The sequence below is a fragment of the Telmatherina bonti genome, assembly GCF_933228915.1.
Source record: "Telmatherina bonti genome assembly, chromosome: 14".
Lineage (NCBI taxonomy): Eukaryota > Metazoa > Chordata > Actinopteri > Atheriniformes > Telmatherinidae > Telmatherina > Telmatherina bonti.
The window spans coordinates 2560568-2632656 of record NC_136612.1 but is presented as its reverse complement, the minus strand read 5'-3'; positions in this window follow the sequence as shown (position 1 = coordinate 2632656).

Below are 72089 nucleotides of genomic sequence, written 5' to 3'. Positions count from 1 at the left end.
ATGACTAGTTTTCTTTTATTACCAGCACCATGACTAGTTTTCTTTTATTACCAGCACATTGACTAGTTTTCTTTTATTACCAGCATGTTGACTAGTTTTCTTTTATTACCAGCACAGTGACTAGTTTTCTTTTATTACCAGCACATTGACTAGTTTTCTTTTATTACCAGCATGTTGACTAGTTTTCTTTTATTACCAGCACCATGACTAGTTTTCTTTTATTACCAGCACCATGACTAGTTTTCTTTTATTACAAGCATGTTGACTAGTTTTCTTTTATTACCAGCACATTGACTAGTTTTCTTTTATTACCAGTACCATGACTAGTTTTCTTTTATTACCAGCACATTGACTAGTTTTCTTTTATTACCAGCATGTTGACTAGTTTTCTTTTATTACCAGCACAGTGACTAGTTTTCTTTTATTACCAGCACATTGACTAGTTTTCTTTTATTACCAGCATGTTGACTAGTTTTCTTTTATTACCAGCACCATGACTAGTTTTCTTTTATTACCAGCACCATGACTAGTTTTCTTTTATTACCAGCATGTTGACTAGTTTTCTTTTATTACCAGCACCATGACTAGTTTTCTTTTATTACCTGCACATTGACTAGTTTTCTTTTATTACCAGCATGTTGACTAGTTTTCTTTTATTACCAGCACAGTGACTAGTTTTCTTTTATTACCAGCACCATGACTAGTTTTCTTTTATTACCAGCACCATGACTAGTTTTCTTTTATTACCAGCACATTGACTAGTTTTCTTTTATTACCAGCATGTTGACTAGTTTTCTTTTATTACCAGCACAGTGACTAGTTTTCTTTTATTACCAGCACATTGACTAGTTTTCTTTTATTACCAGCATGTTGACTAGTTTTCTTTTATTACCAGCACCATGACTAATTTTCTTTTATTACCAGCACATTGACTAGTTTTCTTTTATTACCAGCACCATGACTAGTTTTCTTTTATTACCAGCACCATGACTAGTTTTCTTTTATTACCAGCATGTTGACTAGTTTTCTTTTATTACCAGCACATTGACTAGTTTTCTTTTATTACCAGCATGTTGAATAGTTTTCTTTTATTACCAGCACATTGACTAGTTTTCTTTTATTACCAGCATGTTGACTAGTTTTCTTTTATTACCAGCACAGTGACTAGTTTTCTTTTATTACCAGCATGTTGACTACTTTTCTTTTATTACCAGCACCATGACTAGTTTTCTTTTATTACCAGCACATTGACTAGTTTTCTTTTATTACCAGCACCATGACTAGTTTTCTTTTATTACCAGCACCATGACTAGTTTTCTTTTATTACCAGCACGTTGACTAGTTTTCTTTTATTACCAGCACCATGACTAGTTTTCTTTTATTACCAGCACATTGACTAGTTTTTTTTTATTACCAGCACCATGACTAGTTTTCTTTTATTACCAGCACCATGACTAGTTTTCTTTTATTACCAGATCATTGACTAGTTTTCTTTTATTACCAGCATGTTGACTAGTTTTCTTTTATTACCAGCACATTGACTAGTTTTCTTTTATTACCAGCATGTTGACTAGTTTTCTTTTATTACCAGCACATTGACTAGTTTTCTTTTATTACCAGCACCATGACTAGTTTTCTTTTATTACCAGCACATTGACTAGTTTTCTTTTATTACCAGCACATTGACTAGTTTTCTTTTATTACCAGCATGTTGACTAGTTTTCTTTTATTACCAGCACATTGACTAGTTTTCTTTTATTACCAGCACGTTGACTAGTTTTCTTTTATTACCAGCATGTTGACTAGTTTTCTTTCATTACCAGCACATTGACTAGTTTTCTTTTATTACCCGCATGTTGACTAGTTTTCTTTTATTACCAGCAAATTGACTAGTTTTCTTTTATTACCAGCATGTTGACTAGTTTTCTTTTATTACCAGCACCATGGCTAGTTTTCTTTTATTACCAGCACATTGACTAGTTTTCTTTTATTACCAGCACAGTGACTAGTTTTCTTTTATTACCAGCACCATGACTAGTTTTCTTTTATTACCAGCACATTGACTAGTTTTCTTTTATTACCAGCACATTGACTAGTTTTCTTTTATTACCAGCATGTTGACTAGTTTTCTTTTATTACCAGCACATTGACTAGTTTTCTTTTATTACCAGCATGTTGACTAGTTTTCTTTTATTACCAGCACCATGACTAGTTTTCTTTTATTACCAGCACATTGACTAGTTTTCTTTTATTACCAGCACCATGACTAGTTGTCTTTTATTACCAGCACCATGACTAGTTTTCTTTTATTACCAGCATGTTGACTAATTTTCGTTTATTACCAGCACATTGACTAGTTTTCTTTTATTACCAGCACGTTGACTAGTTTTCTTTTATTACCAGCACCATGACTAGTTTTCTTTTATTACCAGCACATTGACTAGTTTTCTTTTATTACCAGCACCATGACTACTTTTCTTTTATTACCAGCACATTGACTAGTTTTCTTTTATTACCAGCACCATGACTAGTTTTCTTTTATTACCAGAACATTGACTAGTTTTCTTTTATTACCAGCACATTGACTAGTTTTCTTTTATTACCAGCATGTTGACTAGTTTTCTTTTATTACCAGCACATTGACTAGTTTTCTTTTATTACCAGCACGTTGACTAGTTTTCTTTTATTACCAGCACATTGACTAGTTTTCTTTTATTACCAGCATGTTGACTAGTTTTCTTTTATTACCAGCACATTGACTAGTTTTCTTTTATTACCAGCACGTTGACTAGTTTTCTTTTATTACCAGCATGTTGACTAGTTTTCTTTTATTACCAGCACATTGACTAGTTTTGTTTTATTACCAGCATGTTGACTAGTTTTCTTTTATTACCAGCGAATTGACTAGTTTTCTTTTATTACCAGCATGTTGACTAGTTTTCTTTTATTACCAGCACCATGGCTAGTTTTCTTTTATTACCAGCACATTGACTAGTTTTCTTTTATTACCAGCACAGTGACTAGTTTTCTTTTATTACCAGCACCATGACTAGTTTTCTTTTATTACCAGCACCATGACTAGTTTTCTTTTATTACCAGCACATTGACTAGTTTTCTTTTATTACCAGCATGTTGACTAGTTTTCTTTTATTACCAGCACAGTGACTAGTTTTCTTTTATTACCAGCACATTGACTAGTTTTCTTTTATTACCAGCATGTTGACTAGTTTTCTTTTATTACCAGCACCATGACTAGTTTTCTTTTATTACCAGCACCATGACTAGTTTTCTTTTATTACAAGCATGTTGACTAGTTTTCTTTTATTACCAGCACATTGACTAGTTTTCTTTTATTACCAGTACCATGACTAGTTTTCTTTTATTACCAGCACATTGACTAGTTTTCTTTTATTACCAGCATGTTGACTAGTTTTCTTTTATTACCAGCACAGTGACTAGTTTTCTTTTATTACCAGCACATTGACTAGTTTTCTTTTATTACCAGCATGTTGACTAGTTTTCTTTTATTACCAGCACCATGACTAGTTTTCTTTTATTACCAGCACCATGACTAGTTTTCTTTTATTACCAGCATGTTGACTAGTTTTCTTTTATTACCAGCACCATGACTAGTTTTCTTTTATTACCTGCACATTGACTAGTTTTCTTTTATTACCAGCATGTTGACTAGTTTTCTTTTATTACCAGCATGTTGACTAGTTTTCTTTTATTACCAGCACCATGACTAGTTTTCTTTTATTACCAGCACCATGACTAGTTTTCTTTTATTACCAGCACATTGACTAGTTTTCTTTTATTACCAGCATGTTGACTAGTTTTCTTTTATTACCAGCACAGTGACTAGTTTTCTTTTATTACCAGCACATTGACTAGTTTTCTTTTATTACCAGCATGTTGACTAGTTTTCTTTTATTACCAGCACCATGACTAATTTTCTTTTATTACCAGCACATTGACTAGTTTTCTTTTATTACCAGCACCATGACTAGTTTTCTTTTATTACCAGCACCATGACTAGTTTTCTTTTATTACCAGCATGTTGACTAGTTTTCTTTTATTACCAGCACATTGACTAGTTTTCTTTTATTACCAGCATGTTGAATAGTTTTCTTTTATTACCAGCACATTGACTAGTTTTCTTTTATTACCAGCATGTTGACTAGTTTTCTTTTATTACCAGCACAGTGACTAGTTTTCTTTTATTACCAGCACATTGACTAGTTTTCTTTTATTACCAGCATGTTGACTAGTTTTCTTTTATTACCAGCACCATGACTAGTTTTCTTTTATTACCAGCACCATGACTAGATTTCTTTTATTACCAGCATGTTGACTAGTTTTCTTTTATTACCAGCACCATGACTAGTTTTCTTTTATTACCAGCACATTGACTAGTTTTCTTTTATTACCAGCACATTGACTAGTTTTCTTTTATTACCAGCATGTTGACTAGTTTTCTTTTATTACCAGCACAGTGACTAGTTTTCTTTTATTACCAGCACCATGACTAGTTTTCTTTTATTACCAGCATGTTGACTAGTTTTCTTTTATTACCAGCACCATGACTAGTTTTCTTTTATTACCTGCACATTGACTAGTTTTCTTTTATTACCAGCATGTTGACTAGTTTTCTTTTATTACCAGCACCATGACTAGTTTTCTTTTATTACCAGCACCATGACTAGTTTTCTTTTATTACCAGCACATTGACTAGTTTTCTTTTATTACCAGCATGTTGACTAGTTTTCTTTTATTACCAGCACCATGACTAATTTTCTTTTATTACCAGCATATTGACTAGTTTTCTTTTATTACCAGCACCATGACTAGTTTTCTTTTATTACCAGCATGTTGACTAGTTTTCTTTTATTACCAGCATGTTGACTAGTTTTCTTTTATTACCAGCACCATGACTAATTTTCTTTTATTACCAGCACCATGACTAGTTTTCTTTTATTACCAGCACCATGACTAGTTTTCTTTTATTACCAGCACCATGACTAGTTTTCTTTTATTACCAGCATGTTGACTAGTTTTCTTTTATTACCAGCACATTGACTAGTTTTCTTTTATTACCAGCACGTTGACTAGTTTTCTTTTATTACCAGCACATTGACTAGTTTTCTTTTATTACCAGCACCATGACTACTTTTCTTTTATTACCAGCACCATGACTAGTTTTCTTTTATTACCAGCACATTGACTAGTTTTCTTTTATTACCAGCACCATGACTAGTTTTCTTTTATTACCAGCACATTGACTAGTTTTCTTTTATTACCAGCACATTGACTAGTTTTTTTTATTACCAGCACCATGACTAGTTTTCTTTTACCAGCACATTGACTAGTTTTCTTTTATTACCAGCACGTTGACTAGTTTTCTTTTATTACCAGCACATTGACTAGTTTTCTTTTATTACCAGCATGTTGACTAGTTTTCTTTTATTACCAGCACATTGACTAGTTTTCTTTTATTACCAGCATGTTGACTAGTTTTCTTTTACCAGCACCATGACTAGTTTTCTTTTATTACCAGCACATTGACTAGTTTTCTTTTATTACCAGCACCATGACTAGTTTTCTTTTATTACCAGCACCATGACTAGTTTTCTTTTATTACCAGCATGTTGACTAGTTTTCTTTTATTACCAGCACATTGACTAGTTTTCTTTTATTACCAGCACGTTGACTAGTTTTCTTTTATTACCAGCACCATGACTAGATTTCTTTTATTACCAGCACATTGACTAGTTTTCTTTTATTACCAGCACCATGACTAGTTTTCTTTTATTACCAGCACATTGACTAGTTTTCTTTTATTACCAGCACCATGACTAGTTTTCTTTTATTACCAGCACATTGACTAGTTTTCTTTTATTACCAGCACATTGACTAGTTTTTTTTATTACCAGTACCATGACTAGTTTTCTTTTATTACCAGCACATTGACTAGTTTTCTTTTATTACCAGCACATTGACTAGTTTTCTTTTATTACCAGCACCATGACTAGTTTTCTTTTATTACCAGCACATTGACTAGTTTTCTTTTATTACCAGCATGTTGACTAGTTTTCTTTTATTACCAGCACCATGACTAGTTTTCTTTTATTACCAGCACATTGACTAGTTTTCTTTTATTACCAGCACCATGACTAGTTTTCTTTTATTACCAGCATGTTGACTAGTTTTCTTTTATTACCAGCACCATGACTAGTTTTCTTTTATTACCAGCACATTGACTGGTTTTCTTTTATTACCAGCACGTTGACTAGTTTTCTTTTATTACCAGCACCATGACTAGTTTTCTTTTATTACCAGCACATTGACTAGTTTTCTTTTATTACCAGCACCATGACTAGTTTTCTTTTATTACCAGCACCATGACTAGTTTTCTTTTATTACCAGAACATTGACTAGTTTTCTTTTATTACCAGCATGTTGACTAGTTTTCTTTTATTACCAGCACATTGACTAGTTTTCTTTTATTACCAGCATGTTGACTAGTTTTCTTTTATTACCAGCACATTGACTAGTTTTCTTTTATTACCAGCACCATGACTAGTTTTCTTTTATTACCAGCACATTGACTAGTTTTCTTTTATTACCAGCACATTGACTAGTTTTCTTTTATTACCAGCATGTTGACTAGTTTTCTTTTATTACCAGCACATTGACTAGTTTTCTTTTATTACCAGCACGTTGACTAGTTTTCTTTTATTACCAGCATGTTGACTAGTTTTCTTTCATTACCAGCACATTGACTAGTTTTCTTTTATTACCCGCATGTTGACTAGTTTTCTTTTATTACCAGCAAATTGACTAGTTTTCTTTTATTACCAGCATGTTGACTAGTTTTCTTTTATTACCAGCACCATGGCTAGTTTTCTTTTATTACCAGCACATTGACTAGTTTTCTTTTATTACCAGCACAGTGACTAGTTTTCTTTTATTACCAGCACCATGACTAGTTTTCTTTTATTACCAGCACCATGACTAGTTTTCTTTTATTACCAGCACATTGACTAGTTTTCTTTTATTACCAGCACATTGACTAGTTTTCTTTTATTACCAGCATGTTGACTAGTTTTCTTTTATTACCAGCACATTGACTAGTTTTCTTTTATTACCAGCATGTTGACTAGTTTTCTTTTATTACCAGCACCATGACTAGTTTTTTTTTATTACCAGCACATTGACTAGTTTTCTTTTATTACCAGCACCATGACTAGTTGTCTTTTATTACCAGCACCATGACTAGTTTTCTTTTATTACCAGCATGTTGACTAATTTTCTTTTATTACCAGCACATTGACTAGTTTTCTTTTATTACCAGCACGTTGACTAGTTTTCTTTTATTACCAGCACCATGACTAGTTTTCTTTTATTACCAGCACATTGACTAGTTTTCTTTTATTACCAGCACCATGACTACTTTTCTTTTATTACCAGCACATTGACTAGTTTTCTTTTATTACCAGCACCATGACTAGTTTTCTTTTATTACCAGAACATTGACTAGTTTTCTTTTATTACCAGCACATTGACTAGTTTTCTTTTATTACCAGCATGTTGACTAGTTTTCTTTTATTACCAGCACATTGACTAGTTTTCTTTTATTACCAGCACGTTGACTAGTTTTCTTTTATTACCAGCACATTGACTAGTTTTCTTTTATTACCAGCATGTTGACTAGTTTTCTTTTATTACCAGCACATTGACTAGTTTTCTTTTATTACCAGCACCATGACTAGTTTTCTTTTATTACCAGCATGTTGACTAGTTTTCTTTTATTACCAGCACATTGACAATTTTTCTTTTATTACCAGCATGTTGACTAGTTTTCTTTTATTACCAGCACATTGACTAGTTTTCTTTTATTACCAGCACGTTGACTAGTTTTCTTTTATTACCAGCATGTTGACTAGTTTTCTTTTATTACCAGCACATTGACTAGTTTTCTTTTATTACCAGCATGTTGACTAGTTTTCTTTTATTACCAGCGAATTGACTAGTTTTCTTTTATTACCAGCATGTTGACTAGTTTTCTTTTATTACCAGCACCATGGCTAGTTTTCTTTTATTACCAGCACATTGACTAGTTTTCTTTTATTACCAGCACAGTAACTAGTTTTCTTTTATTACCAGCACCATGACTAGTTTTCTTTTATTACCAGCACCATGACTAGTTTTCTTTTATTACCAGCACATTGACTAGTTTTCTTTTATTACCAGCATGTTGACTAGTTTTCTTTTATTACCAGCACAGTGACTAGTTTTCTTTTATTACCAGCACATTGACTAGTTTTCTTTTATTACCAGCATGTTGACTAGTTTTCTTTTATTACCAGCACCATGACTAGTTTTCTTTTATTACCAGCACCATGACTAGTTTTCTTTTATTACAAGCATGTTGACTAGTTTTCTTTTATTACCAGCACATTGACTAGTTTTCTTTTATTACCAGTACCATGACTAGTTTTCTTTTATTACCAGCACATTGACTAGTTTTCTTTTATTACCAGCATGTTGACTAGTTTTCTTTTATTACCAGCACAGTGACTAGTTTTCTTTTATTACCAGCACATTGACTAGTTTTCTTTTATTACCAGCATGTTGACTAGTTTTCTTTTATTACCAGCACCATGACTAGTTTTCTTTTATTACCAGCACCATGACTAGTTTTCTTTTATTACCAGCATGTTGACTAGTTTTCTTTTATTACCAGCACCATGACTAGTTTTCTTTTATTACCTGCACATTGACTAGTTTTCTTTTATTACCAGCATGTTGACTAGTTTTCTTTTATCACCAGCACAGTGACTAGTTTTCTTTTATTACCAGCACCATGACTAGTTTTCTTTTATTACCAGCACCATGACTAGTTTTCTTTTATTACCAGCACATTGACTAGTTTTCTTTTATTACCAGCATGTTGACTAGTTTTCTTTTATTACCAGCACAGTGACTAGTTTTCTTTTATTACCAGCACATTGACTAGTTTTCTTTTATTACCAGCATGTTGACTAGTTTTCTTTTATTACCAGCACCATGACTAATTTTCTTTTATTACCAGCACATTGACTAGTTTTCTTTTATTACCAGCACCATGACTAGTTTTCTTTTATTACCAGCACCATGACTAGTTTTCTTTTATTACAAGCATGTTGACTAGTTTTCTTTTATTACCAGCACATTGACTAGTTTTCTTTTATTACCAGTACCATGACTAGTTTTCTTTTATTACCAGCACATTGACTAGTTTTCTTTTATTACCAGCATGTTGACTAGTTTTCTTTTATTACCAGCACAGTGACTAGTTTTCTTTTATTACCAGCACATTGACTAGTTTTCTTTTATTACCAGCATGTTGACTAGTTTTCTTTTATTACCAGCACCATGACTAGTTTTCTTTTATTACCAGCACCATGACTAGTTTTCTTTTATTACCAGCATGTTGACTAGTTTTCTTTTATTACCAGCACCATGACTAGTTTTCTTTTATTACCTGCACATTGACTAGTTTTCTTTTATTACCAGCATGTTGACTAGTTTTCTTTTATTACCAGCATGTTGACTAGTTTTCTTTTATTACCAGCACCATGACTAGTTTTCTTTTATTACCAGCACCATGACTAGTTTTCTTTTATTACCAGCACATTGACTAGTTTTCTTTTATTACCAGCATGTTGACTAGTTTTCTTTTATTACCAGCACAGTGACTAGTTTTCTTTTATTACCAGCACATTGACTAGTTTTCTTTTATTACCAGCATGTTGACTAGTTTTCTTTTATTACCAGCACCATGACTAATTTTCTTTTATTACCAGCACATTGACTAGTTTTCTTTTATTACCAGCACCATGACTAGTTTTCTTTTATTACCAGCACCATGACTAGTTTTCTTTTATTACCAGCATGTTGACTAGTTTTCTTTTATTACCAGCACATTGACTAGTTTTCTTTTATTACCAGCATGTTGAATAGTTTTCTTTTATTACCAGCACATTGACTAGTTTTCTTTTATTACCAGCATGTTGACTAGTTTTCTTTTATTACCAGCACAGTGACTAGTTTTCTTTTATTACCAGCACATTGACTAGTTTTCTTTTATTACCAGCATGTTGACTAGTTTTCTTTTATTACCAGCACCATGACTAGTTTTCTTTTATTACCAGCACCATGACTAGATTTCTTTTATTACCAGCATGTTGACTAGTTTTCTTTTATTACCAGCACCATGACTAGTTTTCTTTTATTACCAGCACATTGACTAGTTTTCTTTTATTACCAGCACATTGACTAGTTTTCTTTTATTACCAGCATGTTGACTAGTTTTCTTTTATTACCAGCACAGTGACTAGTTTTCTTTTATTACCAGCACCATGACTAGTTTTCTTTTATTACCAGCATGTTGACTAGTTTTCTTTTATTACCAGCACCATGACTAGTTTTCTTTTATTACCTGCACATTGACTAGTTTTCTTTTATTACCAGCATGTTGACTAGTTTTCTTTTATTACCAGCACCATGACTAGTTTTCTTTTATTACCAGCACCATGACTAGTTTTCTTTTATTACCAGCACATTGACTAGTTTTCTTTTATTACCAGCATGTTGACTAGTTTTCTTTTATTACCAGCACCATGACTAATTTTCTTTTATTACCAGCATATTGACTAGTTTTCTTTTATTACCAGCACCATGACTAGTTTTCTTTTATTACCAGCATGTTGACTAGTTTTCTTTTATTACCAGCATGTTGACTAGTTTTCTTTTATTACCAGCACCATGACTAATTTTCTTTTATTACCAGCACCATGACTAGTTTTCTTTTATTACCAGCACCATGACTAGTTTTCTTTTATTACCAGCACCATGACTAGTTTTCTTTTATTACCAGCATGTTGACTAGTTTTCTTTTATTACCAGCACATTGACTAGTTTTCTTTTATTACCAGCACGTTGACTAGTTTTCTTTTATTACCAGCACATTGACTAGTTTTCTTTTATTACCAGCACCATGACTACTTTTCTTTTATTACCAGCACCATGACTAGTTTTCTTTTATTACCAGCACATTGACTAGTTTTCTTTTATTACCAGCACCATGACTAGTTTTCTTTTATTACCAGCACATTGACTAGTTTTCTTTTATTACCAGCACATTGACTAGTTTTTTTTATTACCAGCACCATGACTAGTTTTCTTTTACCAGCACATTGACTAGTTTTCTTTTATTACCAGCACGTTGACTAGTTTTCTTTTATTACCAGCACATTGACTAGTTTTCTTTTATTACCAGCATGTTGACTAGTTTTCTTTTATTACCAGCACATTGACTAGTTTTCTTTTATTACCAGCATGTTGACTAGTTTTCTTTTACCAGCACCATGACTAGTTTTCTTTTATTACCAGCACATTGACTAGTTTTCTTTTATTACCAGCACCATGACTAGTTTTCTTTTATTACCAGCACCATGACTAGTTTTCTTTTATTACCAGCACATTGACTAGTTTTCTTTTATTACCAGCACGTTGACTAGTTTTCTTTTATTACCAGCACCATGACTAGATTTCTTTTATTACCAGCACATTGACTAGTTTTCTTTTATTACCAGCACCATGACTAGTTTTCTTTTATTACCAGCACATTGACTAGTTTTCTTTTATTACCAGCACCATGACTAGTTTTCTTTTATTACCAGCACATTGACTAGTTTTCTTTTATTACCAGCACATTGACTAGTTTTTTTTATTACCAGTACCATGACTAGTTTTCTTTTATTACCAGCACATTGACTAGTTTTCTTTTATTACCAGCACATTGACTAGTTTTCTTTTATTACCAGCACCATGACTAGTTTTCTTTTATTACCAGCACATTGACTAGTTTTCTTTTATTACCAGCATGTTGACTAGTTTTCTTTTATTACCAGCACCATGACTAGTTTTCTTTTATTACCAGCACATTGACTAGTTTTCTTTTATTACCAGCACCATGACTAGTTTTCTTTTATTACCAGCATGTTGACTAGTTTTCTTTTATTACCAGCACCATGACTAGTTTTCTTTTATTACCAGCACATTGACTGGTTTTCTTTTATTACCAGCACGTTGACTAGTTTTCTTTTATTACCAGCACCATGACTAGTTTTCTTTTATTACCAGCACATTGACTAGTTTTCTTTTATTACCAGCACCATGACTAGTTTTCTTTTATTACCAGCACCATGACTAGTTTTCTTTTATTACCAGAACATTGACTAGTTTTCTTTTATTACCAGCATGTTGACTAGTTTTCTTTTATTACCAGCACATTGACTAGTTTTCTTTTATTACCAGCATGTTGACTAGTTTTCTTTTATTACCAGCACATTGACTAGTTTTCTTTTATTACCAGCACCATGACTAGTTTTCTTTTATTACCAGCACATTGACTAGTTTTCTTTTATTACCAGCACATTGACTAGTTTTCTTTTATTACCAGCATGTTGACTAGTTTTCTTTTATTACCAGCACATTGACTAGTTTTCTTTTATTACCAGCACGTTGACTAGTTTTCTTTTATTACCAGCATGTTGACTAGTTTTCTTTCATTACCAGCACATTGACTAGTTTTCTTTTATTACCCGCATGTTGACTAGTTTTCTTTTATTACCAGCAAATTGACTAGTTTTCTTTTATTACCAGCATGTTGACTAGTTTTCTTTTATTACCAGCACCATGGCTAGTTTTCTTTTATTACCAGCACATTGACTAGTTTTCTTTTATTACCAGCACAGTGACTAGTTTTCTTTTATTACCAGCACCATGACTAGTTTTCTTTTATTACCAGCACCATGACTAGTTTTCTTTTATTACCAGCACATTGACTAGTTTTCTTTTATTACCAGCACATTGACTAGTTTTCTTTTATTACCAGCATGTTGACTAGTTTTCTTTTATTACCAGCACATTGACTAGTTTTCTTTTATTACCAGCATGTTGACTAGTTTTCTTTTATTACCAGCACCATGACTAGTTTTCTTTTATTACCAGCACATTGACTAGTTTTCTTTTATTACCAGCACCATGACTAGTTGTCTTTTATTACCAGCACCATGACTAGTTTTCTTTTATTACCAGCACGTTGACTAGTTTTCTTTTATTACCAGCACATTGACTAGTTTTCTTTTATTACCAGCACGTTGACTAGTTTTCTTTTATTACCAGCACCATGACTAGTTTTCTTTTATTACCAGCACATTGACTAGTTTTCTTTTATTACCAGCACCATGACTACTTTTCTTTTATTACCAGCACATTGACTAGTTTTCTTTTATTACCAGCACCATGACTAGTTTTCTTTTATTACCAGAACATTGACTAGTTTTCTTTTATTACCAGCACATTGACTAGTTTTCTTTTATTACCAGCATGTTGACTAGTTTTCTTTTATTACCAGCACATTGACTAGTTTTCTTTTATTACCAGCACGTTGACTAGTTTTCTTTTATTACCAGCACATTGACTAGTTTTCTTTTATTACCAGCATGTTGACTAGTTTTCTTTTATTACCAGCACATTGACTAGTTTTCTTTTATTACCAGCACCATGACTAGTTTTCTTTTATTACCAGCATGTTGACTAGTTTTCTTTTATTACCAGCACATTGACAATTTTTCTTTTATTACCAGCATGTTGACTAGTTTTCTTTTATTACCAGCACATTGACTAGTTTTCTTTTATTACCAGCACGTTGACTAGTTTTCTTTTATTACCAGCATGTTGACTAGTTTTCTTTTATTACCAGCACATTGACTAGTTTTCTTTTATTACCAGCATGTTGACTAGTTTTCTTTTATTACCAGCGAATTGACTAGTTTTCTTTTATTACCAGCATGTTGACTAGTTTTCTTTTATTACCAGCACCATGGCTAGTTTTCTTTTATTACCAGCACATTGACTAGTTTTCTTTTATTACCAGCACAGTGACTAGTTTTCTTTTATTACCAGCACCATGACTAGTTTTCTTTTATTACCAGCACCATGACTAGTTTTCTTTTATTACCAGCACATTGACTAGTTTTCTTTTATTACCAGCATGTTGACTAGTTTTCTTTTATTACCAGCACAGTGACTAGTTTTCTTTTATTACCAGCACATTGACTAGTTTTCTTTTATTACCAGCATGTTGACTAGTTTTCTTTTATTACCAGCACCATGACTAGTTTTCTTTTATTACCAGCACCATGACTAGTTTTCTTTTATTACAAGCATGTTGACTAGTTTTCTTTTATTACCAGCACATTGACTAGTTTTCTTTTATTACCAGTACCATGACTAGTTTTCTTTTATTACCAGCACATTGACTAGTTTTCTTTTATTACCAGCATGTTGACTAGTTTTCTTTTATTACCAGCACAGTGACTAGTTTTCTTTTATTACCAGCACATTGACTAGTTTTCTTTTATTACCAGCATGTTGACTAGTTTTCTTTTATTACCAGCACCATGACTAGTTTTCTTTTATTACCAGCACCATGACTAGTTTTCTTTTATTACCAGCATGTTGACTAGTTTTCTTTTATTACCAGCACCATGACTAGTTTTCTTTTATTACCTGCACATTGACTAGTTTTCTTTTATTACCAGCATGTTGACTAGTTTTCTTTTATTACCAGCACAGTGACTAGTTTTCTTTTATTACCAGCACCATGACTAGTTTTCTTTTATTACCAGCACCATGACTAGTTTTCTTTTATTACCAGCACATTGACTAGTTTTCTTTTATTACCAGCATGTTGACTAGTTTTCTTTTATTACCAGCACAGTGACTAGTTTTCTTTTATTACCAGCACATTGACTAGTTTTCTTTTATTACCAGCATGTTGACTAGTTTTCTTTTATTACCAGCACCATGACTAATTTTCTTTTATTACCAGCACATTGACTAGTTTTCTTTTATTACCAGCACCATGACTAGTTTTCTTTTATTACCAGCACCATGACTAGTTTTCTTTTATTACCAGCATGTTGACTAGTTTTCTTTTATTACCAGCACATTGACTAGTTTTCTTTTATTACCAGCATGTTGAATAGTTTTCTTTTATTACCAGCACATTGACTAGTTTTCTTTTATTACCAGCATGTTGACTAGTTTTCTTTTATTACCAGCACAGTGACTAGTTTTCTTTTATTACCAGCATGTTGACTAGTTTTCTTTTATTACCAGCACCATGACTAGTTTTCTTTTATTACCAGCACATTGACTAGTTTTCTTTTATTACCAGCACCATGACTAGTTTTCTTTTATTACCAGCACCATGACTAGTTTTCTTTTATTACCAGCACGTTGACTAGTTTTCTTTTATTACCAGCACCATGACTAGTTTTCTTTTATTACCAGCACATTGACTAGTTTTTTTTTATTACCAGCACCATGACTAGTTTTCTTTTATTACCAGCACCATGACTAGTTTTCTTTTATTACCAGATCATTGACTAGTTTTCTTTTATTACCAGCATGTTGACTAGTTTTCTTTTATTACCAGCACATTGACTAGTTTTCTTTTATTACCAGCATGTTGACTAGTTTTCTTTTATTACCAGCACATTGACTAGTTTTCTTTTATTACCAGCACCATGACTAGTTTTCTTTTATTACCAGCACATTGACTAGTTTTCTTTTATTACCAGCACATTGACTAGTTTTCTTTTATTACCAGCATGTTGACTAGTTTTCTTTTATTACCAGCACATTGACTAGTTTTCTTTTATTACCAGCACGTTGACTAGTTTTCTTTTATTACCAGCATGTTGACTAGTTTTCTTTCATTACCAGCACATTGACTAGTTTTCTTTTATTACCCGCATGTTGACTAGTTTTCTTTTATTACCAGCAAATTGACTAGTTTTCTTTTATTACCAGCATGTTGACTAGTTTTCTTTTATTACCAGCACCATGGCTAGTTTTCTTTTATTACCAGCACATTGACTAGTTTTCTTTTATTACCAGCACAGTGACTAGTTTTCTTTTATTACCAGCACCATGACTAGTTTTCTTTTATTACCAGCACCATGACTAGTTTTCTTTTATTACCAGCATGTTGACTAGTTTTCTTTTATTACCAGCACCATGACTAATTTTCTTTTATTACCAGCACATTGACTAGTTTTCTTTTATTACCAGCACCATGACTAGTTTTCTTTTATTACCAGCACCATGACTAGTTTTCTTTTATTACCAGCATGTTGACTAGTTTTCTTTTATTACCAGCACATTGACTAGTTTTCTTTTATTACCAGCATGTTGAATAGTTTTCTTTTATTACCAGCACATTGACTAGTTTTCTTTTATTACCAGCATGTTGACTAGTTTTCTTTTATTACCAGCACAGTGACTAGTTTTCTTTTATTACCAGCATGTTGACTAGTTTTCTTTTATTACCAGCACCATGACTAGTTTTCTTTTATTACCAGCACATTGACTAGTTTTCTTTTATTACCAGCACCATGACTAGTTTTCTTTTATTACCAGCACCATGACTAGTTTTCTTTTATTACCAGCACGTTGACTAGTTTTCTTTTATTACCAGCACCATGACTAGTTTTCTTTTATTACCAGCACATTGACTAGTTTTTTTTTATTACCAGCACCATGACTAGTTTTCTTTTATTACCAGCACCATGACTAGTTTTCTTTTATTACCAGATCATTGACTAGTTTTCTTTTATTACCAGCATGTTGACTAGTTTTCTTTTATTACCAGCACATTGACTAGTTTTCTTTTATTACCAGCATGTTGACTAGTTTTCTTTTATTACCAGCACATTGACTAGTTTTCTTTTATTACCAGCACCATGACTAGTTTTCTTTTATTACCAGCACATTGACTAGTTTTCTTTTATTACCAGCACATTGACTAGTTTTCTTTTATTACCAGCATGTTGACTAGTTTTCTTTTATTACCAGCACATTGACTAGTTTTCTTTTATTACCAGCACGTTGACTAGTTTTCTTTTATTACCAGCATGTTGACTAGTTTTCTTTCATTACCAGCACATTGACTAGTTTTCTTTTATTACCCGCATGTTGACTAGTTTTCTTTTATTACCAGCAAATTGACTAGTTTTCTTTTATTACCAGCATGTTGACTAGTTTTCTTTTATTACCAGCACCATGGCTAGTTTTCTTTTATTACCAGCACATTGACTAGTTTTCTTTTATTACCAGCACAGTGACTAGTTTTCTTTTATTACCAGCACCATGACTAGTTTTCTTTTATTACCAGCACCATGACTAGTTTTCTTTTATTACCAGCACATTGACTAGTTTTCTTTTATTACCAGCACATTGACTAGTTTTCTTTTATTACCAGCATGTTGACTAGTTTTCTTTTATTACCAGCACATTGACTAGTTTTCTTTTATTACCAGCATGTTGACTAGTTTTCTTTTATTACCAGCACCATGACTAGTTTTCTTTTATTACCAGCACATTGACTAGTTTTCTTTTATTACCAGCACCATGACTAGTTGTCTTTTATTACCAGCACCATGACTAGTTTTCTTTTATTACCAGCATGTTGACTAATTTTCTTTTATTACCAGCACATTGACTAGTTTTCTTTTATTACCAGCACGTTGACTAGTTTTCTTTTATTACCAGCACCATGACTAGTTTTCTTTTATTACCAGCACATTGACTAGTTTTCTTTTATTACCAGCACCATGACTACTTTTCTTTTATTACCAGCACATTGACTAGTTTTCTTTTATTACCAGCACCATGACTAGTTTTCTTTTATTACCAGAACATTGACTAGTTTTCTTTTATTACCAGCACATTGACTAGTTTTCTTTTATTACCAGCATGTTGACTAGTTTTCTTTTATTACCAGCACATTGACAAGTTTTCTTTTATTACCAGCACGTTGACTAGTTTTCTTTTATTACCAGCACATTGACTAGTTTTCTTTTATTACCAGCATGTTGACTAGTTTTCTTTTATTACCAGCACATTGACTAGTTTTCTTTTATTACCAGCACCATGACTAGTTTTCTTTTATTACCAGCATGTTGACTAGTTTTCTTTTATTACCAGCACATTGACAATTTTTCTTTTATTACCAGCATGTTGACTAGTTTTCTTTTATTACCAGCACATTGACTAGTTTTCTTTTATTACCAGCACGTTGACTAGTTTTCTTTTATTACCAGCATGTTGACTAGTTTTCTTTTATTACCAGCACATTGACTAGTTTTGTTTTATTACCAGCATGTTGACTAGTTTTCTTTTATTACCAGCGAATTGACTAGTTTTCTTTTATTACCAGCATGTTGACTAGTTTTCTTTTATTACCAGCACCATGGCTAGTTTTCTTTTATTACCAGCACATTGACTAGTTTTCTTTTATTACCAGCACAGTGACTAGTTTTCTTTTATTACCAGCACCATGACTAGTTTTCTTTTATTACCAGCACCATGACTAGTTTTCTTTTATTACCAGCACATTGACTAGTTTTCTTTTATTACCAGCATGTTGACTAGTTTTCTTTTATTACCAGCACAGTGACTAGTTTTCTTTTATTACCAGCACATTGACTAGTTTTCTTTTATTACCAGCATGTTGACTAGTTTTCTTTTATTACCAGCACCATGACTAGTTTTCTTTTATTACCAGCACCATGACTAGTTTTCTTTTATTACAAGCATGTTGACTAGTTTTCTTTTATTACCAGCACATTGACTAGTTTTCTTTTATTACCAGTACCATGACTAGTTTTCTTTTATTACCAGCACATTGACTAGTTTTCTTTTATTACCAGCATGTTGACTAGTTTTCTTTTATTACCAGCACAGTGACTAGTTTTCTTTTATTACCAGCACATTGACTAGTTTTCTTTTATTACCAGCATGTTGACTAGTTTTCTTTTATTACCAGCACCATGACTAGTTTTCTTTTATTACCAGCACCATGACTAGTTTTCTTTTATTACCAGCATGTTGACTAGTTTTCTTTTATTACCAGCACCATGACTAGTTTTCTTTTATTACCTGCACATTGACTAGTTTTCTTTTATTACCAGCATGTTGACTAGTTTTCTTTTATTACCAGCATGTTGACTAGTTTTCTTTTATTACCAGCACCATGACTAGTTTTCTTTTATTACCAGCACCATGACTAGTTTTCTTTTATTACCAGCACATTGACTAGTTTTCTTTTATTACCAGCATGTTGACTAGTTTTCTTTTATTACCAGCACAGTGACTAGTTTTCTTTTATTACCAGCACATTGACTAGTTTTCTTTTATTACCAGCATGTTGACTAGTTTTCTTTTATTACCAGCACCATGACTAATTTTCTTTTATTACCAGCACATTGACTAGTTTTCTTTTATTACCAGCACCATGACTAGTTTTCTTTTATTACCAGCATGTTGACTAGTTTTCTTTTATTACCAGCACATTGACTAGTTTTCTTTTATTACCAGCATGTTGAATAGTTTTCTTTTATTACCAGCACATTGACTAGTTTTCTTTTATTACCAGCATGTTGACTAGTTTTCTTTTATTACCAGCACAGTGACTAGTTTTCTTTTATTACCAGCACATTGACTAGTTTTCTTTTATTACCAGCATGTTGACTAGTTTTCTTTTATTACCAGCACCATGACTAGTTTTCTTTTATTACCAGCATGTTGACTAGATTTCTTTTATTACCAGCATGTTGACTAGTTTTCTTTTATTACCAGCACCATGACTAGTTTTCTTTTATTACCAGCACATTGACTAGTTTTCTTTTATTACCAGCACATTGACTAGTTTTCTTTTATTACCAGCATGTTGACTAGTTTTCTTTTATTACCAGCACAGTGACTAGTTTTCTTTTATTACCAGCACCATGACTAGTTTTCTTTTATTACCAGCATGTTGACTAGTTTTCTTTTATTACCAGCACCATGACTAGTTTTCTTTTATTACCTGCACATTGACTAGTTTTCTTTTATTACCAGCATGTTGACTAGTTTTCTTTTATTACCAGCACCATGACTAGTTTTCTTTTATTACCAGCACCATGACTAGTTTTCTTTTATTACCAGCACATTGACTAGTTTTCTTTTATTACCAGCATGTTGACTAGTTTTCTTTTATTACCAGCACCATGACTAATTTTCTTTTATTACCAGCATATTGACTAGTTTTCTTTTATTACCAGCACCATGACTAGTTTTCTTTTATTACCAGCATGTTGACTAGTTTTCTTTTATTACCAGCATGTTGACTAGTTTTCTTTTATTACCAGCACCATGACTAATTTTCTTTTATTACCAGCACCATGACTAGTTTTCTTTTATTACCAGCACCATGACTAGTTTTCTTTTATTACCAGCACCATGACTAGTTTTCTTTTATTACCAGCATGTTGACTAGTTTTCTTTTATTACCAGCACATTGACTAGTTTTCTTTTATTACCAGCACGTTGACTAGTTTTCTTTTATTACCAGCACATTGACTAGTTTTCTTTTATTACCAGCACCATGACTACTTTTCTTTTATTACCAGCACTTTGACTAGTTTTCTTTTATTACCAGCACCATGACTAGTTTTCTTTTATTACCAGCACAGTGACTAGTTTTCTTTTATTACCAGCACCATGACTAGTTTTCTTTTATTACCAGCATGTTGACTAGTTTTCTTTTATTACCAGCACCATGACTAGTTTTCTTTTATTACCTGCACATTGACTAGTTTTCTTTTATTACCAGCATGTTGACTAGTTTTCTTTTATTACCAGCACCATGACTAGTTTTCTTTTATTACCAGCACGTTGACTAGTTTTCTTTTATTACCAGCACATTGACTAGTTTTCTTTTATTACCAGCATGTTGACTAGTTTTCTTTTATTACCAGCACCATGACTAATTTTCTTTTATTACCAGCATATTGACTAGTTTTCTTTTATTACCAGCACCATGACTAGTTTTCTTTTATTACCAGCATGTTGACTAGTTTTCTTTTATTACCAGCATGTTGACTAGTTTTCTTTTATTACCAGCACCATGACTAATTTTCTTTTATTACCAGCACCATGACTAGTTTTCTTTTATTACCAGCACCATGACTAGTTTTCTTTTATTACCAGCACCATGACTAGTTTTCTTTTATTACCAGCATGTTGACTAGTTTTCTTTTATTACCAGCACATTGACTAGTTTTCTTTTATTACCAGCACGTTGACTAGTTTTCTTTTATTACCAGCACATTGACTAGTTTTCTTTTATTACCAGCACCATGACTACTTTTCTTTTATTACCAGCACTTTGACTAGTTTTCTTTTATTACCAGCACCATGACTAGTTTTCTTTTATTAACAGAACATTGACTAGTTTTCTTTTATTACCAGCACATTGACTAGTTTTCTTTTATTACCAGCATGTTGACTAGTTTTCTTTTATTACCAGCACATTGACTAGTTTTCTTTTATTACCAGCACGTTGACTAGTTTTCTTTTATTACCAGCACCATGACTAGATTTCTTTTATTACCAGCACAGTGACTAGTTTTCTTTTATTACCAGCACCATGACTAGTTTTCTTTTATTACCAGCACATTGACTAGTTTTCTTTTATTACCAGCATGTTGACTAGTTTTCTTTTATTACCAGCACCATGACTAATTTTCTTTTATTACCAGCACATTGACTAGTTTTCTTTTATTACCAGCACCATGACTAGTTTTCTTTTATTACCAGCATGTTGACTAGTTTTCTTTTATTACCAGCACATTGACTAGTTTTCTTTTATTACCAGCATGTTGAATAGTTTTCTTTTATTACCAGCACATTGACTAGTTTTCTTTTATTACCAGCATGTTGACTAGTTTTCTTTTATTACCAGCACAGTGACTAGTTTTCTTTTATTACCAGCACATTGACTAGTTTTCTTTTATTACCAGCATGTTGACTAGTTTTCTTTTATTACCAGCACCATGACTAGTTTTCTTTTATTACCAGCACCATGACTAGATTTCTTTTATTACCAGCATGTTGACTAGTTTTCTTTTATTACCAGCACCATGACTAGTTTTCTTTTATTACCAGCACATTGACTAGTTTTCTTTTATTACCAGCATGTTGACTAGTTTTCTTTTATTACCAGCACAGTGACTAGTTTTCTTTTATTACCAGCATGTTGACTAGTTTTCTTTTATTACCAGCATGTTGACTAGTTTTCTTTTATTACCAGCACCATGACTAATTTTCTTTTATTACCAGCACCATGACTAGTTTTCTTTTATTACCAGCACCATGACTAGTTTTCTTTTATTACCAGCATGTTGACTAGTTTTCTTTTATTACCAGCACATTGACTAGTTTTCTTTTATTACCAGCACGTTGACTAGTTTTCTTTTATTACCAGCACCATGACTAGTTTTCTTTTATTACCAGCACATTGACTAGTTTTCTTTTATTACCAGCACCATGACTACTTTTCTTTTATTACCAGCACATTGACTAGTTTTCTTTTATTACCAGCACCATGACTAGTTTTCTTTTATTACCAGAACATTGACTAGTTTTCTTTTATTACCAGCATGTTGACTAGTTTTCTTTTATTACCAGCACCATGACTAGTTTTCTTTTATTACCAGCACATTGACTAGTTTTCTTTTATTACCAGCACCATGACTAGTTGTCTTTTATTACCAGCACCATGACTAGTTTTCTTTTATTACCAGCATGTTGACTAATTTTCTTTTATTACCAGCACATTGACTAGTTTTCTTTTATTACCAGCACGTTGACTAGTTTTCTTTTATTACCAGCACATTGACTAGTTTTCTTTTATTACCAGCACCATGACTACTTTTCTTTTATTACCAGCACTTTGACTAGTTTTCTTTTATTACCAGCACCATGACTAGTTTTCTTTTATTAACAGAACATTGACTAGTTTTCTTTTATTACCAGCACATTGACTAGTTTTCTTTTATTACCAGCATGTTGACTAGTTTTCTTTTATTACCAGCACATTGACTAGTTTTCTTTTATTACCAGCACGTTGACTAGTTTTCTTTTATTACCAGCACCATGACTAGATTTCTTTTATTACCAGCACAGTGACTAGTTTTCTTTTATTACCAGCACCATGACTAGTTTTCTTTTATTACCAGCACATTGACTAGTTTTCTTTTATTACCAGCATGTTGACTAGTTTTCTTTTATTACCAGCACCATGACTAATTTTCTTTTATTACCAGCACATTGACTAGTTTTCTTTTATTACCAGCACCATGACTAGTTTTCTTTTATTACCAGCATGTTGACTAGTTTTCTTTTATTACCAGCACATTGACTAGTTTTCTTTTATTACCAGCATGTTGAATAGTTTTCTTTTATTACCAGCACATTGACTAGTTTTCTTTTATTACCAGCATGTTGACTAGTTTTCTTTTATTACCAGCACAGTGACTAGTTTTCTTTTATTACCAGCACATTGACTAGTTTTCTTTTATTACCAGCATGTTGACTAGTTTTCTTTTATTACCAGCACCATGACTAGTTTTCTTTTATTACCAGCACCATGACTAGATTTCTTTTATTACCAGCATGTTGACTAGTTTTCTTTTATTACCAGCACCATGACTAGTTTTCTTTTATTACCAGCACATTGACTAGTTTTCTTTTATTACCAGCATGTTGACTAGTTTTCTTTTATTACCAGCACAGTGACTAGTTTTCTTTTATTACCAGCATGTTGACTAGTTTTCTTTTATTACCAGCATGTTGACTAGTTTTCTTTTATTACCAGCACCATGACTAATTTTCTTTTATTACCAGCACCATGACTAGTTTTCTTTTATTACCAGCACCATGACTAGTTTTCTTTTATTACCAGCATGTTGACTAGTTTTCTTTTATTACCAGCACATTGACTAGTTTTCTTTTATTACCAGCACGTTGACTAGTTTTCTTTTATTACCAGCACCATGACTAGTTTTCTTTTATTACCAGCACATTGACTAGTTTTCTTTTATTACCAGCACCATGACTACTTTTCTTTTATTACCAGCACATTGACTAGTTTTCTTTTATTACCAGCACCATGACTAGTTTTCTTTTATTACCAGAACATTGACTAGTTTTCTTTTATTACCAGCACATTGACTAGTTTTCTTTTATTACCAGCATGTTGACTAGTTTTCTTTTATTACCAGCACATTGACTAGATTTCTTTTATTACCAGCACATTGACTAGTTTTCTTTTATTACCAGCACGTTGACTAGTTTTCTTTTATTACCAGCATGTTGACTAGTTTTCTTTTATTACCAGCACATTGACTAGTTTTGTTTTATTACCAGCATGTTGACTAGTTTTCTTTTATTACCAGCGAATTGACTAGTTTTCTTTTATTACCAGCATGTTGACTAGTTTTCTTTTATTACCAGCACCATTGCTAGTTTTCTTTTATTACCAGCACATTGACTAGTTTTCTTTTATTACCAGCACAGTGACTAGTTTTCTTTTATTACCAGCACCATGACTAGTTTTCTTTTATTACCAGCACCATGACTAGTTTTCTTTTATTACCAGCACATTGACTAGTTTTCTTTTATTACCAGCATGTTGACTAGTTTTCTTTTATTACCAGCACAGTGACTAGTTTTCTTTTATTACCAGCACCATGACTAGTTTTCTTTTATTACCAGCACCATGACTAGTTTTCTTTTATTACCAGCATGTTGACTAGTTTTCTTTTATTACCAGCACCATGACTAGTTTTCTTTTATTACCTGCACATTGACTAGTTTTCTTTTATTACCAGCATGTTGACTAGTTTTCTTTTATTACCAGCACAGTGACTAGTTTTCTTTTATTACCAGCACCATGACTAGTTTTCTTTTATTACCAGCACCATGACTAGTTTTCTTTTATTACCAGCACATTGACTAGTTTTCTTTTATTACCAGCATGTTGACTAGTTTTCTTTTATTACCAGCACAGTGACTAGTTTTCTTTTATTACCAGCACATTGACTAGTTTTCTTTTATTACCAGCATGTTGACTAGTTTTCTTTTATTACCAGCACCATGACTAATTTTCTTTTATTACCAGCACATTGACTAGTTTTCTTTTATTACCAGCACCATGACTAGTTTTCTTTTATTACCAGCACCATGACTAGTTTTCTTTTATTACCAGCATGTTGACTAGTTTTCTTTTATTACCAGCACATTGACTAGTTTTCTTTTATTACCAGCATGTTGAATAGTTTTCTTTTATTACCAGCACATTGACTAGTTTTCTTTTATTACCAGCATGTTGACTAGTTTTCTTTTATTACCAGCACAGTGACTAGTTTTCTTTTATTACCAGCACATTGACTAGTTTTCTTTTATTACCAGCATGTTGACTAGTTTTCTTTTATTACCAGCACCATGACTAGTTTTCTTTTATTACCAGCACCATGACTAGATTTCTTTTATTACCAGCATGTTGACTAGTTTTCTTTTATTACCAGCACCATGACTAGTTTTCTTTTATTACCAGCACATTGACTAGTTTTCTTTTATTACCAGCACATTGACTAGTTTTCTTTTATTACCAGCATGTTGACTAGTTTTCTTTTATTACCAGCACAGTGACTAGTTTTCTTTTATTACCAGCACCATGACTAGTTTTCTTTTATTACCAGCATGTTGACTAGTTTTCTTTTATTACCAGCACCATGACTAGTTTTCTTTTATTACCAGCATGTTGACTAGTTTTCTTTTATTACCAGCATGTTGACTAGTTTTCTTTTATTACCAGCACCATGACTAATTTTCTTTTATTACCAGCACCATGACTAGTTTTCTTTTATTACCAGCACCATGACTAGTTTTCTTTTATTACCAGCACCATGACTAGTTTTCTTTTATTACCAGCATGTTGACTAGTTTTCTTTTATTACCAGCACATTGACTAGTTTTCTTTTATTACCAGCACGTTGACTAGTTTTCTTTTATTACCAGCACATTGACTAGTTTTCTTTTATTACCAGCACCATGACTACTTTTCTTTTATTACCAGCACTTTGACTAGTTTTCTTTTATTACCAGCACCATGACTAGTTTTCTTTTATTACCAGCACAGTGACTAGTTTTCTTTTATTACCAGCACCATGACTAGTTTTCTTTTATTACCAGCATGTTGACTAGTTTTCTTTTATTACCAGCACCATGACTAGTTTTCTTTTATTACCTGCACATTGACTAGTTTTCTTTTATTACCAGCATGTTGACTAGTTTTCTTTTATTACCAGCACCATGACTAGTTTTCTTTTATTACCAGCACCATGACTAGTTTTCTTTTATTACCAGCACATTGACTAGTTTTCTTTTATTACCAGCATGTTGACTAGTTTTCTTTTATTACCAGCACCATGACTAATTTTCTTTTATTACCAGCATATTGACTAGTTTTCTTTTATTACCAGCACCATGACTAGTTTTCTTTTATTACCAGCATGTTGACTAGTTTTCTTTTATTACCAGCATGTTGACTAGTTTTCTTTTATTACCAGCACCATGACTAATTTTCTTTTATTACCAGCACCATGACTAGTTTTCTTTTATTACCAGCACCATGACTAGTTTTCTTTTATTACCAGCACCATGACTAGTTTTCTTTTATTACCAGCATGTTGACTAGTTTTCTTTTATTACCAGCATGTTGACTAGTTTTCTTTTATTACCAGCATGTTGACTAGTTTTCTTTTATTACCAGCACCATGACTAATTTTCTTTTATTACCAGCACCATGACTAGTTTTCTTTTATTACCAGCACCATGACTAGTTTTCTTTTATTACCAGCATGTTGACTAGTTTTCTTTTATTACCAGAACATTGACTAGTTTTCTTTTATTACCAGCACGTTGACTAGTTTTCTTTTATTACCAGCACCATGACTAGTTTTCTTTTATTACCAGCACATTGACTAGTTTTCTTTTATTACCAGCACCATGACTACTTTTCTTTTATTACCAGCACATTGACTAGTTTTCTTTTATTACCAGCACCATGACTAGTTTTCTTTTATTACCAGAACATTGACTAGTTTTCTTTTATTACCAGCACATTGACTAGTTTTCTTTTATTACCAGCATGTTGACTAGTTTTCTTTTATTACCAGCACATTGACTAGATTTCTTTTATTACCAGCACATTGACTAGTTTTCTTTTATTACCAGCACGTTGACTAGTTTTCTTTTATTACCAGCATGTTGACTAGTTTTCTTTTATTACCAGCACATTGACTAGTTTTGTTTTATTACCAGCATGTTGACTAGTTTTCTTTTATTACCAGCGAATTGACTAGTTTTCTTTTATTACCAGCATGTTGACTAGTTTTCTTTTATTACCAGCACCATTGCTAGTTTTCTTTTATTACCAGCACATTGACTAGTTTTCTTTTATTACCAGCACAGTGACTAGTTTTCTTTTATTACCAGCACCATGACTAGTTTTCTTTTATTACCAGCACCATGACTAGTTTTCTTTTATTACCAGCACATTGACTAGTTTTCTTTTATTACCAGCATGTTGACTAGTTTTCTTTTATTACCAGCACAGTGACTAGTTTTCTTTTATTACCAGCACCATGACTAGTTTTCTTTTATTACCAGCACCATGACTAGTTTTCTTTTATTACCAGCATGTTGACTAGTTTTCTTTTATTACCAGCACCATGACTAGTTTTCTTTTATTACCTGCACATTGACTAGTTTTCTTTTATTACCAGCATGTTGACTAGTTTTCTTTTATTACCAGCACAGTGACTAGTTTTCTTTTATTACCAGCACCATGACTAGTTTTCTTTTATTACCAGCACCATGACTAGTTTTCTTTTATTACCAGCACATTGACTAGTTTTCTTTTATTACCAGCATGTTGACTAGTTTTCTTTTATTACCAGCACAGTGACTAGTTTTCTTTTATTACCAGCACATTGACTAGTTTTCTTTTATTACCAGCATGTTGACTAGTTTTCTTTTATTACCAGCACCATGACTAATTTTCTTTTATTACCAGCACATTGACTAGTTTTCTTTTATTACCAGCACCATGACTAGTTTTCTTTTATTACCAGCACCATGACTAGTTTTCTTTTATTACCAGCATGTTGACTAGTTTTCTTTTATTACCAGCACATTGACTAGTTTTCTTTTATTACCAGCATGTTGAATAGTTTTCTTTTATTACCAGCACATTGACTAGTTTTCTTTTATTACCAGCATGTTGACTAGTTTTCTTTTATTACCAGCACAGTGACTAGTTTTCTTTTATTACCAGCACATTGACTAGTTTTCTTTTATTACCAGCATGTTGACTAGTTTTCTTTTATTACCAGCACCATGACTAGTTTTCTTTTATTACCAGCACCATGACTAGATTTCTTTTATTACCAGCATGTTGACTAGTTTTCTTTTATTACCAGCACCATGACTAGTTTTCTTTTATTACCAGCACATTGACTAGTTTTCTTTTATTACCAGCACATTGACTAGTTTTCTTTTATTACCAGCATGTTGACTAGTTTTCTTTTATTACCAGCACAGTGACTAGTTTTCTTTTATTACCAGCACCATGACTAGTTTTCTTTTATTACCAGCATGTTGACTAGTTTTCTTTTATTACCAGCACCATGACTAGTTTTCTTTTATTACCAGCATGTTGACTAGTTTTCTTTTATTACCAGCATGTTGACTAGTTTTCTTTTATTACCAGCACCATGACTAATTTTCTTTTATTACCAGCACCATGACTAGTTTTCTTTTATTACCAGCACCATGACTAGTTTTCTTTTATTACCAGCACCATGACTAGTTTTCTTTTATTACCAGCATGTTGACTAGTTTTCTTTTATTACCAGCACATTGACTAGTTTTCTTTTATTACCAGCACGTTGACTAGTTTTCTTTTATTACCAGCACATTGACTAGTTTTCTTTTATTACCAGCACCATGACTACTTTTCTTTTATTACCAGCACTTTGACTAGTTTTCTTTTATTACCAGCACCATGACTAGTTTTCTTTTATTACCAGCACAGTGACTAGTTTTCTTTTATTACCAGCACCATGACTAGTTTTCTTTTATTACCAGCATGTTGACTAGTTTTCTTTTATTACCAGCACCATGACTAGTTTTCTTTTATTACCTGCACATTGACTAGTTTTCTTTTATTACCAGCATGTTGACTAGTTTTCTTTTATTACCAGCACCATGACTAGTTTTCTTTTATTACCAGCACCATGACTAGTTTTCTTTTATTACCAGCACATTGACTAGTTTTCTTTTATTACCAGCATGTTGACTAGTTTTCTTTTATTACCAGCACCATGACTAATTTTCTTTTATTACCAGCATATTGACTAGTTTTCTTTTATTACCAGCACCATGACTAGTTTTCTTTTATTACCAGCATGTTGACTAGTTTTCTTTTATTACCAGCATGTTGACTAGTTTTCTTTTATTACCAGCACCATGACTAATTTTCTTTTATTACCAGCACCATGACTAGTTTTCTTTTATTACCAGCACCATGACTAGTTTTCTTTTATTACCAGCACCATGACTAGTTTTCTTTTATTACCAGCATGTTGACTAGTTTTCTTTTATTACCAGCACATTGACTAGTTTTCTTTTATTACCAGCACGTTGACTAGTTTTCTTTTATTACCAGCACATTGACTAGTTTTCTTTTATTACCAGCACCATGACTACTTTTCTTTTATTACCAGCACTTTGACTAGTTTTCTTTTATTACCAGCACCATGACTAGTTTTCTTTTATTACCAGAACATTGACTAGTTTTCTTTTATTACCAGCACATTGACTAGTTTTCTTTTATTACCAGCACGTTGACTAGTTTTCTTTTATTACCAGCACATTGACTAGTTTTCTTTTATTACCAGCACGTTGACTAGTTTTCTTTTATTACCAGCACCATGACTAGATTTCTTTTATTACCAGCACAGTGACTAGTTTTCTTTTATTACCAGCACCATGACTAGTTTTCTTTTATTACCAGCACATTGACTAGTTTTCTTTTATTACCAGCATGTTGACTAGTTTTCTTTTATTACCAGCACCATGACTAATTTTCTTTTATTACCAGCACATTGACTAGTTTTCTTTTATTACCAGCACCATGACTAGTTTTCTTTTATTACCAGCATGTTGACTAGTTTTCTTTTATTACCAGCACATTGACTAGTTTTCTTTTATTACCAGCATGTTGAATAGTTTTCTTTTATTACCAGCACATTGACTAGTTTTCTTTTATTACCAGCATGTTGACTAGTTTTCTTTTATTACCAGCACAGTGACTAGTTTTCTTTTATTACCAGCACATTGACTAGTTTTCTTTTATTACCAGCATGTTGACTAGTTTTCTTTTATTACCAGCACCATGACTAGTTTTCTTTTATTACCAGCACCATGACTAGATTTCTTTTATTACCAGCATGTTGACTAGTTTTCTTTTATTACCAGCACCATGACTAGTTTTCTTTTATTACCAGCACATTGACTAGTTTTCTTTTATTACCAGCATGTTGACTAGTTTTCTTTTATTACCAGCACAGTGACTAGTTTTCTTTTATTACCAGCATGTTGACTAGTTTTCTTTTATTACCAGCATGTTGACTAGTTTTCTTTTATTACCAGCACCATGACTAATTTTCTTTTATTACCAGCACCATGACTAGTTTTCTTTTATTACCAGCACCATGACTAGTTTTCTTTTATTACCAGCATGTTGACTAGTTTTCTTTTATTACCAGCACATTGACTAGTTTTCTTTTATTACCAGCACGTTGACTAGTTTTCTTTTATTACCAGCACCATGACTAGTTTTCTTTTATTACCAGCACATTGACTAGTTTTCTTTTATTACCAGCACCATGACTACTTTTCTTTTATTACCAGCACATTGACTAGTTTTCTTTTATTACCAGCACCATGACTAGTTTTCTTTTATTACCAGCACATTGACTAGTTTTCTTTTATTACCAGCACATTGACTAGTTTTCTTTTATTACCAGCACCATGACTACTTTTCTTTTATTACCAGCACATTGACTAGTTTTCTTTTATTACCAGCACCATGACTAGTTTTCTTTTATTACCAGAACATTGACTAGTTTTCTTTTATTACCAGCACATTGACTAGTTTTCTTTTATTACCAGCACATTGACTAGTTTTGTTTTATTACCAGCATGTTGACTAGTTTTCTTTTATTACCAGCGAATTGACTAGTTTTCTTTTATTACCAGCATGTTGACTAGTTTTCTTTTATTACCAGCACATTGACTAGTTTTCTTTTATTACCAGCACAGTGACTAGTTTTCTTTTATTACCAGCACCATGACTAGTTTTCTTTTATTACCAGCACCATGACTAGTTTTCTTTTATTACCAGCACATTGACTAGTTTTCTTTTATTACCAGCATGTTGACTAGTTTTCTTTTATTACCAGCACAGTGACTAGTTTTCTTTTATTACCAGCACATTGACTAGTTTTCTTTTATTACCAGCATGTTGACTAGTTTTCTTTTATTACCAGCACCATGACTAATTTTCTTTTATTACCAGCACATTGACTAGTTTTCTTCTATTACCAGCACCATGACTAGTTTTCTTTTATTACCAGCACCATGACTAGTTTTCTTTTATTACCAGCATGTTGACTAGTTTTCTTTTATTACCAGCACATTGACTAGTTTTCTTTTATTACCAGCATGTTGAATAGTTTTCTTTTATTACCAGCACATTGACTAGTTTTCTTTTATTACCAGCATGTTGACTAGTTTTCTTTTATTACCAGCACAGTGACTAGTTTTCTTTTATTACCAGCACATTGACTAGTTTTCTTTTATTACCAGCACCATGACTAGTTTTCTTTTATTACCAGCACCATGACTAGTTTTCTTTTATTACCAGCATGTTGACTAGTTTTCTTTTATTACCAGCACCATGACTAGTTTTCTTTTATTACCTGCACATTGACTAGTTTTCTTTTATTACCAGCATGTTGACTAGTTTTCTTTTATTACCAGCACAGTGACTAGTTTTCTTTTATTACCAGCACATTGACTAGTTTTCTTTTATTACCAGCACCATGACTAATTTTCTTTTATTACCAGCACATTGACTAGTTTTCTTTTATTACCAGCACCATGACTAGTTTTCTTTTATTACCAGCACCATGACTAGTTTTCTTTTATTACCAGCATGTTGACTAGTTTTCTTTTATTACCAGCACATTGACTAGTTTTCTTTTATTACCAGCATGTTGAATAGTTTTCTTTTATTACCAGCACATTGACTAGTTTTCTTTTATTACCAGCATGTTGACTAGTTTTCTTTTATTACCAGCACAGTGACTAGTTTTTCTTTTATTACCAGCACATTGACTAGTTTTCTTTTATTACCAGCATGTTGAATAGTTTTCTTTTATTACCAGCACATTGACTAGTTTTCTTTTATTACCAGCATGTTGACTAGTTTTCTTTTATTACCAGCACAGTGACTAGTTTTCTTTTATTACCAGCACATTGACTAGTTTTCTTTTATTACCAGCATGTTGACTAGTTTTCTTTTATTACCAGCACCATGACTAGTTTTCTTTTATTACCAGCACCATGACTAGTTTTCTTTTATTACCAGCATGTTGACTAGTTTTCTTTTATTACCAGCACCATGACTAGTTTTCTTTTATTACCAGCACATTGACTAGTTTTCTTTTATTACCAGCACATTGACTAGTTTTCTTTTATTACCAGCATGTTGACTAGTTTTCTTTTATTACCAGCACAGTGACTAGTTTTCTTTTATTACCAGCATGTTGACTAGTTTTCTTTTATTACCAGCATGTTGACTAGTTTTCTTTTATTACCAGCACCATGACTAATTTTCTTTTATTACCAGCACCATGACTAGTTTTCTTTTATTACCAGCACCATGACTAGTTTTCTTTTATTACCAGCATGTTGACTAGTTTTCTTTTATTACCAGCACATTGACTAGTTTTCTTTTATTACCAGCATTTTGATTAGTTTTCTTTTATTACCAGCACCATGACTAGTTTTCTTTTATTACCAGCATGTTGACTAGTTTTCTTTTATTACCAGCACATTGACTAGTTTTCTTTTATTACCAGCACCATGACTAGTTTTCTTTTATTACCAGCATGTTGACTAGTTTTCTTTTATTACCAGCACAGTAACTAGTTTTCTTTTATTACCAGCACATTGACTAGTTTTCTTTTATTACCAGCATGTTGACTAGTTTTCTTTTATTACCAGCACATTGAATAGTTTTCTTTTATTACCAGCATGTTGACTAGTTTTCTTTTATTACCAGCATGTTGACTAGTTTTCTTTTATTACCAGCATGTTGACTAGTTTTCTTTTATTACCAGCACAGTGACTAGTTTTCTTTTATTACCAGCACCATTACTAGTTTTCTTTTATTACCAGCATGTTGACTAGTTTTCTTTTATTACCAGCACATTGACTAGTTTTCTTTTATTACCAGCACCATGACTAGTTTTCTTTTATTACCAGCACCATGACTAGTTTTCTTTTATTACCAGCACATTGACTAGTTTTCTTTTATTACCAGCATGTTGACTAGTTTTCTTTTATTACCAGCATGTTGACTAGTTTTCTTTTATTACCAGCACATTGACTAGTTTTCTTTTATTACCAGCATGTTGACTAGTTTTCTTTTATTACCAGCATGTTGACTAGTTTTCTTTTATTACGAGCATGTTGACTAGTTTTCTTTTATTACCAGCACATTGACTAGTTTTCTTTTATTACCAGCACCATGACTGGTTTTCTTTTATTACCAGCACCATTACTAGTTTTCTTTTATTACCAGCACAGTGACTAGTTTTCTTTTATAACCAGCACATTGACTAGTTTTCTTTTATTACCAGCATGTTGACTAGTTTTCTTTTATTACCAGCACATTGACTAGTTTTCTTTTATTACCAACATGTTGACTAGTTTTCTTTTATTACCAGCACCATGACTAGTTTTCTTTTATTACCAGCATGTTGACTAGTTTTCTTTTATTACCAGCACAGTGACTAGTTTTCTTTTATTACCAGCACATTGACTAGTTTTCTTTTATTACCAGCATGTTGACTAGTTTTCTTTTATTACCAGCACGTTGACTAGTTTTCTTTTATTACCAGCACCATGACTAGTTTTCTTTTATTACCAGCACATTGACTAGTTTTCTTTTATTACCAGCACCATGACTAGTTATCTTTTATTACCAGCACCATGACTAGTTTTCTTTTATTACCAGCATGTTGACTAGTTTCCTTTTATTACCAGCACAGTGACTAGTTTTCTTTTATTACCAGCACATTGACTAGTTTTCTTTATTACCAGCATGTTGACTAGTTTTCTTTTATTAGCAGCACCATGACTAGTTTTCTTTTATTACCAGCATGTTGACTAGTTTTCTTTTATTACCAGCACATTGACTAGTTTTCTTTTATTACCAGCACATTGACTAGTTTTCTTTTATTACCAGCACATTGACTAGTTTTCTTTTAATACCAGCACCATGACTACTTTTCTTTTATTACCAGCACATTGACTAGTTTTCTTTTATTACCAGCACATTGACTAGTTTTCTTTTATTACCAGCATGTTGACTAGTTTTCTTTTATTACCAGCACCATGACTAGTTTTCTTTTATTACCAGCATGTTGACTAGTTTTCTTTTATTACCAGCACCATGACTAGTTTTCTTTTATTACCAGCACATTGACTAGTTTTCTTTTATTACCAGCACCATGACTAGTTTTCTTTTATTACCAGCATGTTGACTAGTTTTCTTTTATTACCAGCACATTGACTAGTTTTCTTTTATTACCAGCATGTTGACTAGTTTTCTTTTATTACCAGCACATTGACTAGTTTTCTTTTATTACCAGCATCTTGACTAGTTTTCTTTTATTACCAGCACAGTGACTAGTTTTCTTTTATTACCAGCACCATGACTAGTTTTCTTTTATTACCAGCATGTTGACTAGTTTTCTTTTATTACCAGCACATTGACTAGTTTTCTTTTATTACCAGCACCATGACTAGTTTTCTTTTAATACCAGCATGTTGACTAGTTTTCTTTTATTACCAGCACAGTGACTAGTTTTCTTTTATTACCAGCACATTGACTAGTTTTCTTTTATTACCAGCATGTTGACTAGTTTTCTTTTATTACCAGCACAGTGACTAGTTTTCTTTTATTACCAGCACCATTACTAGTTTTCTTTTATTACCAGCATGTTGACTAGTTTTCTTTTATTACCAGCACATTGACTAGTTTTCTTTTATTACCAGCACCATGACTAGTTTTCTTTTATTACCAGCACCATGACTAGTTTTCTTTTATTACCAGCACATTGACTAGTTTTCTTTTATTACCAGCATGTTGACTAGTTTTCTTTTATTACCAGCACCATGACTAGTTTTCTTTTATTACCAGCACATTGACTAGTTTTCTTTTATTACCAGCATGTTGACTAGTTTTCTTTTATTACCAGCACAGTGACTAGTTTTCTTTTATTACCAGCATGTTGACTAGTTTTCTTTTATTACCAGCATGTTGACTAGTTTTCTTTTATTACCAGCACCATGACTAATTTTCTTTTATTACCAGCACCATGACTAGTTTTCTTTTATTACCAGCACCATGACTAGTTTTCTTTTATTACCAGCATGTTGACTAGTTTTCTTTTATTACCAGCACATTGACTAGTTTTCTTTTATTACCAGCATTTTGATTAGTTTTCTTTTATTACCAGCACCATGACTAGTTTTCTTTTATTACCAGCATGTTGACTAGTTTTCTTTTATTACCAGCACATTGACTAGTTTTCTTTTATTACCAGCACCATGACTAGTTTTCTTTTATTACCAGCATGTTGACTAGTTTTCTTTTATTACCAGCACAGTAACTAGTTTTCTTTTATTACCAGCACATTGACTAGTTTTCTTTTATTACCAGCATGTTGACTAGTTTTCTTTTATTACCAGCACATTGAATAGTTTTCTTTTATTACCAGCATGTTGACTAGTTTTCTTTTATTACCAGCATGTTGACTAGTTTTCTTTTATTACCAGCATGTTGACTAGTTTTCTTTTATTACCAGCACAGTGACTAGTTTTCTTTTATTACCAGCACCATTACTAGTTTTCTTTTATTACCAGCATGTTGACTAGTTTTCTTTTATTACCAGCACATTGACTAGTTTTCTTTTATTACCAGCACCATGACTAGTTTTCTTTTATTACCAGCACCATGACTAGTTTTCTTTTATTACCAGCACATTGACTAGTTTTCTTTTATTACCAGCATGTTGACTAGTTTTCTTTTATTACCAGCATGTTGACTAGTTTTCTTTTATTACCAGCACATTGACTAGTTTTCTTTTATTACCAGCATGTTGACTAGTTTTCTTTTATTACCAGCATGTTGACTAGTTTTCTTTTATTACGAGCATGTTGACTAGTTTTCTTTTATTACCAGCACATTGACTAGTTTTCTTTTATTACCAGCACCATGACTGGTTTTCTTTTATTACCAGCACCATTACTAGTTTTCTTTTATTACCAGCACAGTGACTAGTTTTCTTTTATAACCAGCACATTGACTAGTTTTCTTTTATTACCAGCATGTTGACTAGTTTTCTTTTATTACCAGCACATTGACTAGTTTTCTTTTATTACCAACATGTTGACTAGTTTTCTTTTATTACCAGCACCATGACTAGTTTTCTTTTATTACCAGCATGTTGACTAGTTTTCTTTTATTACCAGCACAGTGACTAGTTTTCTTTTATTACCAGCACATTGACTAGTTTTCTTTTATTACCAGCATGTTGACTAGTTTTCTTTTATTACCAGCACGTTGACTAGTTTTCTTTTATTACCAGCACCATGACTAGTTTTCTTTTATTACCAGCACATTGACTAGTTTTCTTTTATTACCAGCACCATGACTAGTTATCTTTTATTACCAGCACCATGACTAGTTTTCTTTTATTACCAGCATGTTGACTAGTTTCCTTTTATTACCAGCACAGTGACTAGTTTTCTTTTATTACCAGCACATTGACTAGTTTTCTTTATTACCAGCATGTTGACTAGTTTTCTTTTATTAGCAGCACCATGACTAGTTTTCTTTTATTACCAGCATGTTGACTAGTTTTCTTTTATTACCAGCACATTGACTAGTTTTCTTTTATTACCAGCACATTGACTAGTTTTCTTTTATTACCAGCACATTGACTAGTTTTCTTTTAATACCAGCACCATGACTACTTTTCTTTTATTACCAGCACATTGACTAGTTTTCTTTTATTACCAGCACATTGACTAGTTTTCTTTTATTACCAGCATGTTGACTAGTTTTCTTTTATTACCAGCACCATGACTAGTTTTCTTTTATTACCAGCATGTTGACTAGTTTTCTTTTATTACCAGCACCATGACTAGTTTTCTTTTATTACCAGCACATTGACTAGTTTTCTTTTATTACCAGCACCATGACTAGTTTTCTTTTATTACCAGCATGTTGACTAGTTTTCTTTTATTACCAGCACATTGACTAGTTTTCTTTTATTACCAGCATGTTGACTAGTTTTCTTTTATTACCAGCACATTGACTAGTTTTCTTTTATTACCAGCATCTTGACTAGTTTTCTTTTATTACCAGCACAGTGACTAGTTTTCTTTTATTACCAGCACCATGACTAGTTTTCTTTTATTACCAGCATGTTGACTAGTTTTCTTTTATTACCAGCACATTGACTAGTTTTCTTTTATTACCAGCACCATGACTAGTTTTCTTTTAATACCAGCATGTTGACTAGTTTTCTTTTATTACCAGCACAGTGACTAGTTTTCTTTTATTACCAGCACATTGACTAGTTTTCTTTTATTACCAGCATGTTGACTAGTTTTCTTTTATTACCAGCACAGTGACTAGTTTTCTTTTATTACCAGCACCATTACTAGTTTTCTTTTATTACCAGCATGTTGACTAGTTTTCTTTTATTACCAGCACATTGACTAGTTTTCTTTTATTACCAGCACCATGACTAGTTTTCTTTTATTACCAGCACCATGACTAGTTTTCTTTTATTACCAGCACATTGACTAGTTTTCTTTTATTACCAGCATGTTGACTAGTTTTCTTTTATTACCAGCATGTTGACTAGTTTTCTTTTATTACCAGCACCATGACTAGTTTTCTTTTATTACCAGCATGTTGACTAGTTTTCTTTTATTACCAGCATGTTGACTAGTTTTCTTTTATTACGAGCATGTTGACTAGTTTTCTTTTATTACCAGCACATTGACTAGTTTTCTTTTATTACCAGCACCATGACTGGTTTTCTTTTATTACCAGCACCATTACTAGTTTTCTTTTATTACCAGCACAGTGACTAGTTTTCTTTTATAACCAGCACATTGACTAGTTTTCTTTTATTACCAGCATGTTGACTAGTTTTCTTTTATTACCAGCACATTGACTAGTTTTCTTTTATTACCAACATGTTGACTAGTTTTCTTTTATTACCAGCACCATGACTAGTTTTCTTTTATTACCAGCATGTTGACTAGTTTTCTTTTATTACCAGCACAGTGACTAGTTTTCTTTTATTACCAGCACATTGACTAGTTTTCTTTTATTACCAGCATGTTGACTAGTTTTCTTTTATTACCAGCACGTTGACTAGTTTTCTTTTATTACCAGCACCATGACTAGTTTTCTTTTATTACCAGCACATTGACTAGTTTTCTTTTATTACCAGCACCATGACTAGTTATCTTTTATTACCAGCACCATGACTAGTTTTCTTTTATTACCAGCATGTTGACTAGTTTCCTTTTATTACCAGCACAGTGACTAGTTTTCTTTTATTACCAGCACATTGACTAGTTTTCTTTATTACCAGCATGTTGACTAGTTTTCTTTTATTAGCAGCACCATGACTAGTTTTCTTTTATTACCAGCACATTGACTAGTTTTCTTTTATTACCAGCACATTGACTAGTTTTCTTTTATTACCAGCACATTGACTAGTTTTCTTTTAATACCAGCACCATGACTACTTTTCTTTTATTACCAGCACATTGACTAGTTTTCTTTTATTACCAGCACATTGACTAGTTTTCTTTTATTACCAGCATGTTGACTAGTTTTCTTTTATTACCAGCACCATGACTAGTTTTCTTTTATTACCAGCATGTTGACTAGTTTTCTTTTATTACCAGCACCATGACTAGTTTTCTTTTATTACCAGCACATTGACTAGTTTTCTTTTATTACCAGCACCATGACTAGTTTTCTTTTATTACCAGCATGTTGACTAGTTTTCTTTTATTACCAGCACATTGACTAGTTTTCTTTTATTACCAGCATGTTGACTAGTTTTCTTTTATTACCAGCACATTGACTAGTTTTCTTTTATTACCAGCATGTTGACTAGTTTTCTTTTATTACCAGCACAGTGACTAGTTTTCTTTTATTACCAGCACCATGACTAGTTTTCTTTTATTACCAGCACCATGACTAGTTTTCTTTTATTACCAGCATGTTGACTAGTTTCCTTTTATTACCAGCACAGTGACTAGTTTTCTTTTATTACCAGCACATTGACTAGTTTTCTTTATTACCAGCATGTTGACTAGTTTTCTTTTATTAGCAGCACCATGACTAGTTTTCTTTTATTACCAGCATGTTGACTAGTTTTCTTTTATTACCAGCACATTGACTAGTTTTCTTTATTACCAGCATGTTGACTAGTTTTCTTTTATTAGCAGCACCATGACTAGTTTTCTTTTATTACCAGCATGTTGACTAGTTTTCTTTTATTACCAGCACATTGACTAGTTTTCTTTTATTACCAGCACATTGACTAGTTTTCTTTTATTACCAGCACATTGACTAGTTTTCTTTTAATACCAGCACCATGACTACTTTTCTTTTATTACCAGCACATTGACTAGTTTTCTTTTATTACCAGCACATTGACTAGTTTTCTTTTATTACCAGCATGTTGACTAGTTTTCTTTTATTACCAGCACCATGACTAGTTTTCTTTTATTACCAGCATGTTGACTAGTTTTCTTTTATTACCAGCACCATGACTAGTTTTCTTTTATTACCAGCACATTGACTAGTTTTCTTTTATTACCAGCACCATGACTAGTTTTCTTTTATTACCAGCATGTTGACTAGTTTTCTTTTATTACCAGCACATTGACTAGTTTTCTTTTATTACCAGCATGTTGACTAGTTTTCTTTATTACCAGCATGTTGACTAGTTTTCTTTTATTAGCAGCACCATGACTAGTTTTCTTTTATTACCAGCATGTTGACTAGTTTTCTTTTATTACCAGCACATTGACTAGTTTTCTTTTATTACCAGCACATTGACTAGTTTTCTTTTATTACCAGCACATTGACTAGTTTTCTTTTAATACCAGCACCATGACTACTTTTCTTTTATTACCAGCACATTGACTAGTTTTCTTTTATTACCAGCACATTGACTAGTTTTCTTTTATTACCAGCATGTTGACTAGTTTTCTTTTATTACCAGCACCATGACTAGTTTTCTTTTATTACCAGCATGTTGACTAGTTTTCTTTTATTACCAGCACCATGACTAGTTTTCTTTTATTACCAGCACATTGACTAGTTTTCTTTTATTACCAGCACCATGACTAGTTTTCTTTTATTACCAGCATGTTGACTAGTTTTCTTTTATTACCAGCACATTGACTAGTTTTCTTTTATTACCAGCATGTTGACTAGTTTTCTTTTATTACCAGCACATTGACTAGTTTTCTTTTATTACCAGCATGTTGACTAGTTTTCTTTTATTACCAGCACAGTGACTAGTTTTCTTTTATTACCAGCACCATGACTAGTTTTCTTTTATTACCAGCATGTTGACTAGTTTTCTTTTATTACCAGCACATTGACTAGTTTTCTTTTATTACCAGCACCATGACTAGTTTTCTTTTATTACCAGCATGTTGACTAGTTTTCTTTTATTACCAGCACAGTGACTAGTTTTCTTTTATTACCAGCACATTGACTAGTTTTCTTTTATTACCAGCATGTTGACTAGTTTTCTTTTATTACCAGCACAGTGACTAGTTTTCTTTTATTACCAGCACCATTACTAGTTTTCTTTTATTACCAGCATGTTGACTAGTTTTCTTTTATTACCAGCACATTGACTAGTTTTCTTTTATTACCAGCACCATGACTAGTTTTCTTTTATTACCAGCACCATGACTAGTTTTCTTTTATTACCAGCACATTGACTAGTTTTCTTTTATTACCAGCATGTTGACTAGTTTTCTTTTATTACCAGCACATTGACTAGTTTTCTTTTATTACCAGCATGTTGACTAGTTTTCTTTTATTACCAGCATGTTGACTAGTTTTCTTTTATTACGAGCATGTTGACTAGTTTTCTTTTATTACCAGCACATTGACTAGTTTTCTTTTATTACCAGCACCATGACTGGTTTTCTTTTATTACCAGCACCATTACTAGTTTTCTTTTATTACCAGCACAGTGACTAGTTTTCTTTTATAACCAGCACATTGACTAGTTTTCTTTTATTACCAGCATGTTGACTAGTTTTCTTTTATTACCAGCACATTGACTAGTTTTCTTTTATTACCAACATGTTGACTAGTTTTCTTTTATTACCAGCACCATGACTAGTTTTCTTTTATTACCAGCATGTTGACTAGTTTTCTTTTATTACCAGCACAGTGACTAGTTTTCTTTTATTACCAGCACATTGACTAGTTTTCTTTTATTACCAGCATGTTGACTAGTTTTCTTTTATTACCAGCACGTTGACTAGTTTTCTTTTATTACCAGCACCATGACTAGTTTTCTTTTATTACCAGCACATTGACTAGTTTTCTTTTATTACCAGCACCATGACTAGTTATCTTTTATTACCAGCACCATGACTAGTTTTCTTTTATTACCAGCATGTTGACTAGTTTCCTTTTATTACCAGCACAGTGACTAGTTTTCTTTTATTACCAGCACATTGACTAGTTTTCTTTATTACCAGCATGTTGACTAGTTTTCTTTTATTAGCAGCACCATGACTAGTTTTCTTTTATTACCAGCATGTTGACTAGTTTTCTTTTATTACCAGCACATTGACTAGTTTTCTTTTATTACCAGCACATTGACTAGTTTTCTTTTATTACCAGCACATTGACTAGTTTTCTTTTAATACCAGCACCATGACTACTTTTCTTTTATTACCAGCACATTGACTAGTTTTCTTTTATTACCAGCACATTGACTAGTTTTCTTTTATTACCAGCATGTTGACTAGTTTTCTTTTATTACCAGCACCATGACTAGTTTTCTTTTATTACCAGCATGTTGACTAGTTTTCTTTTATTACCAGCACCATGACTAGTTTTCTTTTATTACCAGCACATTGACTAGTTTTCTTTTATTACCAGCACCATGACTAGTTTTCTTTTATTACCAGCATGTTGACTAGTTTTCTTTTATTACCAGCACATTGACTAGTTTTCTTTTATTACCAGCATGTTGACTAGTTTTCTTTTATTACCAGCACATTGACTAGTTTTCTTTTATTACCAGCATGTTGACTAGTTTTCTTTTATTACCAGCACAGTGACTAGTTTTCTTTTATTACCAGCACCATGACTAGTTTTCTTTTATTACCAGCACCATGACTAGTTTTCTTTTATTACCAGCATGTTGACTAGTTTCCTTTTATTACCAGCACAGTGACTAGTTTTCTTTTATTACCAGCACATTGACTAGTTTTCTTTATTACCAGCATGTTGACTAGTTTTCTTTTATTAGCAGCACCATGACTAGTTTTCTTTTATTACCAGCACATTGACTAGTTTTCTTTTATTACCAGCACATTGACTAGTTTTCTTTTATTACCAGCACATTGACTAGTTTTCTTTTAATACCAGCACCATGACTACTTTTCTTTTATTACCAGCACATTGACTAGTTTTCTTTTATTACCAGCACATTGACTAGTTTTCTTTTATTACCAGCATGTTGACTAGTTTTCTTTTATTACCAGCACCATGACTAGTTTTCTTTTATTACCAGCATGTTGACTAGTTTTCTTTTATTACCAGCACCATGACTAGTTTTCTTTTATTACCAGCACATTGACTAGTTTTCTTTTATTACCAGCACCATGACTAGTTTTCTTTTATTACCAGCACATTGACTAGTTTTCTTTTATTACCAGCACCATGACTAGTTTTCTTTTATTACCAGCATGTTGACTAGTTTTCTTTTATTACCAGCACATTGACTAGTTTTCTTTTATTACCAGCATGTTGACTAGTTTTCTTTTATTACCAGCACATTGACTAGTTTTCTTTTATTACCAGCATGTTGACTAGTTTTCTTTTATTACCAGCACAGTGACTAGTTTTCTTTTATTACCAGCACCATGACTAGTTTTCTTTTATTACCAGCACCATGACTAGTTTTCTTTTATTACCAGCATGTTGACTAGTTTCCTTTTATTACCAGCACAGTGACTAGTTTTCTTTTATTACCAGCACATTGACTAGTTTTCTTTATTACCAGCATGTTGACTAGTTTTCTTTTATTAGCAGCACCATGACTAGTTTTCTTTTATTACCAGCATGTTGACTAGTTTTCTTTTATTACCAGCACATTGACTAGTTTTCTTTTATTACCAGCACATTGACTAGTTTTCTTTTATTACCAGCACATTGACTAGTTTTCTTTTAATACCAGCACCATGACTACTTTTCTTTTATTACCAGCACATTGACTAGTTTTCTTTTATTACCAGCACATTGACTAGTTTTCTTTTATTACCAGCATGTTGACTAGTTTTCTTTTATTACCAGCACCATGACTAGTTTTCTTTTATTACCAGCATGTTGACTAGTTTTCTTTTATTACCAGCACCATGACTAGTTTTCTTTTATTACCAGCACATTGACTAGTTTTCTTTTATTACCAGCACCATGACTAGTTTTCTTTTATTACCAGCATGTTGACTAGTTTTCTTTTATTACCAGCACATTGACTAGTTTTCTTTTATTACCAGCATGTTGACTAGTTTTCTTTTATTACCAGCACATTGACTAGTTTTCTTTTATTACCAGCACCATGACTAGTTTTCTTTTATTACCAGCACCATGACTAGTTTTCTTTTATTACCAGCATGTTGACTAGTTTTCTTTTATTACCAGCACAGTGACTAGTTTTCTTTTATTACCAGCACATTGACTAGTTTTCTTTTATTACCAGCATGTTGACTAGTTTTCTTTTATTACCAGCACATTGACTAGTTTTCTTTTATTACCAGCACATTGACTAGTTTTTTTTATTACCAGCACCATGACTAGTTTTCTTTTATTACCAGCACCATGACTAGTTTTTTTTATTACCAGCATGTTGACTAGTTTTCTTTTATTACCAGCACCATGACTAATTTTCTTTTATTACCAGCATGTTGACTAGTTTTCTTTTATTGCCAGCACATTGACTAGTTTTCTTTTATTACCAGCATGTTGAATAGTTTTCTTTTATTACCAGCACATTGACTAGTTTTCTTTTATTACCAGCATGTTGACTAGTTTTCTTTTATTACCAGCACAGTGACTAGTTTTCTTTTATTACCAGCACATTGACTAGTTTTCTTTTATTACCAGCATGTTGACTAGTTTTCTTTTATTACCAGCACCATGACTAGTTTTCTTTTATTACCAGCACCATGACTAGTTTTCTTTTATTACCAGCATGTTGACTAGTTTTCTTTTATTACCAGCACCATGACTAGTTTTCTTTTATTACCTGCACATTGACTAGTTTTCTTTTATTACCAGCATGTTGACTAGTTTTCTTTTATTACCAGCACAGTGACTAGTTTTCTTTTATTACCAGCACCATGACTAGTTTTCTTTTATTACCAGCACCATGACTAGTTTTCTTTTATTACCAGCACATTGACTAGTTTTCTTTTATTACCAGCATGTTGACTAGTTTTCTTTTATTACCAGCACAGTGACTAGTTTTCTTTTATTACCAGCACATTGACTAGTTTTCTTTTATTACCAGCATGTTGACTAGTTTTCTTTTATTACCAGCACCATGACTAATTTTCTTTTATTACCAGCACATTGACTAGTTTTCTTTTATTACCAGCACCATGACTAGTTTTCTTTTATTACCAGCACCATGACTAGTTTTCTTTTATTACCAGCACATTGACTAGTTTTCTTTTATTACCAGCATGTTGAATAGTTTTCTTTTATTACCAGCACATTGACTAGTTTTCTTTTATTACCAGCATGTTGACTAGTTTTCTTTTATTACCAGCACAGTGACTAGTTTTCTTTTATTACCAGCACATTGACTAGTTTTCTTTTATTACCAGCATGTTGACTAGTTTTCTTTTATTACCAGCACCATGACTAGTTTTCTTTTATTACCAGCACCATGACTAGTTTTCTTTTATTACCAGCATGTTGACTAGTTTTCTTTTATTACCAGCACAGTGACTAGTTTTCTTTTATTACCAGCACCATGACTAGTTTTCTTTTATTACCAGCACCATGACTAGTTTTCTTTTATTACCAGCATGTTGACTAGTTTCCTTTTATTACCAGCACAGTGACTAGTTTTCTTTTATTACCAGCACATTGACTAGTTTTCTTTATTACCAGCATGTTGACTAGTTTTCTTTTATTAGCAGCACCATGACTAGTTTTCTTTTATTACCAGCACATTGACTAGTTTTCTTTTATTACCAGCACATTGACTAGTTTTCTTTTATTACCAGCACATTGACTAGTTTTCTTTTAATACCAGCACCATGACTACTTTTCTTTTATTACCAGCACATTGACTAGTTTTCTTTTATTACCAGCACATTGACTAGTTTTCTTTTATTACCAGCATGTTGACTAGTTTTCTTTTATTACCAGCACCATGACTAGTTTTCTTTTATTACCAGCATGTTGACTAGTTTTCTTTTATTACCAGCACCATGACTAGTTTTCTTTTATTACCAGCACATTGACTAGTTTTCTTTTATTACCAGCACCATGACTAGTTTTCTTTTATTACCAGCACATTGACTAGTTTTCTTTTATTACCAGCACCATGACTAGTTTTCTTTTATTACCAGCATGTTGACTAGTTTTCTTTTATTACCAGCACATTGACTAGTTTTCTTTTATTACCAGCATGTTGACTAGTTTTCTTTTATTACCAGCACATTGACTAGTTTTCTTTTATTACCAGCATGTTGACTAGTTTTCTTTTATTACCAGCACAGTGACTAGTTTTCTTTTATTACCAGCACCATGACTAGTTTTCTTTTATTACCAGCACCATGACTAGTTTTCTTTTATTACCAGCATGTTGACTAGTTTCCTTTTATTACCAGCACAGTGACTAGTTTTCTTTTATTACCAGCACATTGACTAGTTTTCTTTATTACCAGCATGTTGACTAGTTTTCTTTTATTAGCAGCACCATGACTAGTTTTCTTTTATTACCAGCATGTTGACTAGTTTTCTTTTATTACCAGCACATTGACTAGTTTTCTTTTATTACCAGCACATTGACTAGTTTTCTTTTATTACCAGCACATTGACTAGTTTTCTTTTAATACCAGCACCATGACTACTTTTCTTTTATTACCAGCACATTGACTAGTTTTCTTTTATTACCAGCACATTGACTAGTTTTCTTTTATTACCAGCATGTTGACTAGTTTTCTTTTATTACCAGCACCATGACTAGTTTTCTTTTATTACCAGCATGTTGACTAGTTTTCTTTTATTACCAGCACCATGACTAGTTTTCTTTTATTACCAGCACATTGACTAGTTTTCTTTTATTACCAGCACCATGACTAGTTTTCTTTTATTACCAGCATGTTGACTAGTTTTCTTTTATTACCAGCACATTGACTAGTTTTCTTTTATTACCAGCATGTTGACTAGTTTTCTTTTATTACCAGCACATTGACTAGTTTTCTTTTATTACCAGCACCATGACTAGTTTTCTTTTATTACCAGCACCATGACTAGTTTTCTTTTATTACCAGCATGTTGACTAGTTTTCTTTTATTACCAGCACAGTGACTAGTTTTCTTTTATTACCAGCACATTGACTAGTTTTCTTTTATTACCAGCATGTTGACTAGTTTTCTTTTATTACCAGCACATTGACTAGTTTTCTTTTATTACCAGCACATTGACTAGTTTTTTTTATTACCAGCACCATGACTAGTTTTCTTTTATTACCAGCACCATGACTAGTTTTTTTTATTACCAGCATGTTGACTAGTTTTCTTTTATTACCAGCACCATGACTAATTTTCTTTTATTACCAGCACATTGACTAGTTTTCTTCTATTACCAGCACCATGACTAGTTTTCTTTTATTACCAGCACCATGACTAGTTTTCTTTTATTACCAGCATGTTGACTAGTTTTCTTTTATTGCCAGCACATTGACTAGTTTTCTTTTATTACCAGCATGTTGAATAGTTTTCTTTTATTACCAGCACATTGACTAGTTTTCTTTTATTACCAGCATGTTGACTAGTTTTCTTTTATTACCAGCACAGTGACTAGTTTTCTTTTATTACCAGCACATTGACTAGTTTTCTTTTATTACCAGCATGTTGACTAGTTTTCTTTTATTACCAGCACCATGACTAGTTTTCTTTTATTACCAGCACCATGACTAGTTTTCTTTTATTACCAGCATGTTGACTAGTTTTCTTTTATTACCAGCACCATGACTAGTTTTCTTTTATTACCTGCACATTGACTAGTTTTCTTTTATTACCAGCATGTTGACTAGTTTTCTTTTATTACCAGCACAGTGACTAGTTTTCTTTTATTACCAGCACCATGACTAGTTTTCTTTTATTACCAGCACCATGACTAGTTTTCTTTTATTACCAGCACATTGACTAGTTTTCTTTTATTACCAGCATGTTGACTAGTTTTCTTTTATTACCAGCACAGTGACTAGTTTTCTTTTATTACCAGCACATTGACTAGTTTTCTTTTATTACCAGCATGTTGACTAGTTTTCTTTTATTACCAGCACCATGACTAATTTTCTTTTATTACCAGCACATTGACTAGTTTTCTTTTATTACCAGCACCATGACTAGTTTTCTTTTATTACCAGCACCATGACTAGTTTTCTTTTATTACCAGCACATTGACTAGTTTTCTTTTATTACCAGCATGTTGAATAGTTTTCTTTTATTACCAGCACATTGACTAGTTTTCTTTTATTACCAGCATGTTGACTAGTTTTCTTTTATTACCAGCACAGTGACTAGTTTTCTTTTATTACCAGCACATTGACTAGTTTTCTTTTATTACCAGCATGTTGACTAGTTTTCTTTTATTACCAGCACCATGACTAGTTTTCTTTTATTACCAGCACCATGACTAGTTTTCTTTTATTACCAGCATGTTGACTAGTTTTCTTTTATTACCAGCACCATGACTAGTTTTCTTTTATTACCAGCACATTGACTAGTTTTCTTTTATTACCAGCACATTGACTAGTTTTCTTTTATTACCAGCATGTTGACTAGTTTTCTTTTATTACCAGCACAGTGACTAGTTTTCTTTTATTACCAGCATGTTGACTAGTTTTCTTTTATTACCAGCACCATGACTAGTTTTCTTTTATTACCAGCACCATGACTAGTTTTCTTTTATTACCAGCACATTGACTAGTTTTCTTTTATTACCAGCATGTTGAATAGTTTTCTTTTATTACCAGCACATTGACTAGTTTTCTTTTATTACCAGCATGTTGACTAGTTTTCTTTTATTACCAGCACAGTGACTAGTTTTCTTTTATTACCAGCACATTGACTAGTTTTCTTTTATTACCAGCATGTTGACTAGTTTTCTTTTATTACCAGCACCATGACTAGTTTTCTTTTATTACCAGCACCATGACTAGTTTTCTTTTATTACCAGCATGTTGACTAGTTTTCTTTTATTACCAGCACCATGACTAGTTTTCTTTTATTACCAGCACATTGACTAGTTTTCTTTTATTACCAGCACATTGACTAGTTTTCTTTTATTACCAGCATGTTGACTAGTTTTCTTTTATTACCAGCACAGTGACTAGTTTTCTTTTATTACCAGCATGTTGACTAGTTTTCTTTTATTACCAGCATGTTGACTAGTTTTCTTTTATTACCAGCACCATGACTAATTTTCTTTTATTACCAGCACCATGACTAGTTTTCTTTTATTACCAGCACATTGACTAGTTTTCTTTTATTACCAGCATTTTGATTAGTTTTCTTTTATTACCAGCACCATGACTAGTTTTCTTTTATTACCAGCATGTTGACTAGTTTTCTTTTATTACCAGCACATTGACTAGTTTTCTTTTATTACCAGCACCATGACTAGTTTTCTTTTATTACCAGCATGTTGACTAGTTTTCTTTTATTACCAGCACAGTAACTAGTTTTCTTTTATTACCAGCACATTGACTAGTTTTCTTTTATTACCAGCATGTTGACTAGTTTTCTTTTATTACCAGCACATTGAATAGTTTTCTTTTATTACCAGCATGTTGACTAGTTTTCTTTTATTACCAGCACATTGACTAGTTTTCTTTTATTACCAGCATGTTGACTAGTTTTCTTTTATTACCAGCACAGTGACTAGTTTTCTTTTATTACCAGCACCATTACTAGTTTTCTTTTATTACCAGCACATTGACTAGTTTTCTTTTATTACCAGCACCATGACTAGTTTTCTTTTATTACCAGCACCATGACTAGTTTTCTTTTATTACCAGCACCATGACTAGTTTTCTTTTATTACCAGCACATTGACTAGTTTTCTTTTATTACCAGCATGTTGACTAGTTTTCTTTTATTACCAGCACAGTGACTAGTTTTCTTTTATTACCAGCACATTGACTAGTTTTCTTTTATTACCAGCATGTTGACTAGTTTTCTTTTATTACCAGCACCATGACTAGTTTTCTTTTATTACCAGCACCATGACTAGTTTTCTTTTATTACCAGCACATTGACTAGTTTTCTTTTATTACCAGCATGTTGACTAGTTTTCTTTTATTACCAGCACAGTGACTAGTTTTCTTTTATTACCAGCACATTGACTAGTTTTCTTTTATTACCAGCATGTTGACTAGTTTTCTTTTATTACCAGCACCATGACTAGTTTTCTTTTATTACCAGCACCATGACTAGTTTTCTTTTATTACCAGCATGTTGACTAGTTTTCTTTTATTACCAGCACCATGACTAGTTTTCTTTTATTACCAGCACATTGACTAGTTTTCTTTTATTACCAGCACATTGACTAGTTTTCTTTTATTACCAGCATGTTGACTAGTTTTCTTTTATTACCAGCACAGTGACTAATTTTCCTTTATTACCAGCATGTTGACTAGTTTTCTTTTATTACCAGCACCATGACTAGTTTTCTTTTATTACCAGCACCATGACTAGTTTTCTTTTATTACCAGCACATTGAATAGTTTTCTTTTATTACCAGCACATTGACTAGTTTTCTTTTATTACCAGCACATTGACTAGTTTTCTTTTATTACCAGCATGTTGACTAGTTTTCTTTTATTACCAGCACAGTGACTAGTTTTCTTTTATTACCAGCACATTGACTAGTTTTCTTTTATTACCAGCATGTTGACTAGTTTTCTTTTATTACCAGCACCATGACTAGTTTTCTTTTATTACCAGCACCATGACTAGTTTTCTTTTATTACCAGCATGTTGACTAGTTTTCTTTTATTACCAGCACCATGACTAGTTTTCTTTTATTACCAGCACACTGACTAGTTTTCTTTTATTACCAGCACATTGACTAGTTTTCTTTTATTACCAGCATGTTGACTAGTTTTCTTTTATTACCAGCACAGTGACTAGTTTTCTTTTATTACCAGCATGTTGACTAGTTTTCTTTTATTACCAGCATGTTGACTAGTTTTCTTTTATTACCAGCACCATGACTAATTTTCTTTTATTACCAGCACCATGACTAGTTTTCTTTTATTACCAGCACCATGACTAGTTTTCTTTTATTACCAGCACATTGACTAGTTTTCTTTTATTACCAGCATTTTGATTAGTTTTCTTTTATTACCAGCACCATGACTAGTTTTCTTTTATTACCAGCATGTTGACTAGTTTTCTTTTATTACCAGCACATTGACTAGTTTTCTTTTATTACCAGCACCATGACTAGTTTTCTTTTATTACCAGCATGTTGACTAGTTTTCTTTTATTACCAGCACAGTAACTAGTTTTCTTTTATTACCAGCACATTGACTAGTTTTCTTTTATTACCAGCATGTTGACTAGTTTTCTTTTATTACCAGCACATTGAATAGTTTTCTTTTATTTCCAGCATGTTGACTAGTTTTCTTTTATTACCAGCACATTGACTAGTTTTCTTTTATTACCAGCATGTTGACTAGTTTTCTTTTATTACCAGCACAGTGACTAGTTTTCTTTTATTACCAGCACCATTACTAGTTTTCTTTTATTACCAGCATGTTGACTAGTTTTCTTTTATTACCAGCACATTGACTAGTTTTCTTTTATTACCAGCACCATGACTAGTTTTCTTTTATTACCAGCACCATGACTAGTTTTCTTTTATTACCAGCACATTGACTAGTTTTCTTTTATTACCAGCACAGTGACTAGTTTTCTTTTATTACCAGCACATTGACTAGTTTTCTTTTATTACCAGCATGTTGACTAGTTTTCTTTTATTACCAGCACATTGACTAGTTTTCTTTTATTACCAGCATGTTGACTAGTTTTCTTTTATTACCAGCATGTTGACTAGTTTTCTTTTATTACCAGCACCATGACTAGTTTTCTTTTATTACCAGCATGTTGACTAGTTTTCTTTTATTACCAGCACATTGACTAGTTTTCTTTTATTACCAGCACCATGACTAGTTTTCTTTTATTACCAGCACCATGACTAGTTTTCTTTTATTACCAGCATGTTGACTAGTTTTCTTTTATTACCAGCACAGTGACTAGTTTTCTTTTATTACCAGCACATTGACTAGTTTTCTTTTATTACCAGCATGTTGACTAGTTTTCTTTTATTACCAGCACATTGACTAGTTTTCTTTTATTACCAGCACATTGACTAGTTTTTTTTTATTACCAGCACCATGACTAGTTTTCTTTTATTACCAGCACCATGACTAGTTTTTTTATTACCAGCATGTTGACTAGTTTTCTTTTATTACCAGCACCATGACTAATTTTCTTTTATTACCAGCACATTGACTAGTTTTCTTCTATTACCAGCACCATGACTAGTTTTCTTTTATTACCAGCACCATGACTAGTTTTCTTTTATTACCAGCATGTTGACTAGTTTTCTTTTATTACCAGCACATTGACTAGTTTTCTTTTATTACCAGCATGTTGAATAGTTTTCTTTTATTACCAGCACATTGACTAGTTTTCTTTTATTACCAGCATGTTGACTAGTTTTCTTTTATTACCAGCACAGTGACTAGTTTTCTTTTATTACCAGCACATTGACTAGTTTTCTTTTATTACCAGCATGTTGACTAGTTTTCTTTTATTACCAGCACCATGACTAGTTTTCTTTTATTACCAGCACCATGACTAGTTTTCTTTTATTACCAGCATGTTGACTAGTTTTCTTTTATTACCAGCACCATGACTAGTTTTCTTTTATTACCTGCACATTGACTAGTTTTCTTTTATTACCAGCATGTTGACTAGTTTTCTTTTATTACCAGCACAGTGACTAGTTTTCTTTTATTACCAGCACCATGACTAGTTTTCTTTTATTACCAGCATGTTGACTAGTTTTCTTTTATTACCAGCACATTGACTAGTTTTCTTTTATTACCAGCATGTTGACTAGTTTTCTTTTATTACCAGCACAGTGACTAGTTTTCTTTTATTACCAGCACATTGACTAGTTTTCTTTTATTACCAGCACATTGACTAGTTTTCTTTTATTACCAGCACCATGACTAATTTTCTTTTATTACCAGCACATTGACTAGTTTTCTTTTATTACCAGCACCATGACTAGTTTTCTTTTATTACCAGCACCATGACTAGTTTTCTTTTATTACCAGCATGTTGACTAGTTTTCTTTTATTACCAGCACCATGACTAGTTTTCTTTTATTACCAGCATGTTGACTAGTTTTCTTTTATTACCAGCACCATGACTAGTTTTCTTTTATTACCAGCACCATGACTAGTTTTCTTTTATTACCAGCATGTTGACTAGTTTTCTTTTATTACCAGCACCATGACTAGTTTTCTTTTATTACCAGCACATTGACTAGTTTTCTTTTATTACCAGCACATTGACTAGTTTTCTTTTATTACCAGCATGTTGACTAGTTTTCTTTTATTACCAGCACAGTGACTAGTTTTCTTTTATTACCAGCATGTTGACTAGTTTTCTTTTATTACCAGCATGTTGACTAGTTTTCTTTTATTACCAGCACCATGACTAATTTTCTTTTATTACCAGCACCATGACTAGTTTTCTTTTATTACCAGCACCATGACTGGTTTTCTTTTATTACCAGCATGTTGACTAGTTTTCTTTTATTACCAGCACATTGACTAGTTTTCTTTTATTACCAGCATTTTGATTAGTTTTCTTTTATTACCAGCACCATGACTAGTTTTCTTTTATTACCAGCATGTTGACTAGTTTTCTTTTATTACCAGCACATTGACTAGTTTTCTTTTATTACCAGCACCATGACTAGTTTTCTTTTATTACCAGCATGTTGACTAGTTTTATTTTATTACCAGCACAGTAACTAGTTTTCTTTTATTACCAGCACATTGACTAGTTTTCTTTTATTACCAGCATGTTGACTAGTTTTCTTTTATTACCAGCACATTGAATAGTTTTCTTTTATTACCAGCATGTTGACTAGTTTTCTTTTATTACCAGCACCATGACTAGTTTTCTTTTATTACCAGCATGTTGACTAGTTTTCTTTTATTACCAGCACCATGACTAGTTTTCTTTTATTACCTGCACATTGACTAGTTTTCTTTTATTACCAGCATGTTGACTAGTTTTCTTTTATTACCAGCACAGTGACTAGTTTTCTTTTATTACCAGCACCATGACTAGTTTTCTTTTATTACCAGCACATTGACTAGTTTTCTTTTATTACCAGCATGTTGACTAGTTTTCTTTTATTACCAGCACAGTGACTAGTTTTCTTTTATTACCAGCACATTGACTAGTTTTCTTTTATTACCAGCATGTTGACTAGTTTTCTTTTATTACCAGCACCATGACTAATTTTCTTTTATTACCAGCACATTGACTAGTTTTCTTTTATTACCAGCACCATGACTAGTTTTCTTTTATTACCAGCACCATGACTAGTTTTCTTTTATTACCAGCATGTTGACTAGTTTTCTTTTATTACCAGCACATTGACTAGTTTTCTTTTATTACCAGCATGTTGAATAATTTTCTTTTATTACCAGCACATTGACTAGTTTTCTTTTATTACCAGCATGTTGACTAGTTTTCTTTTATTACCAGCACAGTGACTAGTTTTCTTTTATTACCAGCACATTGACTAGTTTTCTTTTATTACCAGCATGTTGACTAGTTTTCTTTTATTACCAGCACCATGACTAGTTTTCTTTTATTACCAGCACCATGACTAGTTTTCTTTTATTACCAGCATGTTGACTAGTTTTCTTTTATTACCAGCACCATGACTAGTTTTCTTTTATTACCAGCACATTGACTAGTTTTCTTTTATTACCAGCACATTGACTAGTTTTCTTTTATTACCAGCATGTTGACTAGTTTTCTTTTATTACCAGCACAGTGACTAGTTTTCTTTTATTACCAGCATGTTGACTAGTTTTCTTTTATTACCAGCACCATGACTAATTTTCTTTTATTACCAGCACCATGACTAGTTTTCTTTTATTACCAGCACCATGACTAGTTTTCTTTTATTACCAGCATGTTGACTAGTTTTCTTTTATTACCAGCACATTGACTAGTTTTCTTTTATTACCAGCATTTTGATTAGTTTTCTTTTATTACCAGCACCATGACTAGTTTTCTTTTATTACCAGCACAGTGACTAGTTTTCTTTTATTACCAGCACATTGACTAGTTTTCTTTTATTACCAGCATGTTGACTAGTTTTCTTTTATTACCAGCACCATGACTAGTTTTCTTTTATTACCAGCACCATGACTAGTTTTCTTTTATTACCAGCATGTTGACTAGTTTTCTTTTATTACCAGCACCATGACTAGTTTTCTTTTATTACCTGCACATTGACTAGTTTTCTTTTATTACCAGCATGTTGACTAGTTTTCTTTTATTACCAGCACAGTGACTAGTTTTCTTTTATTACCAGCACCATGACTAGTTTTCTTTTATTACCAGCACCATGACTAGTTTTCTTTTATTACCAGCACATTGACTAGTTTTCTTTTATTACCAGCATGTTGACTAGTTTTCTTTTATTACCAGCACAGTGACTAGTTTTCTTTTATTACCAGCACATTGACTAGTTTTCTTTTATTACCAGCATGTTGACTAGTTTTCTTTTATTACCAGCACCATGACTAATTTTCTTTTATTACCAGCACATTGACTAGTTTTCTTTTATTACCAGCACCATGACTAGTTTTCTTTTATTACCAGCACCATGACTAGTTTTCTTTTATTACCAGCATGTTGACTAGTTTTCTTTTATTACCAGCACATTGACTAGTTTTCTTTTATTACCAGCATTTTGATTAGTTTTCTTTTATTACCAGCACCATGACTAGTTTTCTTTTATTACCAGCATGTTGACTAGTTTTCTTTTATTACCAGCACATTGACTAGTTTTCTTTTATTACCAGCACCATGACTAGTTTTCTTTTATTACCAGCATGTTGACTAGTTTTCTTTTATTACCAGCATGTTGACTAGTTTTCTTTTATTACCAGCACCATGACTAGTTTTCTTTTATTACCAGCACCATGACTAGTTTTCTTTTATTACCAGCATGTTGACTAGTTTTCTTTTATTACCAGCACCATGACTAGTTTTCTTTTATTACCAGCACATTGACTAGTTTTCTTTTATTACCAGCACATTGACTAGTTTTCTTTTATTACCAGCATGTTGACTAGTTTTCTTTTATTACCAGCATGTTGACTAGTTTTCTTTTATTACCAGCACCATGACTAATTTTCTTTTATTACCAGCACCATGACTAGTTTTCTTTTATTACCAGCACCATGACTAGTTTTGTTTTATTACCAGCATGTTGACTAGTTTTCTTTTATTACCAGCACATTGACTAGTTTTCTTTTATTACCAGCATTTTGATTAGTTTTCTTTTATTACCAGCACCATGACTAGTTTTCTTTTATTACCAGCATGTTGACTAGTTTTCTTTTATTACCAGCACATTGACTAGTTTTCTTTTATTACCAGCACCATGACTAGTTTTCTTTTATTACCAGCATGTTGACTAGTTTTCTTTTATTACCAGCATGTTGACTAGTTTTCTTTTATTACCAGCACAGTGACTAGTTTTCTTTTATTACCAGCACATTGACTAGTTTTCTTTTATTACCAGCATGTTGACTAGTTTTCTTTTATTACCAGCACCATGACTAGTTTTCTTTTATTACCAGCACCATGACTAGTTTTCTTTTATTACCAGCATGTTGACTAGTTTTCTTTTATTACCAGCACCATGACTAGTTTTCTTTTATTACCTGCACATTGACTAGTTTTCTTTTATTACCAGCATGTTGACTAGTTTTCTTTTATTACCAGCACAGTGACTAGTTTTCTTTTATTACCAGCACCATGACTAGTTTTCTTTTATTACCAGCACCATGACTAGTTTTCTTTTATTACCAGCACATTGACTAGTTTTCTTTTATTACCAGCATGTTGACTAGTTTTCTTTTATTACCAGCACAGTGACTAGTTTTCTTTTATTACCAGCACATTGACTAGTTTTCTTTTATTACCAGCATGTTGACTAGTTTTCTTTTATTACCAGCACCATGACTAATTTTCTTTTATTACCAGCACATTGACTAGTTTTCTTTTATTACCAGCACCATGACTAGTTTTCTTTTATTACCAGCACCATGACTAGTTTTCTTTTATTACCAGCATGTTGACTAGTTTTCTTTTATTACCAGCACATTGACTAGTTTTCTTTTATTACCAGCATGTTGAATAGTTTTCTTTTATTACCAGCACATTGACTAGTTTTCTTTTATTACCAGCATGTTGACTAGTTTTCTTTTATTACCAGCACAGTGACTAGTTTTCTTTTATTACCAGCACATTGACTAGTTTTCTTTTACTACCAGCATGTTGACTAGTTTTCTTTTATTACCAGCACCATGACTAGTTTTCTTTTATTACCAGCACCATGACTAGTTTTCTTTTATTACCAGCATGTTGACTAGTTTTCTTTTATTACCAGCACCATGACTAGTTTTCTTTTATTACCAGCACATTGACTAGTTTTCTTTTATTACCAGCACATTGACTAGTTTTCTTTTATTACCAGCATGTTGACTAGTTTTCTTTTATTACCAGCACAGTGACTAGTTTTCTTTTATTACCAGCATGTTGACTAGTTTTCTTTTATTACCAGCATGTTGACTAGTTTTCTTTTATTACCAGCACCATGACTAATTTTCTTTTATTACCAGCACCATGACTAGTTTTCTTTTATTACCAGCACCATGACTAGTTTTCTTTTATTACCAGCATGTTGACTAGTTTTCTTTTATTACCAGCACATTGACTAGTTTTCTTTTATTACCAGCATTTTGATTAGTTTTCTTTTATTACCAGCACCATGACTAGTTTTCTTTTATTACCAGCATGTTGACTAGTTTTCTTTTATTACCAGCACATTGACTAGTTTTCTTTTATTACCAGCATGTTGACTAGTTTTCTTTTATTACCAGCATGTTGACTAGTTTTCTTTTATTACCAGCACAGTAACTAGTTTTCTTTTATTACCAGCACATTGACTAGTTTTCTTTTATTACCAGCATGTTGACTAGTTTTCTTTTATTACCAGCACATTGAATAGTTTTCTTTTATTACCAGCATGTTGACTAGTTTTCTTTTATTACCAGCACCATGACTAGTTTTCTTTTATTACCAGCATGTTGACTAGTTTTCTTTTATTACCAGCACCATGACTAGTTTTCTTTTATTACCTGCACATTGACTAGTTTTCTTTTATTACCAGCATGTTGACTAGTTTTCTTTTATTACCAGCACAGTGACTAGTTTTCTTTTATTACCAGCACCATGACTAGTTTTCTTTTATTACCAGCACCATGACTAGTTTTCTTTTATTACCAGCATGTTGACTAGTTTTCTTTTATTACCAGCACAGTGACTAGTTTTCTTTTATTACCAGCACATTGACTAGTTTTCTTTTATTACCAGCATGTTGACTAGTTTTCTTTTATTACCAGCACCATGACTAATTTTCTTTTATTACCAGCACATTGACTAGTTTTCTTTTATTACCAGCACCATGACTAGTTTTCTTTTATTACCAGCACCATGACTAGTTTTCTTTTATTACCAGCATGTTGACTAGTTTTCTTTTATTACCAGCACATTGACTAGTTTTCTTTTATTACCAGCATGTTGAATAGTTTTCTTTTATTACCAGCACATTGACTAGTTTTCTTTTATTACCAGCATGTTGACTAGTTTTCTTTTATTACCAGCACAGTGACTAGTTTTCTTTTATTACCAGCACATTGACTAGTTTTCTTTTATTACCAGCACCATGACTAGTTTTCTTTTATTACCAGCACCATGACTAGTTTTCTTTTATTACCAGCATGTTGACTAGTTTTCTTTTATTACCAGCACCATGACTAGTTTTCTTTTATTACCAGCACATTGACTAGTTTTCTTTTATTACCAGCACATTGACTAGTTTTCTTTTATTACCAGCATGTTGACTAGTTTTCTTTTATTACCAGCACAGTGACTAGTTTTCTTTTATTACCAGCATGTTGACTAGTTTTCTTTTATTACCAGCATGTTGACTAGTTTTCTTTTATTACCAGCACCATGACTAATTTTCTTTTATTACCAGCACCATGACTAGTTTTCTTTTATTACCAGCATGTTGACTAGTTTTCTTTTATTACCAGCACATTGACTAGTTTTCTTTTATTACCAGCATTTTGATTAGTTTTCTTTTATTACCAGCACCATGACTAGTTTTCTTTTATTACCAGCATGTTGACTAGTTTTCTTTTATTACCAGCACATTGACTAGTTTTCTTTTATTACCAGCACCATGACTAGTTTTCTTTTATTACCAGCACAGTAACTAGTTTTCTTTTATTACCAGCACATTGACTAGTTTTCTTTTATTACCAGCATGTTGACTAGTTTTCTTTTATTACCAGCACATTGAATAGTTTTCTTTTATTACCAGCATGTTGACTAGTTTTCTTTTATTACCAGCACATTGACTAGTTTTCTTTTATTACCAGCATGTTGACTAGTTTTCTTTTATTACCAGCACAGTGACTAGTTTTCTTTTATTACCAGCACCATTACTAGTTTTCTTTTATTACCAGCATGTTGACTAGTTTTCTTTTATTACCAGCACATTGACTAGTTTTCTTTTATTACCAGCACCATGACTAGTTTTCTTTTATTACCAGCACATTGACTAGTTTTCTTTTATTACCAGCACAGTGACTAGTTTTCTTTTATTACCAGCACATTGACTAGTTTTCTTTTATTACCAGCATGTTGACTAGTTTTCTTTTATTACCAGCACATTGACTAGTTTTCTTTTATTACCAGCACATTGACTAGTTTTCTTTTATTACCAGCACATTGACTAGTTTTTTTTTATTACCAGCACCATGACTACTTTTCTTTTATTACGAGCATGTTGACTAGTTTTCTTTTATTACCAGCACATTGACTAGTTTTTTTTTTATTACCAGCACCATGACTAGTTTTCTTTTATTACCAGCACCATGACTAGTTTTCTTTTATTACCAGCATGTTGACTAGTTTTCTTTTATTACCAGCACATTGACTAGTTTTCTTTTATTACCAGCATGTTGACTAGTTTTCTTTTATTACCAGCACATTGACTAGTTTTCTTTTATTACCAGCATGTTGACTAGTTTTCTTTTATTACCAGCATGTTGACTAGTTTTCTTTTATTACGAGCATGTTGACTAGTTTTCTTTTATTACCAGCACCATGACTAGTTTTCTTTTATTACCAGCACCATGACTAGTTTTCTTTTATTACCAGCACAGTGACTAGTTTTCTTTTATAACCAGCACATTGACTAGTTTTCTTTTATTACCAGCATGTTGACTAGTTTTCTTTTATTACCAGCACATTGACTAGTTTTCTTTTATTACCAGCATGTTGAATTGTTTTCTTTTATTACCAGCACCATGCCTAGTTTTCTTTTATTACCAGCATGTTGACTAGTTTTCTTTTATTACCAGCACAGTGACTAGTTTTCTTTTATTACCAGCACATTGACTAGTTTTCTTTTATTACCAGCATGTTGACTAGTTTTCTTTTATTAGCAGCACATTGACTACTTTTCTTTTATTACCAGCACATTGACTAGTTTTCTTTTATTACCAGCACATTGACTAGTTTTCTTTTATTACCAGCATGTTGACTAGTTTTCTTTTATTACCAGCACAGTGACTAGTTTTCTTTTATTACCAGCACATTGACTAGTTTTCTTTTATTACCAGCATGTTGACTAGTTTTCTTTTATTACCAGCACCATGACTAGTTTTATTTAATTACCAGCATGTTGACTAGTTTTCTTTTATTACCAGCACCATGACTAGTTTTCTTTTATTACCAGCACATTGACTAGTTTTCTTTTATTACCAGCACATTGACTAGTTTTCTTTTATTACCAGCATGTTGACTAGTTTTCTTTTATTACCAGCACAGTGACTAGTTTTCTTTTATTACCAGCACAGTGACTAGTTTTTTTTTATTACCAGCACATTGACTAGTTTTCTTTTATTACCAGCATGTTGACTAGTTTTCTTTTATTACCAGCATGTTGACTAGTTTTCTTTTATTACCAGCACATTGACTAGTTTTCTTTTATTACCAGCACCATGACTAGTTTTCTTTTATTACCAGCACATTGACTAGTTTTCTTTTATTACCAGCACAGTGACTAGTTTTCTTTTATTACCAGCACATTGACTAGTTTTCTTTTATTACCAGCATGTTGACTAGTTTTCTTTTATTACCAGCACATTGACTAGTTTTCTTTTATTACCAGCACATTGACTAGTTTTTTTTTATTACCAGCACCATGACTACTTTTCTTTTATTACGAGCATGTTGACTAGTTTTCTTTTATTACCAGCACATTGACTAGTTTTTTTTTTATTACCAGCACCATGACTAGTTTTCTTTTATTACCAGCACCATGACTAGTTTTCTTTTATTACCAGCATGTTGACTAGTTTTCTTTTATTACCAGCACATTGACTAGTTTTCTTTTATTACCAGCATGTTGACTAGTTTTCTTTTATTACCAGCACATTGACTAGTTTTCTTTTATTACCAGCATGTTGACTAGTTTTCTTTTATTACCAGCATGTTGACTAGTTTTCTTTTATTACGAGCATGTTGACTAGTTTTCTTTTATTACCAGCACCATGACTAGTTTTCTTTTATTACCAGCACCATGACTAGTTTTCTTTTATTACCAGCACAGTGACTAGTTTTCTTTTATAACCAGCACATTGACTAGTTTTCTTTTATTACCAGCATGTTGACTAGTTTTCTTTTATTACCAGCACATTGACTAGTTTTCTTTTATTACCAGCATGTTGAATAGTTTTCTTTTATTACCAGCACCATGACTAGTTTTCTTTTATTACCAGCATGTTGACTAGTTTTCTTTTATTACCAGCACAGTGACTAGTTTTCTTTTATTACCAGCACATTGACTAGTTTTCTTTTATTACCAGCATGTTGACTAGTTTTCTTTTATTAGCAGCACATTGACTACTTTTCTTTTATTACCAGCACATTGACTAGTTTTCTTTTATTACCAGCACATTAACTAGTTTTCTTTTATTACCAGCATGTTGACTAGTTTTCTTTTATTACCAGCACAGTGACTAGTTTTCTTTTATTACCAGCACATTGACTAGTTTTCTTTTATTACCAGCATGTTGACTAGTTTTCTTTTATTACCAGCACCATGACTAGTTTTATTTAATTACCAGCATGTTGACTAGTTTTCTTTTATTACCAGCACCATGACTAGTTTTCTTTTATTACCAGCACATTGACTAGTTTTCTTTTATTACCAGCACATTGACTAGTTTTCTTTTATTACCAGCATGTTGACTAGTTTTCTTTTATTACCAGCACAGTGACTAGTTTTCTTTTATTACCAGCACAGTGACTAGTTTTTTTTTATTACCAGCACATTGACTAGTTTTCTTTTATTACCAGCATGTTGACTAGTTTTCTTTTATTACCAGCACCATGACTAATTTTCTTTTATTACCAGCACCATGACTAGTTTTCTTTTATTACCAGCATGTTGACTAGTTTTCTTTTATTACCAGCACATTGACTAGTTTTCTTTTATTACCAGCATGTTGACTAGTTTTCTTTTATTACCAGCACATTGACTAGTTTTCTTTTATTACCAGCATGTTTACTAGTTTTCTTTTATTACCAGCACAGTGACTAGTTTTCTTTTATTACCAGCACCATTACTAGTTTTCTTTTATTACCAGCATGTTGACTAGTTTTCTTTTATTACCAGCACATTGACTAGTTTTCTTTTATTACCAGCACCATGACTAGTTTTCTTTTATTACCAGCACATTGACTAGTTTTCTTTTATTACCAGCATGTTGACTAGTTTTCTTTTATTACCAGCACAGTGACTAGTTTTCTTTTATTACCAGCACATTGACTAGTTTTCTTTTATTACCAGCATGTTGACTAGTTTTCTTTTATTACCAGCACATTGACTAGTTTTCTTTTATTACCAGCACATTGACTAGTTTTTTTTTATTACCAGCACCATGACTAGTTTTCTTTTATTACCAGCACCATGACTAGTTTTCTTTTATTACGAGCATGTTGACTAGTTTTCTTTTATTACCAGCACATTGACTAGTTTTTTTTATTACCAGCACCATGACTAGTTTTCTTTTATTACCAGCACCATGACTAGTTTTCTTTTATTACCAGCATGTTGACTAGTTTTCTTTTATTACCAGCACCATGACTAGTTTTCTTTTATTACCAGCACATTGACTAGTTTTCTTTTATTACCAGCACATTGACTAGTTTTCTTTTATTACCAGCATGTTGACTAGTTTTCTTTTATTACCAGCACAGTGACTAGTTTTCTTTTATTACCAGCACAGTGACTAGTTTTTTTTTATTACCAGCACATTGACTAGTTTTCTTTTATTACCAGCATGTTGACTAGTTTTCTTTTATTACCAGCACCATGACTAATTTTCTTTTATTACCAGCACCATGACTAGTTTTCTTTTATTACCAGCATGTTGACTAGTTTTCTTTTATTACCAGCACATTGACTAGTTTTCTTTTATTACCAGCATGTTTACTAGTTTTCTTTTATTACCAGCACAGTGACTAGTTTTCTTTTATTACCAGCACCATTACTAGTTTTCTTTTATTACCAGCATGTTGACTAGTTTTCTTTTATTACCAGCACATTGACTAGTTTTCTTTTATTACCAGCACCATGACTAGTTTTCTTTTATTACCAGCACCATGACTAGTTTTCTTTTATTACCAGCATGTTGACTAGTTTTCTTTTATTACCAGCACAGTGACTAGTTTTCTTTTATTACCAGCACATTGACTAGTTTTCTTTTATTACCAGCATGTTGACTAGTTTTCTTTTATTACCAGCACATTGACTAGTTTTCTTTTATTACCAGCACATTGACTAGTTTTTTTTTTTATTACCAGCACCATGACTAGTTTTCTTTTATTACCAGCACATTGACTAGTTTTCTTTTATTACCAGCATGTTGACTAGTTTTCTTTTATTACCAGCATGTTGACTAGTTTTCTTTTATTACGAGCATGTTGACTAGTTTTCTTTTATTACCAGCACCATGACTAGTTTTCTTTTATTACCAGCACCATGACTAGTTTTCTTTTATTACCAGCACAGTGACTAGTTTTCTTTTATAACCAGCACATTGACTAGTTTTCTTTTATTACCAGCATGTTGACTAGTTTTCTTTTATTACCAGCACATTGACTAGTTTTCTTTTATTACCAGCATGTTGAATTGTTTTCTTTTATTACCAGCACCATGCCTAGTTTTCTTTTATTACCAGCATGTTGACTAGTTTTCTTTTATTACCAGCACAGTGACTAGTTTTCTTTTATTACCAGCACATTGACTAGTTTTCTTTTATTACCAGCATGTTGACTAGTTTTCTTTTATTAGCAGCACATTGACTACTTTTCTTTTATTACCAGCACATTGACTAGTTTTCTTTTATTACCAGCACATTGACTAGTTTTCTTTTATTACCAGCATGTTGACTAGTTTTCTTTTATTACCAGCACAGTGACTAGTTTTCTTTTATTACCAGCACATTGACTAGTTTTCTTTTATTACCAGCATGTTGACTAGTTTTCTTTTATTACCAGCACCATGACTAGTTTTATTTAATTACCAGCATGTTGACTAGTTTTCTTTTATTACCAGCACCATGACTAGTTTTCTTTTATTACCAGCACATTGACTAGTTTTCTTTTATTACCAGCACATTGACTAGTTTTCTTTTATTACCAGCATGTTGACTAGTTTTCTTTTATTACCAGCACAGTGACTAGTTTTCTTTTATTACCAGCACAGTGACTAGTTTTTTTTTATTACCAGCACATTGACTAGTTTTCTTTTATTACCAGCATGTTGACTAGTTTTCTTTTATTACCAGCATGTTGACTAGTTTTCTTTTATTACCAGCACATTGACTAGTTTTCTTTTATTACCAGCACCATGACTAGTTTTCTTTTATTACCAGCACATTGACTAGTTTTCTTTTATTACCAGCACAGTGACTAGTTTTCTTTTATTACCAGCACATTGACTAGTTTTCTTTTATTACCAGCATGTTGACTAGTTTTCTTTTATTACCAGCACATTGACTAGTTTTCTTTTATTACCAGCACATTGACTAGTTTTTTTTTATTACCAGCACCATGACTACTTTTCTTTTATTACGAGCATGTTGACTAGTTTTCTTTTATTACCAGCACATTGACTAGTTTTTTTTTTATTACCAGCACCATGACTAGTTTTCTTTTATTACCAGCACCATGACTAGTTTTCTTTTATTACCAGCATGTTGACTAGTTTTCTTTTATTACCAGCACATTGACTAGTTTTCTTTTATTACCAGCATGTTGACTAGTTTTCTTTTATTACCAGCACATTGACTAGTTTTCTTTTATTACCAGCATGTTGACTAGTTTTCTTTTATTACCAGCATGTTGACTAGTTTTCTTTTATTACGAGCATGTTGACTAGTTTTCTTTTATTACCAGCACCATGACTAGTTTTCTTTTATTACCAGCACCATGACTAGTTTTCTTTTATTACCAGCACAGTGACTAGTTTTCTTTTATAACCAGCACATTGACTAGTTTTCTTTTATTACCAGCATGTTGACTAGTTTTCTTTTATTACCAGCACATTGACTAGTTTTCTTTTATTACCAGCATGTTGAATAGTTTTCTTTTATTACCAGCACCATGACTAGTTTTCTTTTATTACCAGCATGTTGACTAGTTTTCTTTTATTACCAGCACAGTGACTAGTTTTCTTTTATTACCAGCACATTGACTAGTTTTCTTTTATTACCAGCATGTTGACTAGTTTTCTTTTATTAGCAGCACATTGACTACTTTTCTTTTATTACCAGCACATTGACTAGTTTTCTTTTATTTCCAGCACATTAACTAGTTTTCTTTTATTACCAGCATGTTGACTAGTTTTCTTTTATTACCAGCACAGTGACTAGTTTTCTTTTATTACCAGCACATTGACTAGTTTTCTTTTATTACCAGCATGTTGACTAGTTTTCTTTTATTACCAGCACCATGACTAGTTTTATTTAATTACCAGCATGTTGACTAGTTTTCTTTTATTACCAGCACCATGACTAGTTTTCTTTTATTACCAGCACATTGACTAGTTTTCTTTTATTACCAGCACATTGACTAGTTTTCTTTTATTACCAGCATGTTGACTAGTTTTCTTTTATTACCAGCACAGTGACTAGTTTTCTTTTATTACCAGCACAGTGACTAGTTTTTTTTTATTACCAGCACATTGACTAGTTTTCTTTTATTACCAGCATGTTGACTAGTTTTCTTTTATTACCAGCACCATGACTAATTTTCTTTTATTACCAGCACCATGACTAGTTTTCTTTTATTACCAGCATGTTGACTAGTTTTCTTTTATTACCAGCACATTGACTAGTTTTCTTTTATTACCAGCATGTTGACTAGTTTTCTTTTATTACCAGCACATTGACTAGTTTTCTTTTATTACCAGCATGTTTACTAGTTTTCTTTTATTACCAGCACAGTGACTAGTTTTCTTTTATTACCAGCACCATTACTAGTTTTCTTTTATTACCAGCATGTTGACTAGTTTTCTTTTATTACCAGCACATTGACTAGTTTTCTTTTATTACCAGCACCATGACTAGTTTTCTTTTATTACCAGCACATTGACTAGTTTTCTTTTATTACCAGCATGTTGACTAGTTTTCTTTTATTACCAGCACAGTGACTAGTTTTCTTTTATTACCAGCACATTGACTAGTTTTCTTTTATTACCAGCATGTTGACTAGTTTTCTTTTATTACCAGCACATTGACTAGTTTTCTTTTATTACCAGCACATTGACTAGTTTTTTTTTATTACCAGCACCATGACTAGTTTTCTTTTATTACCAGCACCATGACTAGTTTTCTTTTATTACGAGCATGTTGACTAGTTTTCTTTTATTACCAGCACATTGACTAGTTTTTTTTATTACCAGCACCATGACTAGTTTTCTTTTATTACCAGCACCATGACTAGTTTTCTTTTATTACCAGCATGTTGACTAGTTTTCTTTTATTACCAGCACCATGACTAGTTTTCTTTTATTACCAGCACATTGACTAGTTTTCTTTTATTACCAGCACATTGACTAGTTTTCTTTTATTACCAGCATGTTGACTAGTTTTCTTTTATTACCAGCACAGTGACTAGTTTTCTTTTATTACCAGCACAGTGACTAGTTTTTTTTTATTACCAGCACATTGACTAGTTTTCTTTTATTACCAGCATGTTGACTAGTTTTCTTTTATTACCAGCACCATGACTAATTTTCTTTTATTACCAGCACCATGACTAGTTTTCTTTTATTACCAGCATGTTGACTAGTTTTCTTTTATTACCAGCACATTGACTAGTTTTCTTTTATTACCAGCATGTTTACTAGTTTTCTTTTATTACCAGCACAGTGACTAGTTTTCTTTTATTACCAGCACCATTACTAGTTTTCTTTTATTACCAGCATGTTGACTAGTTTTCTTTTATTACCAGCACATTGACTAGTTTTCTTTTATTACCAGCACCATGACTAGTTTTCTTTTATTACCAGCACCATGACTAGTTTTCTTTTATTACCAGCATGTTGACTAGTTTTCTTTTATTACCAGCACAGTGACTAGTTTTCTTTTATTACCAGCACATTGACTAGTTTTCTTTTATTACCAGCATGTTGACTAGTTTTCTTTTATTACCAGCACATTGACTAGTTTTCTTTTATTACCAGCACATTGACTAGTTTTTTTTTTTTATTACCAGCACCATGACTAGTTTTCTTTTATTACCAGCACCATGACTAGTTTTCTTTTATTACGAGCATGTTGACTAGTTTTCTTTTATTACCAGCACATTGACTAGTTTTTTTTATTACCAGCACCATGACTAGTTTTCTTTTATTACCAGCACCATGACTAGTTTTCTTTTATTACCAGCATGTTGACTAGTTTTCTTTTATTACCAGCGCATTGACTAGTTTTCTTTTATTACCAGCACATTGACTAGTTTTCTTTTATTACCAGCATGTTGACTAGTTTTCTTTTATTACCAGCACATTGACTAGTTTTCTTTTATTACCAGCATGTTGACTAGTTTTCTTTTATTACCAGCACAGTGACTAGTTTTCTTTTATTACCAGCATGTTGACTAGTTTTGTTTTATTACCAGCACATTGACTAGTTTTCTTTTATTACCAGCACCATGACTAGTTTTCTTTTATTACCAGCACCATGACTAGTTTTCTTTTATTACCAGCATGTTGACTAGTTTTCTTTTATTACCAGCACAGTGACTAGTTTTCTTTTATAACCAGCACATTGACTAGTTTTCTTTTTATTACGAGCATGTTGACTAGTTTTCTTTTATTACCAGCACCATGACTAGTTTTCTTTTATTACCAGCACCATGACTAGTATCTTTTATTACCAGCACAGTGACTAGTTTTCTTTTATAACCAGCACATTGACTAGTTTTCTTTTATTACCAGCATGTTGACTAGTTTTCTTTTATTACCAGCACATTGACTAGTTTTCTTTTATTACCAGCATGTTGAATAGTTTTCTTTTATTACCAGCACCATGACTAGTTTTCTTTTATTACCAGCATGTTGACTAGTTTTCTTTTATTACCAGCACAGTGACTAGTTTTCTTTTATTACCAGCACATTGACTAGTTTTCTTTTATTACCAGCATGTTGACTAGTTTTCTTTTATTAGCAGCACATTGACTACTTTTCTTTTATTACCAGCACATTGACTAGTTTTCTTTTATTACCAGCACATTGACTAGTTTTCTTTTATTACCAGCATGTTGACTAGTTTTCTTTTATTACCAGCACAGTGACTAGTTTTCTTTTATTACCAGCACATTGACTAGTTTTCTTTTATTACCAGCATGTTGACTAGTTTTCTTTTATTACCAGCACCATGACTAGTTTTATTTAATTACCAGCATGTTGACTAGTTTTCTTTTATTACCAGCACCATGACTAGTTTTCTTTTATTACCAGCACATTGACTAGTTTTCTTTTATTACCAGCACATTGACTAGTTTTCTTTTATTACCAGCATGTTGACTAGTTTTCTTTTATTACCAGCACAGTGACTAGTTTTCTTTTATTACCAGCACAGTGACTAGTTTTTTTTATTACCAGCACATTGACTAGTTTTCTTTTATTACCAGCATGTTGACTAGTTTTCTTTTATTACCAGCACCATGACTAATTTTCTTTTATTACCAGCACCATGACTAGTTTTCTTTTATTACCAGCATGTTGACTAGTTTTCTTTTATTACCAGCACATTGACTAGTTTTCTTTTATTACCAGCATGTTGACTAGTTTTCTTTTATTACCAGCACATTGACTAGTTTTCTTTTATTACCAGCATGTTTACTAGTTTTCTTTTATTACCAGCACAGTGACTAGTTTTCTTTTATTACCAGCACCATTACTAGTTTTCTTTTATTACCAGCATGTTGACTAGTTTTCTTTTATTACCAGCACATTGACTAGTTTTCTTTTATTACCAGCACCATGACTAGTTTTCTTTTATTACCAGCACATTGACTAGTTTTCTTTTATTACCAGCATGTTGACTAGTTTTCTTTTATTACCAGCACAGTGACTAGTTTTCTTTTATTACCAGCACATTGACTAGTTTTCTTTTATTACCAGCATGTTGACTAGTTTTCTTTTATTACCAGCACATTGACTAGTTTTCTTTTATTACCAGCACATTGACTAGTTTTTTTTTATTACCAGCACCATGACTAGTTTTCTTTTATTACCAGCACCATGACTAGTTTTCTTTTATTACGAGCATGTTGACTAGTTTTCTTTTATTACCAGCACATTGACTAGTTTTTTTTATTACCAGCACCATGACTAGTTTTCTTTTATTACCAGCACCATGACTAGTTTTCTTTTATTACCAGCATGTTGACTAGTTTTCTTTTATTACCAGCACCATGACTAGTTTTCTTTTATTACCAGCACATTGACTAGTTTTCTTTTATTACCAGCACATTGACTAGTTTTCTTTTATTACCAGCATGTTGACTAGTTTTCTTTTATTACCAGCACAGTGACTAGTTTTCTTTTATTACCAGCATGTTGACTAGTTTTCTTTTATTACCAGCACCATGACTAATTTTCTTTTATTACCAGCACCATGACTAGTTTTCTTTTATTACCAGCATGTTGACTAGTTTTCTTTTATTACCAGCACATTGACTAGTTTTCTTTTATTACCAGCATGTTTACTAGTTTTCTTTTATTACCAGCACAGTGACTAGTTTTCTTTTATTACCAGCACCATTACTAGTTTTCTTTTATTACCAGCATGTTGACTAGTTTTCTTTTATTACCAGCACATTGACTAGTTTTCTTTTATTACCAGCACCATGACTAGTTTTCTTTTATTACCAGCACCATGACTAGTTTTCTTTTATTACCAGCATGTTGACTAGTTTTCTTTTATTACCAGCACAGTGACTAGTTTTCTTTTATTACCAGCACATTGACTAGTTTTCTTTTATTACCAGCATGTTGACTAGTTTTCTTTTATTACCAGCACATTGACTAGTTTTCTTTTATTACCAGCACATTGACTAGTTTTTTTTTTTATTACCAGCACCATGACTAGTTTTCTTTTATTACCAGCACCATGACTAGTTTTCTTTTATTACGAGCATGTTGACTAGTTTTCTTTTATTACCAGCACATTGACTAGTTTTTTTTATTACCAGCACCATGACTAGTTTTCTTTTATTACCAGCACCATGACTAGTTTTCTTTTATTACCAGCATGTTGACTAGTTTTCTTTTATTACCAGCGCATTGACTAGTTTTCTTTTATTACCAGCACATTGACTAGTTTTCTTTTATTACCAGCATGTTGACTAGTTTTCTTTTATTACCAGCACATTGACTAGTTTTCTTTTATTACCAGCATGTTGACTAGTTTTCTTTTATTACCAGCACAGTGACTAGTTTTCTTTTATTACCAGCATGTTGACTAGTTTTGTTTTATTACCAGCACATTGACTAGTTTTCTTTTATTACCAGCACCATGACTAGTTTTCTTTTATTACCAGCATGTTGACTAGTTTTCTTTTATTACCAGCACAGTGACTAGTTTTCTTTTATAACCAGCACATTGACTAGTTTTCTTTTATTACCAGCATGTTGACTAGTTTTCTTTTATTACCAGCACATTGACTAGTTTTCTTTTATTACCAGCATGTTGACTAGTTTTCTTTTATTACCAGCACCATGACTAGTTTTCTTTTATTACCAGCATGTTGACTAGTTTTCTTTTATTACCAGCACATTGACTAGTTTTCTTTTATTACCAGCATGTTGACTAGTTTTCTTTTATTACCAGCACCATGACTAGTTTTCTTTTATTACCAGCATGTTGACTAGTTTTCTTTTATTACCAGCACCATGACTAGTTTTCTTTTATTACCAGCACCATGACTAGTTTTCTTTTATTACCAGCACCATGACTAGTTTTCTTTTATTACCAGCACATTGACTAGTTTTCTTTTATTACCAGCACCATGACTAGTTATCTTTTATTACCAGCACCATGACTAGTTTTCTTTTATTACCAGCATGTTGACTAGTTTCCTTTTATTACCAGCACAGTGACTAGTTTTCTTTTATTACC